The sequence below is a fragment of the Nelumbo lutea genome, chromosome 1, assembly GCF_056320005.1.
Source record: "Nelumbo lutea isolate HS-2025 chromosome 1, American lotus-T2T, whole genome shotgun sequence".
In the NCBI taxonomy this organism is placed as follows: domain Eukaryota; kingdom Viridiplantae; phylum Streptophyta; class Magnoliopsida; order Proteales; family Nelumbonaceae; genus Nelumbo; species Nelumbo lutea.
This window is the reverse complement of record NC_142684.1, coordinates 147,524,857-147,596,945: the sequence shown is the minus strand read 5'-3', so window position 1 is coordinate 147,596,945 and position 72,089 is coordinate 147,524,857. Positions and strand designations below refer to the sequence as shown.

General features: G+C 38.8%; 3 protein-coding genes across 10 annotated transcripts; 1 reads left to right on the top strand and 2 right to left on the bottom strand.

Moving 5' to 3' along the window:
* Positions 1–38,650: 38,650 nt before the first annotated feature.
* LOC148878237 (protein expression protein) lies at positions 38,651–39,309 on the top strand. Its single transcript, XM_088951397.1, has one exon. It carries the CDS (start codon positions 38,759–38,761, stop codon positions 39,086–39,088), a length of 330 nt encoding a protein of 109 aa, XP_088807523.1. The 5' UTR covers positions 38,651–38,758; the 3' UTR covers positions 39,089–39,309.
* Positions 39,310–56,001: 16,692 nt separating this feature from the next.
* Positions 56,002–65,050, bottom strand: LOC148878236 (putative disease resistance protein At4g19050). 8 transcript variants are annotated; one of them, XR_016101087.1, is made up of 3 exons: positions 64,468–65,029; positions 56,532–56,794; positions 56,002–56,419 (listed from the first exon to the last, which is right to left on the bottom strand). XR_016101087.1 is itself a non-coding variant. In XM_088951389.1 (2 exons), exon 2 carries the CDS (start codon positions 60,592–60,594, stop codon positions 58,750–58,752), a length of 1,845 nt encoding a protein of 614 aa, XP_088807515.1. In that variant the 5' UTR covers positions 60,595–60,651; positions 64,468–65,050; the 3' UTR covers positions 58,740–58,749. The 8 variants fall into 8 exon arrangements, 1 of the variants encoding a protein (XP_088807515.1); XR_016101088.1 differs by having other exon boundaries at positions 56,532–56,733; positions 64,468–65,028; XR_016101083.1 differs by having other exon boundaries at positions 56,002–56,422; positions 64,468–65,015.
* A 2,442-nt stretch (positions 65,051–67,492) lies between these two features.
* On the bottom strand, positions 67,493–68,656 carry LOC148878235 (putative disease resistance protein At5g45490). Its single transcript, XM_088972072.1, has one exon. The coding sequence runs from the start codon at positions 68,654–68,656 to the stop codon at positions 67,493–67,495; it is 1,164 nt and encodes a 387-aa protein (XP_088828198.1).
* Positions 68,657–72,089: the final 3,433 nt, after the last annotated feature.

The window sequence follows — 72,089 nt, the reverse complement described above, 5'->3', positions numbered from 1 at the left end:
AAGTTACTCTCAACTCGGGAGTGGGGGGCAAATGATGAGGGCAGATTTGGCCCTCCAATGGAATTATGACACCTGGCACCTCATGACAGCCAAGGAACTCGCCAAGGAGCCCGCCACTAAGGAGCTCGGCAGCTCTCCAAGGAGCTCGCCAAGGAGCTCACCACCAAGGAACTAGGTAGCTCTCCAAGGAGCTCAGCAGCTCACCAAGGAACTCGCCAAGGAGCTTGGCAGCTCACCAAGGAGCTTGGCAGCTCACCAAGGAGCTTGACAGCTCTCCAAGGAGCTCGCCACCAAGGAGCTCGGTAGCTCACCAAGGAACTAGCCAAGGAGCTCGGCAGCTCACCAAGGAGCTCACCAAGGAACTTGCCACCAAGGAGCTAGGCAGCTCTCCAAGGAGCTCGCCAAGGAGCTCGGCAGCTCACCAAGGAACTCACCACCAAGGAGCTCGCCACCAGGCAGCTCGGAGTTCATCACCAAGGAGCTCGTCAGGGGCCTCACGAGAAGCATTCTGTTTGACAACCGTAGTAGAAGATTGTACCCACGCCTCTCGCCCGATGGCACCGTACCTGCTAGCTCTGGTGGTTGCTTATTGCCTGATAGGACCATACCCTGCATCGGTTACCTGCGCCCACCAGTTCAGCCTTGGCAAATAACGGCTATGGCAGAGAATCAGAGGCGGTTACATGTCAGATCACCAGTATATAAAGACCTCACCCCCCCTAGGGAAAGGGGGATGGAAAAATGGAGGTAACCCCTTCTCTCTAGCTCTCTCATTTCTCTAATATCATCTTCAAGCTCTCTACAATCAGAGTGCTAACTTAAGCATCGGAGAGTCCCCACCAGGTAAACACCCCTGGGTCCTCTGATTTAGTTCTCGCAGGTTCCTTAGCTCCCGTCGTCTACAAAGAGGAGAAGATCACCTCATGCAGAGGGCAGTCAGGTTGCACTACACCAGGGAGCTCCACCATCCTCTGAGTCACAGGCCACCTGGGAGCAGGTCAAATGACGAGCTCACCAAGGTAACTCACCACCAGGGAGCTCGCCACCAAGTAACTCTCCCCCAGGCAATTCGCCACCGGGGAGCTCCACCATCCTCTGAGTCACAGGTCACCTGGGAGCAGGTCAAATGACGAGGTACTTAGCTGAAAAAATAATTGATACATCACAAAAAAATTGGTACATGACTAGAACCGGTTGCATCACCTAGCACCAGGAGGAACACTGAACACAAAGTCACAAATGGTGTTGACTCATTGTCGAGTGTCGCAGTTGTCGAGTTCATCACCAAGGAGCTCGTCAGGGGCCTCACGAGAAGCATTCTGTTTGACAACCGTAGTAGAAGATTGTACCCACGCCTCTCGCCCGATGGCACCGTACCTGCTAGCTCTGGTGGTTGCTTATTGCCTGATAGGACCATACCCTGCAACGGTTACCTGCGCCCACCAGTTCAGCCTTGGAAAATAACGGCTGTGGCAGAGAATCAGAGGCGGTTACATGTCAGATCACCAGTATATAAAGACCTCACCCCCCCTAGGGAAAGGGGGATGGAAAAATGGAGGTAACCCCTTCTCTCTAGCTCTCTCATTTCTCTAATATCATCTTCAAGCTCTCTACAATCAGAGTGCTAACTTAAGCATCGGAGAGTCCCCACCAGGTAAACACCCCTGGGTCCTCTGATTTAGTTCTCGCAGGTTCCTCAACTCCCGTCGTCTACAAAGAGGAGAAGATCACCTCATGCAGAGGGCAGTCAGGTTGCACTACACCAGGGAGCTCCACCATCCTCTGAGTCACAGGCCACCTGGGAGCAGGTCAAATGACGAGCTCACCAAGGTAACTCACCACCAGGGAGCTCGCCACCAAGTAACTCTCCCCCAGGCAATTCGCCACCGGGGAGCTCCACCATCCTCTGAGTCACAGGTCACCTGGGAGCAGGTCAAATGACGAGGTACTTAGCTGAAAAAATAATTGATACATCACAAAAAAATTGGTACATGACTAGAACCGGTTGCATCACCTAGCACCAGGAGAAACACTGAACACAAAGTCACAAATGGTGTTGACTCATTGTCGAGTGTCGCAGTTGTCGGCTACCGCTGCTAGGCTACATCTTTCTCGGTTCGTCTCTTTGACTGCCACGGCTATTGGACATCAGTTCAGTTTGTCTCTTCAACTACTGCGGCTGCCGGACGTCACCGGCTAACCCAGCACCAGCAGGAACACTGAACACGAAGTCACGAACGGCGTTGACTTATTGCCAAGTGCCACGGCTACTGACCGCTGCTGCTGCACTTCATCTTCCTCAGTTCTTTCGGGCTCTAGGCTTCGGCCCTCTTCTTCTTCTTATTGTGCTCCAAGCTTTGAACACGAATGGTGTTGACCCGTTGCCGAGTGTCGTTGGCCACTTGCATCTTCCTGCACTGCACTGTAGCTTTCTGGTTAAATAATTTTGGTTTTAACCGAAATATCCAAAATAACTGAAAAAAATTCGGTTCGATTTATTTGGTTTTCAAAGATTCCAGTTTCGGTTCGGCCTACCATATAGTTAAATCAGTTTTTAAAATTTCCGAAAAAACCGAATGCTCACCCCTAAGTACAATTCTCTCTCTCTCTCTCTCTCTCTCTCTCTCTCTCTCTAATGGTATGAGTTTGAGGTGGGGACCATACTCTCCATCTCCAACCCCAACTTTGAAAAAAAATATCTGCCATTGACCCCGATCCTCTTGGGGACCCGAATCCTCGAACTTTTTAAATTAAAAGATTTTTTAGAAAATAGATTTATTTAAAATAAAGAAAATTTCTTAAAATATTAAAATACTTTAAATACTTTTAAATATATAATATAAATAATGTATATATGTTTAATATATGCATATATATTCGATATATATAATCAAGGATCGGCGGGGAGGGGAATTCACTCCCCATCCCCATCCCCATTCAGGTATCACTATCAATCTCCATATTCGCTCCCACCCCCGCAATTTGTATCCCTGATCCCATGAGATCGGGGAAGCCGAATACTTGGCTGGGACATGGAAAATTGCCATCGCTAGTCGTAGTGATGAAGAATTACGACTTAATTGCTGGGGCTAGTAGTGCTGACCCTAATTCACTCTCTATCTGCAGAGAATCCTGAAGCGTATTGGTGTTAATGAAAAGTTTCATTCCGGCATGATTTTGTTTCTTGATGAAGTCCTTGTTATTGGAAACACGAACACCATATTTACTTGGGATGCAACTGATGTTGGCCTCAGTTAGCATTTTATACTGGTTTAGGCCTGGGTCTTTGGGCTGGGCCCAATCAAATTTTTACTAAATCCCAACCTGAGCCCGCTAAGTTGAATCCCTAAGAATATGTTTGATTTGAAGGAAAATGTAGGGAAAGGAAGAAAAAGGTAAAGAAACCTTTACTGTACTGTCTCAGAATTCAAGAACTCAAAGCGCTCAGAAACCTAAATCCATTGTAGCTTGCCGTGATTCATGCACACTCTCTATTATGTAGGAGTTGATGACTTTGTGGTAGAACCCATTCTGTTACAATAGGGTATGGGTTCAATGGAACTTGTCACAATCAGAATTTTGTGCCGGACTACTTATGTCCAAAGCCCATTAAAGCCTAATATATTTTTTAGGTTTATTATATAAGAAAGAGCCCATTTACTTGTGAAGTAATGTCTATTAACATAATAGGAGAGGAATCGTAGAATGGGTACACTTTATGGGGTAAAAGTGAGTAATAGAAATTCCTTTTTATTGTTCCTAAAACTTTGTAACTTGACATATTCATCCAATTGATTTTCATGATCAACAAGTAAAGATGTATTTGAATCTTTAAAAGAAATTCATATATTGAGGGAAAATGTAGTCTGAAATATAAAGGGGAATGAAAGAAATTTGTCTACGGGTGCGACTTGGGTTGGTCCAAGTTAACATTTTACATGAGCCCAGACTCCTGCAAGTAAAATCTCTACTCACATTGCATCCAATCGCATATTAGGAATATCTTCCATTATATACATATATATGTTAAATTTATGAGGAGATCTTCTGGATGAATGACTAGATTTATATACTTTTAGAGTGTGTTCAGAGTTTTTTTTTTTTCTTACAGGGAATCTCAATGCATTTTACAATGCTTGGGCTCGGCCTTTAGGCTCTGTCCATTCAAATTTTGACAAAAGCCTAACCTGAGCCCACCCAAATTGCACCTAAATAGCATCGACCTAAACTAAATATGAATACGAATTTACTTTTGAAGCTTTTGCAATGGATCCATGCTTGCTCACTAAAAGTAGACTAAGAGAAGTTGGGTTTCCGTACTCATGTAGAGGCAGGGTCCATTCATGTGTTGGGGTCTCTTGCTCAACACGTAACTTGAGAAAGTTGGAAGAAAAGATAAATTAAAGTTGAGAGTCTTGATGTTCTCTCATAAATGAGAATGAGGCAAAATTGTTTTGTATTGGTTCATGTTAATTGATGGTGGAACCCACTCTCCACTATCCTTTTGGCTTTCTCAACAAGCCTCAATTTATTTGGGGATATAGAGCCTGTTGGTATCCTGGATACACATTGGTATCCTCTTTTGTTGAGAAGATAAGAGAAGTGAGTGAAAAAAAAAAAAAGGTAATTCCTCTTTTAATAAGAGAAGAAAAAGATATTCAAGTTTCTTGGTATATAAGCAAGAGCACTTCAATCAACTGTTGTGGCTGTTGTTTTACTCTTTTGTACCAAAATTTTGGTAGGTTTTTTGGGCTCTTCAATAGTGGTTTTGGAGAGGAATACAGTAGTTTGTTTGGTAACATGTTTTTCATGTTTTGTTAATTGAAACACTTCTTGTTTGATAATTGTTTTGTGTATCCAAAAGAACTTTTGTCTCTTGAATTTATTATCCTTTAATTGGAATTAAAGAAATTGTAATCCATTATTTTGTTGATAATGAAATATTTTTTGATTAGTGCCATATGATTTTTACTCTTTACATTGAAGAGGTTTTTCACGTTAAAATTGATATTGTATATTAATCCTTTGTTACCTTAATGTGTCTTTATTATTTTTAACTTACTGTTGTTGTTTTTTTCTGAGTTCTACCAAGATAGTAATCGACTATATGGAAATCTCTCTTGTAGTAGTCGATTACTAAGAACAGGCAATAAGTAGTAGTCGACTATACTAATTAAGAAATCCCTACGCGAATTAATCAACTACAAGCAACATGATTTTGTTTTCGAGACCTAACAAGAGAAAACAAACAATGACATATTTATGTCGCTTAAGATTGGGCGGCATAGTGATCACAATATCAACAACCCTCTTGCTGCAACTTCCTTGGCGATGATTTAGGCCGCTGAGCACTTAGAGCTCTTGGGTTTTGAAGAAGTCTACCAACGTTATTACTTTAATAGTGTCTCCAGTAGTAACTAGTAAGGGCTTTATGAAGATCCAATACCCATGCCAGAATGAGTCTGTATTCACAGTCCACACCATAGGCTTCAGGATTCTCTGCAGTCAGAGAGGGCGCCGGACAGTATCAGCACTACTAGCCACGGCAATGAATCGTAGTCCTTATTAGAGCTAGACTTCTATCGCTCTCAACATTGTTTGCTACTGCACTTAACATACCCAGGTGTCCTTACTGTTAGGGCACAGCCCAACACGATGATCCATGGGCCGTGCTGGGTCTGGGGTTTTAAGTTCACGGGTCATTATGATATGGTACGATCAAGCGGGTTGTGCCACTTGTGGCCCGTGGGTCGACACGGCCCAGTTCGCAGCATGGCCCACAACATGGCCAGTATTAATAAAATAAACAATTTTATATAATTATATAATAATATATAGTATATAATATATTAATAAAATAAATAATTTTTTTAATTCTATCATACTAATTTATTTAATTATTATATATATAAACAATTGTATACACAAAATTTGTATAAAATTACAATTTTAAGTTTTTTGTCAATTTTTTTAAATAAATAGCTTTGGCTCGATACATGGCCTAACCAGGCCCAAAGCTCGACCCACAGGCCAGCCCAACCCGCGGCACAGCACTGGCATGCACGGGCCTGGGCCATGGACTGTGCTGTGCCGAACCCTAAATTTTTCAGCAGGGAGGGCAGCACGGCCCGTAACGGCCCGCAAACCAGCACGGCATGACCCGCACTTTGCACGGGCCACTACATGCCAACCCCGACACGGCCCACTTTACACCTCTACTTACTCCTTATTGAATAATATGTTTTTCTCCTGATTAATCTGCATTTACATAAAAGTTTATATTGAAAATAAGCTGCATGCATGGCGAATTCAGTTCAGTTAATAAATATCCACTCAACCACACTTCTTCCAGTAGAAAACATATATGCTCCCTCCAATTTTGCAGTATAAATACAGATGATATCTACGCCTTCATCTCATAAGCTCCTCCATATAAAATGTTCAGACCAGATAAAAGGAACTCAATAAAAGATAAAGGCAAATAGGTTGATTCGTTAATTGTTATATTTGGGAAAGTCTTTACTTTAGGGCCCTGAACTTTCAAGAATATATACATTTAACATTTAACTTCAATTCTATTAAACTAATGTTACAGTTATGGGTAAATTTATTAAAATGTTCATGTTCTGAGTTCTGACTTTTTTTTCATTGTTCATCGCTTTTCTATCTTTGAACTTTGGACACAAATCAACTATGGCAAAGTAAGCATCCAAAAATGGGACTATCCCCAATGAATATACTGGGGTGAGTTTATTTTGCTTAGTTTGAGTCCAAATTCCAAAGGTAGAAGAAAGATGAATAGTGGAAAAAGACAATCAGAATGTGATCATTTTTGTAAATTTACTCTTAAACATAGTGGGAAAAGCCAATCATGACTACTCCCAAAGTCACATTTCAGCCACTCGGGAAGATAAGAAGTTGCAAGCCTTACTAGTTACTGAACATCGAATGTGATGGAGAGATGGCATATATGGGAATCAAGATCATTTGTTTGATATAAATAATGGAAGAAAACTGTCAGTATTTCATATTGGTGGTGTTTGGAATCAATGTCTTTTCTGACTGGCATTTTCTCAGAGAAAGGTGTTGCATAAAAATGTTTTTTTTTCTCAGAAAATGTTATTTCAGATTTTTTTTTATTTGGTACCATTGTTGTTGTTGCCACAGACATTTTTCGATGTCATGTCAACATATTATTGTTAGAAACAATAGAAAATGGTAAAAAAGTATTTTCTCAAGCCACATATTTCCCAATTTCCAAAATGTGGTATAAGGAAACATTTTTCAGAAAAACAGCTAACCAAACATCAGGCATTTTCTAAAAAAAAAAAGGATTTCAAACGTGGAATCGTTTTTAGCATTTGTTGGATTTTAATCTCATAAGAGATTAAATCCAATGGGTTTGATTGGTCAATTACATGAGAAATTGCACCTGTACACTTGTTTAAAAAATAATAATAATAAAATAAGTTTTTCTCTTACAAAAATCCAGTTTTGAACTTTGTCCCACATTGAAAAATTATAAGTTTTGTTTTCAATATTTCAATAGGAGCTGATTTACACTCCTTAGAATTAGTAGAGGAGAGTATGGGGATACGATATCGCGCAACGCGCGCCCACGCATGTGCACGCGTGTGTGTGGCACAATGAGGCGCTTTAGAGGCACATGCTCGCACCCGCGTGGCTTGCGATGGGCGGCTCTGGTTTTGGTACGTTGATGACTGTTGATCACCATTGATGAGATCAACGGTCACGATTCGATCGGGTGTGATCAAGAGGCACAATTCAAAGTTAACAGTCACCAACTGTTAACAACTTTTTAAACAGTCACAATGGTTGAAATTGTGACTGTTCAAGGTGTCTTCTCTAAACCAGCACCTACCTTTTCCTCATACCTCTTCACAAGTTATTTAAGGAGCATGAATCGGACTCCAAAAACACAATTTCGAAATTCACTATCTCTCTCTCTCTCAGTCCGGTCTGCTACAGTCTCACAGAAGGTTTATTTGGAGACTCTTCAACTTTGTTGGTTGTAGATTCTCGCCCAAGGCTCTGTTGTATCCTGGGAACGAATTTGCCTGTAACCCAACAGCAAACTCAGTAAAACTGAGTGGGGGCAAATAACGTTCTAAAGACAGTGTCTTCAGACGCGCCTCAGAGCTTCTCCTCCTAAGTTACAGTGACCCCATCTTCACCAACAATTTTAGAACGTTATTCTGCAATGGAGGCGGAAGCAAGCATGACTTCGATCAAAATGATGAACCAAGATCTTGTTCGACTAGACCAGTTCGATGGAGCAAATTTCAGCCGATGGCAAAACAAGATGATCTTCTTTCTGACCACACTGAAGCTATACTATCTGTTGGACCCGAATTTGCAATCACTTCCTGAACCCACTGACAAAGACTTTGGGAAACTAAAGAAGGAAAGAGCAAAACGGAAGATGCCTCACTTCTGTGCCGAGGACACATACTGAATGCCTTATCAGACCGGCTCTACAACTTCTACAAGGAACTTACATCTCCAAAAGAAATCTAGAAGGCCCTGGAATTCAAATACAAGGTGCAAGAAGCAGGTACGAATAAGTATCTTATTGCAGAATACTTTGACTTCACCATGAACAACCATAAACCTATACTGGAGCAAGTTCATGAAATATAGGTGATAGTCAATAAAATTCGATCCCTTAACATCATCATTCCTGAATCTTTCCAAGTGGAAGCAATCATTGCCAAACTTCCACCCTCTTGGAAGGATTACAGGAAGAAGCTTCTGCACAAGGCTGAAGAACTTACCTTAGAGCAAATTCAGCAACACCTTCGTATTGAAGAAGAGTCTCGAATTAGAGACAATAGGGATTGATTACTTTGACACCTATGCACCAGTGGCTAGAACAACTTCTATTAGAACACTTATAGCATTAGCATCCATTTATCACTTATTTGTTCACCAAATAGATGTTAAAACTGTTTTCTTAAATGGTGATTTAAATGAAGAGGTTTACATGGAACAACCAGAAGGATTTGTTCTTCCTGAAAACGAGAAGAAAGTCTATAAACTGGTTAAATCACTATATGGATTAAAACAAGCACCTAAACAATGGCATCAGAAATTTGATTTTTTGCATTATAGCTTTTGGTTTTAAACATAATAGTGCTTATAGATGCATCTACTCAAAATTCACTGAAAATTATGGAGTAATTGTGCGTCTTTATGTGGATGATATGCTTATTGTGGGTACAAATATGGTTGGCATAAATGAAACTAAAAACTATTTATCCTCTGTTTTCAAGATGAAAGATTTAGAAGTAGATACCATCTTGGGAATAAAAGTTAAAAAGCATAGTAGGGGCTATGCATTAAGCCAATTACATTATATTGAGAAAATACTTGAGAAATTTAAGCATTTAGGCTTTAAAGAATATAGCATCCCATATGATTATAGTATAAAACTAGTAGAAAATACTGGTAGAGCAATTGCACAACTTGAGTATGCTAGTGCAGTAGGGAGCTTGATGTATGCTATGCTTTGTACCAGACCTGATATTGCATTTGCAGTAAGTAAACTCAGTCGGTTTACAAGTAATACCAGTGCAGAGCACTGGAAGGCAATTGGGAAAGTTGTTGGGTATCTTAAGAGAACCCTGGAACTTGGCTTGTTTTATTGTGATTATCCAGCTGTACTAGAAGGGTACACTGATGCAAGTTGGATTACCGGTAATGGAGATAATAAGTCCACATCTGGATGGATTTTTGTCCTTGGTGGGGGTGCGATCTCTTGGGCATCCAAGAGACAAACTTGTATATATCACTCGACCATGGAATCCAAATTCATAGCCTTAGCGGCTGCTGGAAAAGAGGCTGAATGGATTAGGAATTTATTATTGGATATAAAACTTTGGCCTAGTCCTATGTCTCCAATTTCCATTTACTGTGATAGTGAGGCAACTCTGTCAAGGGCCTACAGTGGTACCTACAATGGTAAGTCCAGACATATAAGTCTGAGACATGAATTTGTTAGGCAACTGATTCAAGATGGAGTCATCACTATAACCTATGTGAGGTCAAGTAAAAACTTGGCTGATCCTCTTACCAAGGGTTTAGCCAGAGAATTGGTAAGAATGACAACCAAAGAGATGAGATTAAAACCCTTTACTTAGTCACCTGTAATGGTAACCCAACCTGAACTGAAAAGCCATCAGTATTGGGTTTAATGGGTAATAACAAGTTACAACAATGTGACTGTTTGCACTGACATTGAGAAATTTCCCATCACAACATAAACAGTGTTGTCCGTTATGATGAGAGGTTGAGATAAACTCTTAATGAAGTTCTGAAATGTGTCAAATAACGGAGCTCATAGTGGAACTTCACCTATGTGAACATAGAAGTGGTGCCGCTTCTCATGAGGGTTTGGGTTTGCTCTCGGGATTGTTCATGAAACCAGGAAAGAAGCACATGGCCATAACAGTGCTGAGCAAAATTTGAAACTCTTGTAGGGACTGAACATTTTTATGTGTATAGGTGTCTCCGGTCTGTCTTGAGAGTAGTTGGTTTAAGGTCTTACCACCAATAACTTTGACAAGGCTCTGAGATAACTATACTAACAAGAGGTTTAAGTTGATAAACACCTTTTGTATGCATAACTGTGTCATAGTAGTTTGGATTGAGAGAGAACTATGTAATTGATCAATCAATGTGGGGGATTGTTGGATTTTAATCTCATAAGAGATTAAATCCAATGGGTTTGATTGGTCAATTACATGAGAAATTGCACCTGTACACTTGTTTAAAAATAATAATAATAATAATAAAATAAGTTTTTCTCTTACAAAAACCCAGTTTTGAACTTGTCCCACATTGGAAAATTATAAGTTTTGTTTTCAATATTTCAATAGGAGCTGATTTACACTCCTTAGAATTAGTAGAGGAGAGTATGGGAATCCGATACTGCGCAACACGCGTGCGCGCGTGTGTGTGGCGCAATGAGGCGCTTTAGAGGCGCACTTTGCTCGCACCCGCGTGGCTTGCGATGGGCGGCTCTGGTTTTGGTACGTTGATGACCATTGATCACCATTGATGAGATCAACGGTCATGATTCGATCGGGTGTGATCAAGAGGCACAATTCAAAGTTAACAGTCACCAACTGTTAACAACTTTTTAAACAGTCACAATGGTTGAAATTGTGACTGTTCAAGGTGTCTTCTCTAAGCCATCACCTACCTTTTCCTCATACCTCTTCACAAGTTATTTAAGGAGTATGAATCAGACTCCAAAAACATAATTTCGAAATTCACTATCTCTCTCTCTCTCAGTCCGGTCTGCTACAGTCTCACAAAAGGTTTATTTGGAGACTCTTCAACTTTGCTGGTTGCAGATTCTCGCCCAAGGCTCTGTTGTATCCTAGGAACGAATTTGCCTGTAACCCAACAGCAAACTCAGTAAAACTGAGTGGGGGCAAATAATGTTCTAAAGACAGTGTCTTCAAACGCGCCTCAGAGCTTCTCCTCCTAAGTTACAGTGACCCCATCTTCCCCAACAGCATTGATGCCAAACATCTACATTCTCATGATTCAGTCTGATTCTTCATTTCCCCAAAATGATATTTTTCTCATAATTCTGCATGGCCATGCTTGGAATCCAACTAGTCCAAAATGACTATCCAATGAAGCCCAAGTAGGGAAATGGGTGCTTGGTCAGGACTCAGGAGTCAAAATTTAGGCCCAGACTACCGGTTATCCTCGGCCTAGCCAGGAAGCCCATCTTGAACCATATATCCACATACGCATGGGGATGGGTTTGAATGAAAACCAAATGGGTCTAAACTGTTCCCCGAGCATCATTGTATTGTGCCATGTGTTGGCCCATCTACCACATGGCCGTGGAGTTGGCATGGAGGAGCGAGACAAAGACATTACTGCTCAAATGGCCTATCTTCTATGAGAATCACTATTGATTGGTGAGAGGCGGGTGGGAAGTTTGGCCTGTGCAAGAGCTTCTACTGTGATATTAGATACAATCAAGGAAATTTAGTATGATAGATAAACACCTCCTCTCAAAGCCAGCCCTTACTCTTTCTTAAGGGCTAAGCTAAAGGTTCAGCTAAGCTGGACCAACTTCTCAGATAAGCCATTTTCAAGAGACTCAAACGGACTGTTCATCAAATGACTGGTTGATAATCCTTTGGGTTCTCTGTACTTTTTCACCAAACATGGATTGTAAGCTGTCTGTGTGGAGCCCACCTCGTAAAGCCATAAGCAACTGTGTGAAAGCTCTCCCAATCGAGGCTGAAGCTTTGCAGTTTCTGGCTTTCTCTTATAGGCCCCACACAGACAGCTTCTAAGCCGTATTTGGTGAAAACCCCGGGAAGCTAAAGCCTATATATGCTTAAAGAATGACTTTCCTGTGAAAAAAAAAAAAAAAAAAAAAAAAACAACCTAGTGAAAACAGTTCAACCAAAGCTGAAGCCTCTCAAACGGGCCCTAAGTACTCCCAATGGAAGACTAGATTAGAAGGCCTATTTGGGTGGGCTTCATTGCTTTGATATATATATTCAAAAGCCGGTTGTGACAAGGAATTTTTGATGTACAATGATTAAATTTGGATCTCCATATATATATTTTTTTAATTTACGAGATAATTGTTTACAAAAGTTGGCATATAAGCTTAAAATGCCAATTTATCTGTTTAGTTGAGACTATTTTGAGTTAAAATAATCATAAGACATTTCTATATTGCATGGATATGCATTGAATACTTTGAATACTCATAACCCTACATCCAAAACAAATGTTACTTTTTCTAGATCCGTTTATTCTGCATCTAGATGTTTAATCTATATGTAATTATCTATGCTATATATAAAAGTGAGAATGCAATGTGAAACTTTTTTTGGAGTAAAATTACCCTCTATTTTTTTGTTTGAAAAATAGTATAAAAGTAATTTTATTGCAGTTTTAATACCAACTTTAATGGCTACTAAAATGCACATAATTGTGTATTTACTCCATCTCTAATGGTAAGGGTTGAAAATGTAACTTCAATTATTACATTCCACCTAATTTAATTCCTTCTCATTAATTCTTATACTTAAATTATTAAAACTGACTCAAAAACAAAACCACATTTAATCCAAGTGGTGGCCAATCAATTCAACCATCCAGATCAAATTGATCAACCTATGAAGTCATAGTTGATTAATAAAATTTTAAAAATAGAAATAAAGATAGAAACTTACAAAAATTTAGAAAAAATTAGACACATTTATTATATTTTTATTAATCAAATTAAAAAGACAAGTGTAATATACAAAAAAATATTTTTTTTTGATAATGAAAATAAAATACATAATTTATAATTGACCAAAAATGAAATTAATTTACTATTTTGCACAGATCAATAGTTCAAATTTTGGGTCAAACATGTTAACCTTTAATGTCATAAATAAATAATAAAAGTTAATAAAATATAAAAATGAAAAAATTACATAAATTTTACATAAAAATGTTCAGGCACATGTATAATATCATATATTTATCATATTAAACAAAAAGTAAGTGTGACATATTGGAATAATTTTAGACAAAAAAAAAATACAAAAAAACTATAGAAAAAAATTGAACATATCTATAATTCTATATTTACACTACTAATAAAAATATGAATAACTTGTCATAAATAAATAATAAAAGTTAATAAAATATAAATGAAAAAATATATAAATTTTACAAAAAAAAAAACATTTAGGCATATGTATAATATCATATACTTATCATTTTAAACAAAAAGTAAGTGTGACATATTAGAATTATTTTTACACAAAAAAAAAATACAAAAAAACTATAGAAAAATTGAATAGATCTATAATTCTATATTTACACTACTAATAAAAATATGAATAAGATTGTGGAACTTTCTTTTTACTAAAATATTTATTTTTTAATTTAGTCCCTATTTAATTATGAGGTTTAAATTGTAAACTGAATTACCGCTTTTCACCCCATTCAATTCCCTCTCTTTAAATCTTACATGTGTTTTATGAATGAACCAAAAAAAAGACACACCAAAAAGATTAAATATTACAAAAAAGAACAATCTAGCCAAGCAAGTAGGCCTATCAATGATACTTGAAACTTCACAACTCCATCTGATTATCACATATTTGGATGAGGTGTATGTAATCAGATTTAGATTTGCAATCCACATCCAATTAATAATAAAAAACAAAAAATTAAAATTAAAATTAAAATTAAAAATGCATAAAGTTTATAAAAATTTTGGATACATTATTACTATCAAGGTGAGGGTTGCCTCACCAAAGAAGTTGCATGTTCCTCCTCATATTCTCCTTTCTCACACATGTGCATAATTATTTTTAAACAAAATCATTAAAAATATAACAAAATGAAACTAAAACCCTCATGATCTTTCACTGCCTCTCATAAAATCCGTATTTACTCTCTAATAAAACCATTGTTCTCTCTCTCTCTCTCTCTCTCTCTCTCTCTCTCTCTCACACACACACACACACACACACGCACACACACACACACACACCCTTAATAGTCAATATTTCTAACATATCCCCTCCCCATGCACCAAATCCCCTTTTTCCTCTAAAATATCTTTTAATCACTTGTGTCTCTCTCTCTCTAATAAAGTAAGGATGTAAAGTAATGGATTGGGTTATTAGGGTTTTCTCTATGTTTTATTAATTTAATGTAGATTTGTTTCATGGATTATTTTGGTTCAATACTAATGCAGTAAGAAAGCACTTAACATGAGCCTTTGATTTTATTGATCTCATGTTAATTATATTTTTTGCTTTATAGGGCTACAGAACCACAAGGCGAAGCCCATCCCCCAAACCTTTAACCCCCCCGACCTTAACGGCAATGGCATTTGATTATAGGTCATTGCTTATATATACATACATATATACATACATATAAATATATATATATATACATATATAATACATATATATATATATATATATATATATATATATCTGATGTGGCATCTTTCTTTTTTCTCCTTTTTTTATTTTTTATTTTTTTAATTCCACGTACTGAGCAAGCCTGATTGAGCAATGAACACCGTTCACAAAAGAGAGAGAGAGAGAGAGAGAGTGAGAGAGAGAGAGAGAAGAGACGGGGAGAGAGAGAGAGAGAGAGAGAGAGAGAGGGAAGGAGGGAGCATTTTGTTTTTAATGACTTTCCCACCTCTCTCAGAATTGCCTATTGATCTACATTAGAGACCCTTTTGTTTTCCCATTAATGGCTTTCCCTTATTTATTGAGAGTAGACCTTTTGTTTTCCATGTATGCATTGCCTTCCATCAACCATTCACCAAGAAATAGGAAACCTGCATCCCCATTTCTATTATTAACTTATAAAAGGAATCCAACTTTATAGCTCCGATAAAGACTTTTAATTGTAGCATTAGTAATTTTGTTACTATTAATAATGAAATTATTGAAATTAATAAAATAATATTTTCTTAATAAATTAAGAAAAAAATATTAATTTTTAATAATTAATGTTCAATTGAATTACATTTGAAAATTATTACATTAATAAAGTTTCAAGATTATTCAATAAAAAAGTAGAGCATATGAATTTGGCCACTCTCATTGGGCATTAAGGGTGCAAATTGGGTTGTAATCAGATCGGCTAAACATAACGTAAAAAGCAATACTTGGGTTAGGCTTAGACCGGCTTGGCTCAATTTAGAATATCATACGACTCCTTATACTTCAATAATCATTTAACAAATCCCGTGCGTCACATGAATTCTAACTAAAAATGAGTAATCATCAAGAAACATTATTTTTAAATTTGACAATTAGATGAGAGTCAATATGGTAGGGTGGTGTCACATTGAACACAAAAATGGGTCCTAATACAGTGTAGAAAACCTCATCCTCTCAATTCATCGGAGATGAGGCCATAAAATGTGAGTCGAGATCACAAAATGGGCATCTTACCAATTCAACCCCCATATTGGTGTTCATGGGTTTTTCCTTAACATAACTCTTTTCCTACACTTTGATATTTCATCTAACCTTTTTTTTTGTATTGATTATTCACCTTTGAACCCCCATAGAGCCCTAATTTAATTTTCATGGCGTAGTACCACAAACTTTAGCTAGCAACATTACACTCTTTTCAAAGGTGAATTTAGAGCTGTTAGTAACGGGGTTCTAAACCGCATTGCATATGGGGTTTATCCTTTCAAGTAGTAATGCCAATTCCAAACACAATACACCTCAAAACACTTGTTCAATGTCTAATCAGCACAAGAACCAATAAAACAATTTTTATGTCAAAATGGGTTTCATGAAATGCCTTGGCCTCTCTTGCTAAAGTGTTGAAGTTTCAATCAAATTGAAAGAAATAAATTAAAAATTAGGGATTTTTACTGTTCAGTCCACCCCTAAAAATCTAGAACTCCATTCTAGGGGTCGTGGGCTGAATCCTAACCGTGGATTTATGTCAAATCCATGGGCAGAATGCAGTTTATAGGGGAGACTACTAATAGATTAGGAGGAGGGGGCTGTAAATCAGATTTCTAATGGGAATTGCAGTCCAAAAATCCCTAAAAATTACAACTAGATGTTCTTTATTACCCACTTCTGCCACATCATGAGTAGTAGGTAAGTATGACATAGTGGCCTTTGGTATTGCTACACGTGCTAAAATATTTAAAATTAAGTAAACCCTTTTAGATTGACTCGCATTGTCAGATCCCCGGCCGGCCCACTCACCTACCCATACAAAAAAAAAAAAAAAAAAAAAAAAAAAAGAAAGAAAAGAAAAGACCTGTATAAATCTAAGGTTATGTAGTTTTTGGCTCATGTAATAGAATAGAATAGGTTAAAGCAATTAATCAAGAAGAGTTCTAAGACTGAAGTCAGTTCATTTACTAAAAAGAGAGACTGAATTAAGCATGAAGGCAGTTCACTGCATGCGCCGCAAGCCATGGCGGAGGCTGAAGGTATATAAAATTATAAATATATAGTCCAAATTGGCCCACCTGATTATTATCTACTTGACAAAGAACCATCAGCAACCAAATGCATATATGGGATTTTCAATTTTTGCGTCTCCGACCACGACACATTATCGTCTTAGATGGTCACTTCACTCGACGTCCCCCTTTGAATGATAATATAAAAGAACCGTTTTGAATTATTGATTCTACCGTCCAAATTGGACGATATTATAAATATTTAATACAATATCATTCAGTTAGCAATCAGACTTCAGCCTTCTCTTTTTGAGTCAAACTTTTCAACTAAATAGTTGAGAGAGAACGCAAATCTATGTTTGGAACAAGGTATATATTCCTTTTTAACCAATCTGACGGATAAAGGGGATCAATTAGTATCGGATTTTAGTTTGATGGGAAAAATATGAAAAATAAAAGGGAATTTCGAGAAATACCTTGAGGCTGCCAGTGCAACATGTAATTGGTTCTTGTAAATCTAGGTACTGAGGAAAAAAAAAAAAACTGCACATATATATACTCCTCCATATTGGAGAAAAAACGTGTTTAGGATGACATTCTTTGATTCGTGTTATTGTATTGTGAGGGAGGAAATTAATGTGTTGGAGGTAAATTGTGACATGTGTAAATAGAAGGGTAAAGAAATGAAAATTGATATCACAAATTGATTCTAGGGTATTTGTGACATGTATGGCTGCCATACATGAAAAGATCAATGTGTGAACTAGAACTAAACAACCATGCTTACAAAATATGTACAGAAATGTTGCTCTATGCTAATTGAAGGGCTTAGCTTTAACTTTGACCAATCAAACCCAACCCCCTCCTCAAACCCAACCCCCTCCCCGAATGAATTTTTGAAAATAAAATAACACCTAATATGATTAGTTACTGATGAAGGGTGATTTGACCTGACCACCTAAGAAGGTGATATGTGGACAAGATTCAGCATAAGCAATAGCTCAGTACAATAGCCTGGTTGCGACTAAGTAACGAGCTCGTATGATAGTTCACTACATTACAGCTCGCCACAAGATGAGCTCACTACAACGCGAGCTCGAGAACCCAAGTATGCTGAAAGGGAATACTCCAAGACAAGTCTATCCCAGCTCGCGAGCTGAGAGAACCAGTTCGCTCCAACACTTAGGCAAGAAGACTGCCCCAAAGGCAACCTCAGGCGGAATCACCTCGGGACACATCCAGGAGCTCCCTACAAGGAAGCTCGCTACAAAGCAGCTCGCTATTAAGCGACACAGAGTTATCAGGAAGCTTCGTATTTGACAAGACCATACTCGTCAAACTGCATCACGTCTCCTCGCTGACGGCGCAGTCCCTGCCAACCCAACAGACTGCACCCACGTCCCTCGACAGGTGGTGGCGTGTCTATCCCTTCTGGGTACGTGTCTCTCATCTGATTGAGCAATACCCTGCAACAGTTACCTACGCAGCCCTGGCAAATAACAGCTGTGACAGAGAACCAGTGGCGGTTACATCCATTTTGAGAAGAACACCTGCATTTAAAGGCCCCAGGGTCGAAGGGGCGAAGGTATCTTGCATCTTGTACCTTGAGTTAATCTCAAACTTTCATTGATCTAGCGCTACCTGCACTCTTCTGCATTCCTTACCGCTTTCTCAGGTGTTCTAACTTAAGCATCGGAGTATTCTCACCGGGCAAGTCCCCCGGGAATCCTTCACCATCTTCTTCTCAGGTACCGTCCGTTGCCAGTTAGGAGCCAGTCGACTGCTAGCTAGGAGTGCTTCGATTGCGCAGCATCATTTGGCACCGTTTGTGGGAATGCTTCGATAAGCCTTCCTCTAATCTCCATAACTCCCTCTCAAAAACTCAGAATTCATAGCTTCCTCTAGTAATGCCAGACGTGGTGCCGACCAGAACACTTTTGGGGAACAACCTCAGCTCCCCACTGTCTGCATCGGACAGTTCACCATCCCCTCTCCGCGGACGGAATTCCCAGCTTGAACATGCCTCACACGGTGGCACCTCTGAACACTCCACTCCCTTCTGTGGTTGGAGCAACCTTTACTGAACCTTCCGTTGTTCCCCCAGTGAGCAACCAAAACCAGCTTGAAGACCCGGTGCAGTGCATGCGAGCCATGCAGGCTCAAATGCAACAGTTCCAGCAGTTTCAACTCTACCAGCAGCAAGTGTTGCATCAAGTTTCTTAGTACCAGTACCAACAGTAGTTCGCTTCACTGCCTCAAGCTAAGTAGCCGCTTCCACCTCGGCATCCGGCCTCGAAGCAGGCCAAACCCCCCCGCCGGAGCGAATATCCTCGCTGGGGAGAGGCCTCTCAAACCCATAATCCTTTCAAAAGTCAAGCCTCGTCCCACGGCAGGAAGGAGAGACCAGTCACCCCTGCCTTGTAGCCTACGAGCAGGTCGGAGGCCTCCCAGTCGGTTAGGCCCGCATCACCTCGACACTCTCAGTTCGAGCTCCTGCTCACAGAAAACCAATTCGAGGTCCTAGCCACAGATTATAGGCAGGGCCCTTCGGTTCACAACTATCATCAGCAGTCCGAGCCCATCAAGCTCAGTATTACTAAAGCCAGTAGCACCAACGCCGAGGCGACGAAGCAGTAGCAGAGGCGCCGACTAGCTCACCGAACCACCACCCGCGTCCTGCCCGAGCTCAAGGGTAAGGAGGAGGTAAGCTCAGATGAAGTAAAAGATACTCCTCTCCTGTTGGTCCCTTCCCCTCTGTCATCAGAACTTCTTGCGGTCCCTATGTCGAAGGATTTCAAGCTCCCTCCCCAGGACAAGTACGACGGATCCTTTGATCCGAACGACCATGTGGACGGCTTCCAATCCCAGATGCACCTAGCAAGGGCCAGTAAATCCTATATGTACGTGGCCTTCTCCACCACCTTTAAAGGGGTGACCCGCACATGGTACCAAAACCTTGCGCCCGAATCGATAAGAAGTTAGGCACAGTTTGCCACCAGCAAGAGGTGCCCAAGAACTCAAGAGAGCCTCTTTGGCATAGTCCAGAAGGAAGGGGAATCCATTCGGAGTTATATCAAGCGGTTCAATGACGCTTGTTTACAAATACCCCATCTGGACCCCGCAGTTCGTCTCACCGCAGCCAAGTGAGACATCACTCATAAAGAATTCAAGTGGCATGTGGTAGTTAACCAGCCCAAGACTGTGACCGAGTTCCTCAAGCTCGCGGATCAGTTTATAGGGACCGAGGAGGAAATCAACTAGAAGAACGCAAGCACACCCGAAAAGAGAAAAATGGAAGGCGAGTCCTCGATTCAAGGGGACGGTAAGAAGAAAAAAGACCCAACTTGGGGGGCAAGGCCGAGTCAGCCTTTTCAAGCTCTAGTAGTAGAAAGAACGGACTATACACCCCTGAACGCGAAGTGGGCCGAGATCCTTATGGTGATCAAGGATGCCCCATATGTGAAGTGGCCACCTCAGCTAAAGGGCGATCTTAGTGTAGGGAATAAAAATTTGTATTGTAGTTTCCATAAAGATCATGGTCATAGCACCGAAAATTATAAAAACATCCACGATGAGATAGAGGAGCTCATCCATCACGGATACTTGAAAAAATTTGTACAAAATAATAATTATAAAGCGGGTCGGCAGGGGAAGCTGAATAGAGAGGCTCTCAAATCCAGCAAGCAGGCAGAGCAACGGCAAAGGCAGCCCCCGGAAGAGAGACCAGTTCAGAGGACTATCCACGTCATCGTTGGAGGTTCGGTTGTCACGGGCTATACCACAGTTGCAGCTCAAACATCAGCTCGCGAGGCCACCAGGGAAGAACAGAACCCACCGAAGTGGCCAAGGATGGAAGATTCAATCTCCTTCACGGAGGATGATGCACGCGGGGTCCACTACCCCCATGATGACGCGCTCGTCATAAAGATAAAGATCAACGACTTTGAAGTCAGGCGTGTCCTTGTCGGCTCTGGCAGCTCGATGGATATCCTCTTCAAAACAACATTCGACCAGCTCCAACTCCGAGAAAGCGACCTGGAGCCCGCGAGTACTCCCCTGGTAGGCTTCAGTGGAGAGGAAGTCAGGCCCCTGGGAAGGATTACAGTACCTATGGAAGTCGGCACCTGGCCTAGCATTGTGAGGCTCAACCACGACTTCTTAGTGGTCGTAACCCCCTCCCCGTACAACGCCATAGTAGGTCGGCCGATCACCCATGCCCTACGTGCAGTGGTCTCCACTTACTAATTGACGATAAAGTTCCCCACGGACTTCGGAATCGGGATAGCGCGAGGTGACCAGCTTGAGTCTCGCAAGTGCTACGTCACCGCCCTCAAAGGGAAAGCCAAGGTGGCCGACGACCTCGAGCTAGAGCGACCTATAGAGCAGTGCGAGGAGCGAGCTGCGCCAACAGAAGAGACTGTCTCCATCTCGGCATCGGCAGAGGATCTAGTTCGGACACTTCAGATCGGCGCTTCCATAGAGGAGCCCCTGCAGTCTAAATTGGTATGCTTCTTATTTGAAAATTTAGATGTTTTTGCATGGTCTGCGGCAGAGATGCCCGACATAGACCCCAACATCATAACTCACAAGTTTAATACTGACCCTGTAGTTAGGCCCATTAGACAGAAGAAGCGCAACTTAGTCCCAGAACGATGGAGGGCAGTCAATGAGGAGGTCGGGAAGCTCATCGCAGCCGACTTTATCAGGGAAGTCCACTACCCGAGCTGGGTGGCCAATCCCGTTCAGGTAAAAAAGGCTAACGGTAAATGGCGCATGTGCGTCAACTACACCGACCTGAATCAAGCTTGCCAAATGACTGATTCCCACTCCCTAGGATCGACCGTCTAGTGGACGCGACCTCAGGGCACAAGTTACTGAGCTTCCTAGATGCCTATTCGGGCTACAACTAGATCAAGATGGACTCAACTGATGAAGAAAAGACTGCCTTTATAACCGAGCTCGGCATGTACTGTTACAAGGTCATGCCCTTTGGGTTGAAAAATGTCAGGGCAACCTTTCAGCGACTAGTGAATAAATTGTTTGAGCCATTGATTGGCAAAAAAATAAAATGCTATGTAGATGACATGATCGTCAAGACCCAATTTTCGCGTGATTTAATACAAGACTTGCATTCAGTTTTCAAAATTTTGCATAAAGTTAACATGAAATTGAACCCCAATAAGTGTGTCTTCGGTGTTACTTCGGGTAAATTCATAGGGTACATCGTTAACCGACGTGGCAATGAAGCCAACCCGGACAAAATAAAGGCCATCCTCGACATGAGACTACCCCGAAAAATGAAGGAGGTTCAGAGGCTGAATGGCTGAATAGCTGCTTCGAACCGCTTCATGTCCAAATCGGCAGACCGCTACCTGCCTTTCTTTAAGGCAATTAAGAGAAAAGGCTTTGAGTGGACCAAAGAATGCCAGCTCACGTTTGACGAGCTCAAAAAGTACCTCGCTATACCGGTCTTAACCCGGCCTGAGGAGGGCGGTGTTTTAGAGTTGTACCTCTCGGCAAGTGACGAGGTGGTCAGCTCGGTACTAATAAAAGAGGTAGATCGGGTCCAACGACCTATCTACTATGTTAGTAAAGTATTGCAGGGAGCATAGATGAGATACCTAGAGATAGAAAAGTTGGCCTATGCATTAGTTGTCGCAGCCCGGAAGCTCCGTCCATACTTCCAAGCTCACACTGTCATCGTCCTCACCAACAAACATTTGAGGCAAGTTTTACTCAAGCCCGAGGTCTTCGGTAGACTGACGAAGTGGGTCATTGAGCTCAGCGAGTACGACCTCCAATACAAGCCGCGAACTGCTATCAAGGCCCAAGCCTTAGCAGACTTCATCGAGGAATGCACTTTCAGCTCCAAAGTCCCCAGGCCGGTCGAGCATGAGGCCCCCAGCTCAGGCAAGCCCGAAGCTCCAAGCCGATTGAGCTCGAACACCGTGAAGTAGCAACCAGTGCGGCATCTCTCCTAGTTAGGCCAAGCGCGAACTGGGATGAGAAGCCCTGAATCCTTCACGTAGATGGCTCCTCAAACCAGCAGGGCAGCAGAGCTAGAATCATTCTATACGGCCCAAGCAGCACAAAGCTGGAGTACGCACTACGCTTTGAGTTCACGGCGTCCAACAATGAAGTGAAGTATGAGGCATTAATAGATGGGCTAGCTCTAGTCAAACATGTGAAAGCCAAGCATATCGTCATCTGCAGTAACTCCCAACTCGTGGTCAATCAAGTCACGGGCGAATACGAAGCTCGCGAACCAACTATGATTGCCTACCTGGCCAAAGTAAGAGAGACTCTACTCAACTTCCAGTCACACTTCATCAAGCAAATCTTGAGATTGGAGAACGCTGAGGCCAACGTGCTGTCCCGGTTAGCCAGCACCAGTGATAATACCATGAGAACCGTGTACATAGAGAACCTGCCTCGGCCTAGCATTCTCAGGGGGGGCAGAGGAGGTCATTCTTGTCATTCAAGTAGAGCCAAGCTGGATTGATCCACTCGCAAGCTTCCTGCTACATGGGGCCCTCCCTACATACCGCAATGCCGCTAGAAGGGTAGAGCGTCAAGCGGCCAAATACGTCATGATAGACAAACGACTTACCGAAGATCTTACACGCTCCCCTACCTGCGCTGCTTGCGACTTCCGAAGCCAAGCTCGTGCTTTGCGACACTCATGAGGGCCTATGCGGCGGACACTTGGGGGGCAGGGCCCTCGCCCAAAAAGCGCTACGACAGGGGTCCTACTTGCCAACAATGAAAGCATATGTGATCGAGCTCATCAGAAAGTGTGACAAGTGCCAGAAGCATGCCAATATCCACCATCAACCTGATGCTGATCTAAAATATCTCACCAGCCCGTGGCCTTTTGCATAGTGGGGGATCGATATACTCGGACCATTTCCACCAGCAACAGACCAGAGGAGGTTCTTAGTGGTAGTAGTTGATTATTTCACTAAGTGAGTAGAAGCCGAACCTCTCATAACAATCACAACTCGGAACGTACAGAATTTCTTTTGGAAAAGTTTAGTGTGCCGTTTCGGGTTACCTCGGGCATGGAATATTGTCAACTTAAGGCAATATTACCTATAACTACTGAGTAGACCACGAGTCACTCCCAGAGCCTAAGGGCCAAAATGTCAAACTAACGCAGACCTTGGCGCGATAAGACCCAGTCGCCTCTATGGCATGGGCGAACTACTGAGTAGACCACGAGTCACTCCCAGAGCCTAAGGGCCAAAATGCCAAGCTAACGCAAACCTCGACGCGATAATACCCAGTCGCCTCTATGGCATGGGCGAACTACTGAGTAGACCACGAGTCACTCCCAAAGACTAAGGGCCAAAATGCCGAGCTAACGTTGACCTCGGCGCAATAGGACCTAGTCGCTTCCATGGCATGGGAGAACTCCAAGAGTGGGCAATGAGTCACTCCCTCCACCTAAGGGCTAAGACGCTGAGCTAACTAAGACCTCAGCATTGTGAAAGACCTAATTGTTTCATCGACAATGGCTAAGTATTAATACCAAAGGCATAGGCAGCTCGAGCATGAGCCCTATGAAGCATAGATTGTCTCGGTATACTAGTTGAACTCGATAAGGAACAGCTTGGGGTAACAACTACCGAAAGATCCTACTTCGTACATGTAGCTCTAATAGGTTGAGTGATAAAATTCTTAGGTAGAAAATAAAGAGCACACAATACTTAGCAGAAAAAAATAAGACTCACCAGGGAAGTTGAACCGGAAAGACGGTGTGAACGAAAGAAGAGCTCGAGCAACTAGGTGAAGGCACGACCTTAGAATCCGAAGGCAAGGTAAGTTGGCATTAAGGAAATGAGGCCTGGGACCCTCCTATTTATAGCCATTGTGCCCACAAAACCAATGACCCAGATTAAGGCAAATCTGACGGTTAACAGTCAAGCTGACCGCACGTCTCTTGAAACTGAAATGTGACTGGCTGCACGTCTTCTATGATTAAGGTAATGCCGACTGCATGACTTCCAGAGGTGAGAGCCATTTTGGCGTGCTTTTTGGCATTCAGAAAGTCCTGACATCCACGTGTGTATTTAATGCGATTGGTCAATCAAGTTTGAATTTTAGGTCAAATCCACCCGTCACACTCCATGAACTCCTCGCGCTAGAGTAGAATCCTTAGCTCGAGGAGTGGGGGGCAATTGACGGAGGGTGATTTGACTCGACCTCCTGAGAAGGTGACATGTGGACATGACTCAGCATAAGCAACAACGCAGCACAACAACCTAGTTGCGACTAAGTAACGAGCTCATAGGACAGCTCGCTACATTACAACTTGCCACAGGATGAGCTCGCTACAACGCGAGCTCGAGAACCTCAGTATGCTGAAAGGGAATACTCCAAGACAAGTCTATCCTAGCTCGTGAGCTGAGAGAACCAGCTCGCTCCAATACTTAGGCAAGAAGACTGCCCCAAAGGCAACCTCAGGCGGAATCACCTCGGGACACATCCAGGAGCTCCCTACAAGGCAGCTCGCTACAAAGCAACTCACTGTAAGCAACGCGGAGTTCTCAAGAAGCTTCTTATTTGACAAGACCATACCCGTCAGACGGCATCACGTCTCCTCGCTGACGGCGTAGTCCCTGCCAACCCAGTAAACTGCACCCACATCCCTCGACAGGTGGTGGCGTGTCTGTCCCTTCTGGGTATGTGTCTCTCATCCGATTGGGCAGTACCCTGCAACAGTTACCTGTGCAGCCCTGGCAAATAACAGCTGCGACAGAGAACCAGTGGCGGTTACGCCCGTTTTGACAAGAACACCTACATTTAAAGGCCTCAGGGTCGAAGGGGCGAAAGTATCTTGCATCTTGTACGTTGAGTTAATTTCAAACTTTCATTGATCTAATGCTACCTACACTCTTAGCTCTCTACATTTCTTACCGTTTTCTCAGGTATTCTAATTTAAGCATCAGAGTATTCCCACCGGACAAATCCCCCAGAAATCCTTCACTGTCTTCTTCTCAGGTATCGTAAATCGCCAGATACGAGGCAATCGACTGCGAGATAGGAATGCCCGGATTTCGCAGCATTATTTGCCACTTTTATAATAGGGGTTGATTGGTCTTAACTTTTCAGGTATGATGTCTATCCGGTGTCATAGTTGAATCAATCCACCATATGCTCAAATGGTTCAGCTGCCTGCCGCATGTACAACCAGATTAGTATAATATCCAATTGTCATCCATGTTGAGCCGGATCCATGCGTCATGCTTCAACACAACATCACCATGGCTTGTTCAATTTGTCCACCTCAGAGACCACGTGTTCAACGTTTCAGTCCAACATTACCAACCTAATCGAATTATCCATTTGATCGTACACGTGTTCAATGCTTGTCAATTTCACATGGCTGATTATTAAAAAAAAAAAGTATCTGAATTGGAACGATCAACTTCAAAACAATCCATTTGTTTGTTTGCATTGCGATTTCATTTGCAATGGTGTAAAAGTGGGGGAATGCAAATTCTGATTCTAACCCAAAGCATCTACCAAATAAATAAAACCTAAAGCAAAATGCATAGCAAAAAAAAAAAAAAAAAGAGCCATAGTTTTTTCGGACCCCAATATAGTCCATGTGTTCAAAACTTGAAATCCTACTTCATGCATGTTGGACTCTTCCTACGTTATCCAGTCATCCGGAGATTCAAAATCTTTGAATTGAAAATGAAATTAAGAGGGCGTTCTGTTTTGTCTCTCCCAGAAAGGCAGAAACTTGGCACCAGGAAAGGGGCTGTGACACAGAATGGAACTCTTTTGTCCACGTCATTGCCAGTTGGGCATACATGTACTTAGTCTTGGCAAGCGCTCGTTTTCTTCTTGCTTCCTTGTTTTTAGTATGGAGATGTGTCAAATTTGCTCAACCATTTGTTCACATGATCCCTACTGCAGGCTTGAGATGTTAATTAATTTCCATTTGGGTTCGGGCGAAACCCAGACAACAATTTAGACTCTGCTAGTGTTACTGAACCATACTTGAATGGTTCTCACAGTTTTACTGCTGATAGAACTGTTTTGATAATGGGTTCTTTCTCATAATTTCTACCCTTTAATATTTATATCTATACTATTTTAAAAAGAACGAATGACCTCAAGAATTTAGAATTTTTTAGGATAAATTTTACCTCTTTATATTTAAATTTATTAATAAAAAGTGAGGGCAAATAGAGTAATCGGTTATTGATATTAAATAAGTTGAAAAGAGGTAATTATATGATATTCAATGCATTCAATTTCATTTCAATAAATTCAACATTTAATTTATTAATTTGCATTCATGTTCAATGAATCTTATATTTAAGTCATTTTTGTTTCTTCTCATCATTAGGTTCTATTAACTAAGTTCATACTTAATAAATTAATAATTTCAATAACATAAAAATTTATACTTTTAAAATCTACCTAGAAAAAATAGAATATTCATCTATGTGGTGGTAAGAAATGAAACCATTATGGGTCAAATGGGTGAATCCATATTGCCACAATTAAATAATAAAATGAAAAAAATAGAAATTAAAAAAATTGGGTACATTTTTAGCATACATATTAAATAATAATAAGTATGATAAATAAAAAATGTTTTGTTAATGATGGAAATTGAATGTAAAATTTAAAACCAATTAGAAATAAAAATATTTTCCTATTCTCTCTCATTAAATCTTATATTTGAAAACAAAACCATTTTCTTCCCTCCCAGTGGTGGACAAGCAATTCATCATTTGGGGTCAAATAGATTAATAAATAATTCCATATTTAAATAATAAAAAACTAAAATAAATAAGTACGAAATGTAAGAAGTATTTTATTAACGATGAAACTGGAATGCCAAATTTAAAAAGCCACGTCACCATGCCTCTTCTTGCTCCAAACCCCCTTCTTAATTCCACATAATACCTATTAAACCAACAATAAAATAACATAGGCTTAACTATTCCTAACAACCATAAAAACAGACGAATTTGCTTTTCTAGTGTTTAGCCAAGTGGCACCACTTTCCCCCACTATATCCTAAATTGTCTCTAATACCTATTTATCTCCTAAAGTATCTCTAATTCCTATTTATCTATTAAACTATCCCTAATTTAATAGAGAGATTATCTCCTAAACTATCTCTAACTCCTATTTATCCTCTCCCCCACTTTTTATCTACATCTATCCAAAGAAAGTTTCAATTAAAAAATTAGAACTATTTAAATATTATAATGAAATTATATACTAAGCTTAAAATATTTATTCAAAACAAAATTAATTATAATAGATTTAATAATATTTATACTATTAATAATTTTATATTTTTACAAAGTTCATAAATAAATTATGTAGTAATAATATAAATTATAATTCTACAAATTATTCAATTTAAATGTTATTCAAATAATAAAAATTTAACATTAAAAATAAAACATTATTTAAATATTTCAATAACAAAACATTGAAAATAGATAAATAATTATATAACAAAATATTTAATTTTATTTTATAATTTTAAAATAAATAAAATGAAAAAATGAAAAGTTTTAAATATTTTACACATTATCTAAATATTTAAATAACAAAATATTTGACATGACTAAATTTTAAATAGTTAAAATAACGAAATTATGTAATAAATTTAAAAAAATTCTTAAAAGTAGAAAAATAATTATAATAGATTTCATAATATTCATATCAATTATAATTTCATATTTTACAAAATTAATACTGATTTATGTAAAAACAGTACTAATTATAATTTTATAGATTATTAAATTCAATAAATAATTAATATTTTAAAAATATAAATAACAATATTATTTCAATAACTAAATAATATTGTGAATAGCTAATTTCACTTATATCAATTAATAACTGTAGAAAGTAACGTTAAAAAAATTAATACTTATTAGTAATAATTTTATAACAATAGCTTATATTCATTATGTATTTATATATACTAAAATTAATATTTTTTGTATTTTAATTGATTATTTATTATATTTTTTGATAAATATATTTTTAATAATTATTTATAAATCTATTTCTGTTTTGTTATTTAACAAAAAATTGTCAATAATTATGGGAGACTAAACAACTACTATTTAACTTTTGAAATTTAATTTATTGTATTTTTGTTATAAATTTACTTTTAGTAATTATGTAATTTTATAATTTATTGATTAATAATTATTAGAGATTAAACTACTATTTGATATTACACTATTTATTGACTAATTGATTATATTTTTATTATATATCTATTGTATTTTCATTATAAATATATTTTCTTTAATTGTATATTTTTGTTATAAATTTTCAATAATTATTGGAGATTAAACTATTTTTTATTTATTAGGCACTATTAATTTAGCTGAAATTAGGAATACTCAATTATTGGTTCAATTCAGTTGCAAGCTCTATTTTGCCAACCAAATCAACTTGGTCAGGTCAGGAGTTTTTTCACTCGAAACCGACTAACCATTAGTGAAAACCTAAAAACTCAAGTTGTATTGGTTTGAGTCTATTTTCAGTTTGGTTTGTTTGTTCAAAATATTTAAATTTAAATTTAATAAATTACAATTGTATTATTAAAAGATAAATTTATGATATAAAATATTTTAGACTAAGAAATATGAGAATTTCCCACTTTCTTGTATTAAAAAATTATATTTAAATATAAAATATTAACATATATCTATTGTCGGATTGGTTCAATTTTGGTCGATTTACAAATGAAACCAAAACTAACCTAACTTGGTCAAGTTGAAAATTACTAGAAAACCGAACAACTTGAGTTAAATTCGATCAAACTAATAAAACAATTATATACTCTTATGTGTTTCTAGTGTTTAGCTTTCGTTTAACAAAACCCGTCGCACAGGTCCCCTAGTAGAATCAAACAAGAAATCTAAACCCACAATTAAGGAAAGAGCTCAGCTTTTCGAAAAACGGTTTGCCTTTTATCTATCAAAAAAAGGGTAAATTACAAAGACCCCCCTATACTATGACTGTGAGACAAAGACCCCCTTCTATTAGCCTTCCGTCCAAAAGGACGGTGACAATATTTTTTAATCCCCATACTATCCTTATAATAATTAGATAAAAAAAAAAAACATTGTTCATCTTTCCCAACCCTTCAATACTATGCTTTTGTTCCTTCACATTTCTCTGTCTCCCTCTCTCTTCTTGCCCTTCCCCTATATGTGAGACAAAGACCCCCTTCTATTAGCCTTCCGTCCAAAAGGACGGTGACAATATTTTTTAATCCCCATACTATCCTTATAATAATTAAATAAAAAAAAAAAAAAAAACATTGTTCATCTTTCCCAACCCTTCAATACAATGCTTTTGTTCCTTCACATTTCTCTGTCTCCCTCTCTCTTCTTGCCCTTCCCCTTAACAGCGGAATTGAACCCATTTAATTCAATCCCCATCTCTCTCTCCATCTTCCCTTTCTTCTCATCTCTGTCTTTAATCTCGTCTCTATAATCGTGGCCGACGATGCCGCGATCATGGGAAACTGCAATGCTTGATAGCCAAAAAAAACTGTAATACCCCCAAAAAAACTATTGAACTCGTCGCTCACTCCGTTCGAAGCCTTGGGAGTGGAGCGGAGGTCGGAGAGTTCTCCTCTTCTTTGCAACACTGACAGCTCACACACTCTCTCTCTTCCAAGTACAAAAGGCCCCTGTGGATCAGAGATCGAATACTTCAGGCTTATCGACCTCTGAACAAACAAAGGCACACTGAGGACAAACACAGAGAGAAGGGGGGACTCCCATATTTTATTTTTCTTTGTTTGTTGTTTTCTTCTCCCACCATTCTCATCGGTAACCCTTTTAATGGCGCCGTAGCAACTAGTGACTCTCTTTCGTATAGATCTCCCCATTTATTTCAACCCCATTTAGCCATTTATTATAGAGGCGAAGGTCTGATAGAGAGAACATGAGGACGTAATGGGGGACAACAGGCTTCTCTGTTGTCTCTTGCTCTTCCTTTTTCTTCTTTCCTGCGTCAATGCCGAAGACCCTTACAGATTCTTTACATGGAAAGTTACCTACGGCGATATTTATCCTCTCGGAGCGATGACTTCCGTATCTTGGCAGAAGCGGCGCCACTGCCACAATGCAAGCAACTCATCCTCTGCCACACCACCGTATGCGTCGTCTCCAAAGTTAGAGAGTAGGGAGGTGAACCAGTCCATGGACCCTTCGACAGAACAAAAGCGGCGCCACTGCCACAAGGCCAACGGGGTTGTAGCAGAGTGGGAAACGGTGGCAATGGGGCGACGTTGGACATTGAAAAAGAAATCCAACTGATGTTTCTCTCCGCTCAACTTCAACCATCGCCATCGGCAAAGGGGAGCCGTCCGAACCCGCACAGCTGATGTTTGGGCGACGTTGAAAAAGAAATCCAGCTGATGTTTCCACCCATAAATAGTTTGGAGGAGAGAGTGGAAAACGGCATATGGGCAACGTTGAAAAAGAAATCCAGCGTCTTCTTCCACCGGCTTAAGCACATTGGCGACAGCTTAACATGCTCTCCCTCCCTATGCCCATTATAGCAGCGGTATCGGGGCTCGCCGCTGCTGCTGGGTTCATGCTCACGCTTAGCCACGACTACGTATTGATGAGGAAGGATAGGGGGGTCCTCTACATGAGCGAGCTCGACATCGGGCTCACCCTTTCCGACTACTTCATGGCGTTGTTGACAGAAAAGATTCAATCGCGATGGCTCGGCGTGACGTGGTTCTACATGCCGCGAAGGTGAAGGCCGAGGAGGCGGTCAAACTGGGATCATAGACTTGAGACAAAAAGAATGAGAAAGGACGATGAGGGAGGTTAAAAAAAGAGAAGAAAGGAAAAACATTAGGTTAAATAGGTTTTAAGAAAAAAAGTGTAAAAAATATAAAATTAGTAAGATATTTTAATAATTTAACATATTCTGTGAAAAAACTTCAGGTCGAAGGAGAAATATTTTCTTTTATATCTCTTTCTAACGATTACAAGATATATATACAGAGTCAGAGTTAGCTCCCTTGCGAGGCTATGGGCTAACCATTAGGAAGGAAATTATGGACTCCTAAAAGAATATGGAAACCGAACCCAAAAACAAATAAAATACAAACAAGATAAGGCTTATACACGAGACAAAGCTCTTAATACCCCCTCTCAAGTTGGTGCATGTAAATGGGAAATGCCCAACTTGGCAAGAAGATATTCGAATTGTTGCCTGCCCAGGGCCTTTGTAAATATATCAGCAAGTTGTTTGGAAGTCTGGACGTAGGAGGCTGTATATTCCCATTCTGGATTTCATCGCGGACAAAGTGACAGTCTACTTCAATGTGTTTAGTCCTCTCATGGAAGACCGGATTCACAACAATATGCAAAGCTGCTTGACTATCACAGTATAATTGCATAGGGTCAGGATGACCAATTCCTAATGAATGCAACAACCCTTTTAACCATTTCAATTCACATACAGTTGCTGCCAGACCTGTATTCCGCCTCAGTTGATGATCTGGACACTATATGCTGCTTCTTTGTCTTCCATGAGATAGGTGCTTGTCTCAACAAAACAAAGTATCCAGTGAGAGAGTGTCGTGTCAGTGGACAACCGACCAAGTCAGAATCACAGTAAGCATACAATTGAAGATCACTATCAGCTGGAAGGAAAATTCCCTGTCTCGGGTTACCTTTCAAATATCGCACCACACGTAAAGCCACCTCCCAATGTTCTTCACGGGGGGTTTGCATAAATTAAGCGAGCACATGCACACAATAGGACAACTCAGGACGGGTAATGGTCAAGTAAATCAAACGGCCCACTAGCCTCCTGTAACTCTCTGTCTTTATAATCATAGGACCATCTGCCAGAGCTAATTTATGATTTTGTTCTAGGGGAAGCCCAGTTGGCTTAGCTCCTAACAATCCAGTTTCTAATATGATATCCAAAGCATACTTCCGCTGACAAAAAAAAAATACCTTCCTGGCTTTTGGCAACCTCCACTCCTAAAAAATATTTTAAGCTCCCAAGTCCTTCATGTGGAAGCATTGGCTCAGATACTTCTTGAATTTCCAAATGGCAATGCCATTATTTCTCGAGATGACAAGATTGTCCACGTAAACCAAAATATTTAACTGTTCCTGCTTATGTCGAAGCGTAAACAAAGAGTAATCAGATTGTGACTAGGTAAAACCATACTATTTCAGGGTTGTCATTAGTTTAGCAAACTAGCAACGAGGGGCCTGCTTCAAACCATAAAGCGACTTATGCAGCTTGCACACCTTTCCAGTTAATCTTGAAGCAAATCCATGAGGCATCTTCATATAGACTTCTTCTTGCAGATCTCCATGAAGAAATGCGTTCTGCACATCCATCTGATGCAGTTCCCAATTTTTAGCCGCAGCAACTGCAAGGAATGCACGAACTGTAACTATCTTTTCCACAGGCGCCAATGTTTCATTGTAGTCTATCCCTTCAACCTGTTTGTTTCCGAATATCACCAAATGCGCCTTGTACCGTTCTATTGTGCCATCTGAGTTGTACTTTATCTTGTAGACCCATTTACTTCCGAGAGCCTTTTTCCCTGATGGCAAGTCCTTCACTGTCCAGATTCTATTGTTTTCTCAAGCTTCAATTTCCTTTCTCACTGCCTCTCTCCAACGAGAGTCCTTAACAGCCTTTGAATAATACTGTAGCTCATGACTAGTTGTGACAACTGCTAAGAAAGAGCGATATTGCAAAGAAAATTTATCACAATTCACATAATGTGTTATAAGATAGGGAGTACCTGAGGAGTGAGATTGGCGAGATGAACTGGCAGAAGGGCTCAGACTTTGGTTGGAACACCATGTTGTGTGTATGACGTAATCCTTGAGACGAGTGGAAGAATGCTTCACTCTATGACCTCGTCCAAGTTGCTCATTCCCTGCATTCGTTTCTACCATAGAACCCCTCCTTACATCATGCTCCACTTCATTATTTTCGCACCTATCGCCTAGCTCTGCCGGTCTTACATCCATGACCTCACGAGTACTATCACCCCTTCCTCTTTTACTTGCACTATCTTTCTCGTCATACACTTCAGTCTCCACCTAGTTATAATCAAGATCACCATCATTGTGTTCGATTTGTTTTTCTTCAACAGGATACGGAAACTCAGTTTCTAAAAACACCACACCCCTAGAAACAAAGTATTCATTTTTCTCCAAGTCATAAACTCTCCACCCCTTCTTGCCAAAGGGGTATCCCATAAAGACACGTCTGGCTCTACTGGCAAACTTATCCTTGGTACGATTTAAGCTTCGCGTATAACACAAACACCTAGACGTTCGTATATGTTTGTAGCTAGGTTTCTGCCCATACAACATCTCATACGGTGATTTTCCCAAAAGAAGAGTGGAGGGGGTCCTGTTGATCAAATAACCAGCCGTCATAACACACTCTCCCCAAAACTCAATAGGGAGATTAGCCTGAAATCTAAGGGCTCTGGCAACATTCAGTATGTGTCTATGCTTTCTCTCGACATGTCCATTCTATTGCGGTGTTTCAACACATGAGGATTGATGTATTATACCTTGCTCAAAAAAATATTCCTTCAAGCAAGTAAATTCAGTACCATTGTCACTTCTAACTATCTTTACCAATTTATCATATTGGCGTTTAACCATAGTGAAGAAGTTCCGCAATGTTTTGCCCACTTCACTCTTGTCATTAAGTAAGAAAAACCAAACGGCTCTTGAGAAGTCATCAACAATAGTCAAAAAATACGTGGCACCACAAGATGCACGTATAGAGTACGGACCCCATAAATCACAATGAATCAAATCGAAAATTCCTTTAGCATTATTTTCACTAGAATCGAACGTACCTCTTGTCTGTTTGGCTTTTGAACAAACACCACAAATCCTATTTCCACTACCGCATCTAATGTTCAAATCAGGAAGAAATTTAATTACTTTCTCGGAGGGATGACCCATTCTCTTGTGCCATAACTCGTATGAAGCTTCAACCTTTGCCTTGTGAACCTTGCTTGAGTACACACCTTTGAAGTAGTAGAGCCCTTCGTGTAGTTCACCTGCACCAATCACCATCCTCGAAGTGCGGTCCTGTATAACACAAAACTTATCAGTGATTTGGATATTACAATTTGACTCCTCTAATAATTGCGACACAGATATCAGGTTACAATTCAAACGAGGAACATAAAGCACATTAATAAGCTTCATGTGTTTATTTAAAGTGATTGTCCCTTTCTTTATTGCCATGACATGCTTTCCATCGGGCAATCCAACCTGACAACCAGTTACGGTCTCGGTATCATGTAAGTGACTCAAGTTCCCGATCATATGGTGTGAAGTTCCTGTATCAACTATCCAATTCATACCTATCAACTTCTCATTTGTGCTGGGTTTGCAAGAATTCAAGAGATTAAGAAAAGTGGACCACTGTTCATTAGTCAATCCACCGAATGCTGCACGATCTCCCTCTGTCGCGTGGATTGGTTCAGAAGTTTGTCCTACCGTTTGTGCAGCATTTTCTCTCTGTACGCCTCCACATCCACGACCAGTTTTGCCTTGTGTTCCTCTGCCTCGTGCTTTCCCACTTCCAGTAGATCTCAGTCGGTCTCCCCACCAGTCCGGGTAGCCGATGAGTTGAAAGCAACTCTCGGCCTCATGTCCTGTTCGTCCGCAGTTCGTGCACACTCTAGATTTTTCTTTTGTGTCATGTCCCGTTCTTTTTGTTCCACCTTGTGCCTACACAGCAAAGCTCATCGCCTCCCTTATTTCTTCTTTGCCGCGGGTCATGGTTCCCAGGCGCTCCTCTTGTATCACCATGGCATAGGCTTTGTTCAAGTTTGGTAGCGGATCGGTGCCCAAAATATTGGAATGCATTGTTCCATATACTGCGTCCTCCAAGCCCATAAAAAACTGATGGACTCTTTCTTCTTCTCGTCTCATCTCCAGCTTCGCAGCGATGTTGCAATTGCAGCCTGCACAGACACATGTCGGAATTTGTTTGTAATTAGCAAGCTCTTCCCATATTTGTTTCAGTTTGCCATAATATGTCAAGATTGGGAGACCGACTTATTTGTTGTTCGTGAGGTCTACCTTGAGTTGTTGAATTCTTGGCCCATTGCCTACTGAAAACCGTTCTTTGATGTCATCCCACAGGTCCTTCACAGCCTCCATATACGTGATTGTAGAACACAGGTTTGGTTCTATCGTGTTGAGGATCCATGAAACCAACATCAAGTATACAGTCCACCAATCTTCCAATTCCGGTGAATCATCTGCGGGTTGAGATATAGTCCCATTGAGAAATCCGATCTTCTTCTTGGCTCAGAGTGCCATCTGCATTGCTCGAGCCCATTCTTCGTAATTTTCTCCTTTCAATTGAACTTGGGTAATTATATTACCCGGGTTGTCGTTGGCAGTCAAGTAGTACGGTGAGACTACCTTTCTGCTTTTTCCCTCACCTTCATTCTTCTTCTCTCTTCCATCCGCCATTATCGATCAACTAAAGCAAAGTTTCTCAGCTTTCTTCTTGGTTTCAGCAAAGAACAGATACGAGCTTTGACAAACGGAAGTAAAGAGAGCTCTACGAAATGCTCAGAGATCTGCTCCATGAACAAGGATCATGAATGATCGAAGATTGCAGACTGAGAAGGTTGTGCGAAGGTTGAAGGCTCATGGCTCTGATACCATGAAAAAACTTCAGGTTGAAGGAGAAAGATTTTCTTTTATATCTCTTTCAGCCAACGATTACAATATATATATATATAGAGAGAGAGAGAGAGAGAGAGAGAGTCAGAGTTAGCTCCCTTGCGAGGCTATCGACTAACCATTAAGAAGAAAATTACGGACTAAACCGAACCCAAAAACAAATAAAATACATACAAAATAAGGCTCAGGCTTATACACGAGATAAGTCTTATACACGATATAAGGCTCTCAATATTCTGTTATCTGACTTAACGGTAAAAAGGGGTTTTTATCTCATGGTCATAGCATAGAAGGTTTTTGTCGCAAAAAAAAAGTAGGTTTTTGTTACAGACCCGTACAGGGGGGTCTTTGTAATATTACTCAAAACAACCGTCTGCCTTTACATGTATTACGTTACGTACTTTGCATTTCCACATCAAAAGAAAAGTATGGATATGGAATCAAATTGGACCTAACTAAATTGGGCCGTTCACACCCCTTTTATGATATATGGATCTCAACCAATTGTGGTGAGATTTAAATATTAATTGACATGTATGGACATCTTTACATGTTCGTACTTCCAATCATGACATTGAGACATGGCCCCACATTGGAGGATCCGGGAACGTCAATATTCAATCTTAATTAATAAACTATTATTGGTTTCTATTGGCAGTGGTTTTATGCGAAAAGCCGAAGACAAGTTAAGAAAACCCGATGCCCTGATCTGATGATGATTTTTTTTTTCTTTTTCTAATTTATTTATTTTTATTTATTCTCATTGTTGTTCAATCAATCCTTCAACTTGTTGGTATAGCATGTTAATACAAAAAAATAAATAAATAAATAAATATCATCGAATAAACTAGAAAGAAAGACACTCAGTTTGCTTAAAATCCCAGCTTCTTTGTTTATTATTCTGTTTGTTTTAATTAGTTGGTCTGCCAAACTCTATACTTCTCAGTTCTCTCTCTCAGACCGATGATGATGAGATGATCAAATACCTACGAAACAAAATGAAATAGAATAGATGGCCCCACCTTTTCATTTGGTGGTCCCTTGTCCCTTGTCCCTTGATATGGAGACGAGTGTGTTTTGGATCTAAACACTGGGCTCTACATCCACGTGATATGCCCTCACGGTGTTCAGGGACACGTGCATATAAAATAAACAACTCGTCGTATGGCTGGCTGCCAGCTGGCTAACATTCCTAGCTGGATTGGAATAAACTGAGAGAGTGGCGCTGGTGCGTGATAATCAATCAATGATTATCCACCCCCACTATAGCTAATGTACGCCTGAAAAAGTTTACACACCATCAGGGGAAAAAAAAGAAAGATTCCCTTTCATATAACCCCGTTCACACAGGACTTTTCTGCTCAAATATTCCATCCCGAACCCCGTTCACATTGTCCCGTGCTTTCTTGTTTATCTTTCCTAGGAAAACCCCAAAACTCGGCTCGAAGTCGTTTGTTACCCGGCGCGAGTGCGACTCGATATGGATGATGATGATGATGGTGATAGGGCCCATCATTTTAATGTGGGCCAACGATGATAGATTGGTTGGAGCATTTTTTTTTAGAGGTTTATCCCGTTTTTTTTTTATTATCATTATTATACTACTAAAGTAAACTGAGCCACCACTCTACCGACATGACACAGGCTTCAGCCATGACGCCAGAAAGAGCTGAACTGGAAGAGGTGCTGATGAGGTCAGCACCCTCGTATGCCAGGTAGGACAGCATATCATGTCCTACGTGGCATTAGAGGGATAGCTTTTTACGTCTTTTGACGCCGTCTGCCCCTCTTTGGCTCTTTCCTTGCTTTTTTTTTTTTGGTTTGGTAAAGCCTGGGGCCCCCTTTCTTCTCTCGTCTCTAACCACCAACACGACGCACACAAACACCCCATTTCCAAGAAGGAAAGAGCTTTATCCCACCACCATACCATTCTCTCAGCTATAAATAAGGCCAGTGTTTGAGTTTCTTAAAATCTTACTTTTCATCATCTTATGATCTGATAGAGTATAAAATACCAAAAGGAGAAAAAAACAGAATCAACAAGAGAATGGGAAATTGTATGAGGCATCAATCACCGACGACATGGGCCGGCGACGATTGGGAGTCTCCGGCATCCGACGAATATGGCGTGTTGTACGACAATAAATCAGGGAAGACGCCGGCGGATGCAGGGGAGAAGAGAATTCTTGCTTCTTCGACGGAGGTAAAGATCAAGATCAGCAAGAAGCAACTGGAGGAATTGCTAGGAAGAGTCGATGTACAGGGGCTGTCGATAGAGCAAGTTCTGGCTCAGTTAATGAAAGTTAGCAATCAGTATCAAACACAGGAGCATCGAGCTTGGAGACCCTCCCTACAAAGTATCCCGGAAAGCGTGTGAGTGAATTGGAATTGAGTTTGTGTGTTGCTAACGCCACGACAGACAAACGATGAGGGAAGGGTCCATCTCCTCTCCATTATTTCTCTGTTGTATGTTGAGCTTTAGAAGAGAGAAATAGCGTGGCAAAAGGCTTCTTTTGGAGCTCATTGTATACAGAGATAGAAAAGTAGGTTCTTGTTGTAAATTTTAGGGTCCTTATGTGAAAAAGATAACTTCTCTCACCCTGTCTCCACTCTTCTTCTTCTTCTTTTTCTTTTGATTTTCCTTCTTTTTGATGGGTTACATATTGCAATTTGAGGTGGATCAACTGTGTGATCTCATCTCCCAGGCGGGAGTTATGGCTGGTTCTAGTCTCCGGAGTACATACAAGATTTTTTTTTTTTTTTTTATTGTAAAAATCTAAAACTCCCCTTCACTTTTACCCATTTCTCTTAGATTTATCTCCCGTATGTGTATTTGTAGGGTTAAATTCATTGGAGATATTCCCAATGTGTGACTGGATTTCCATTTTTATATCTAGAATGTGTGCAGAAACTTTGGTTGAAGAAAATCCCCTCTTTACTTTTACCCATTATTTTTCTTAAAAACCTTTAGAGTCCTCAAGAAATTTTGTTTATCTCAAATTTACTTTACATCAGGGCGCCAGGGCATTAATTATTTTTAATGACCAGGCAAAAGAAGAAATGTATTTTTTGTTGTTTATCTATTTTCACTTTTAATTATTTTTAATGACCAAACTATCCTTAAATGACCATTTAAAAGTGAAAATAGATAAACAACAAAAAATACGTTTCTTCTTTTGCCCTCATCCAAAGGTCTAAAGCCCATTTAGATGAAAAGATGAATCCCCAAATTTCACATGAAGGGATAGTATAATAAAAACCTGTTTGGTTCGCAGGAATAGGGGTTTAGAATTGGAATCAGAATGGATAAATTCCATTCAAATTATAATAACAATCTGTTTGGTTTGCAGAAATAGTCGAATAAGGGTCTAGAATTAGAATCTGAATAGGCCATTCCATTCCCGGTGAAATGGCATTCCCCATTTGAGGGAAAGGGAATGGCCATTTCCCCCCTCTCTTGCGAATGAAATATCTTTCACTTTATTCTAATTCTTGTTTGAATTAAATGGAGAGATAATAGTAAATTTTGGACAAGAGCTCCTTAGATGTTTTGAAAAAGTCAGGATAAGTTTACGAGGAATGGGAAAAACCGAACAAGTTTGTGAGAATTTTAAATAATCGATAGGCATGCATATCCTAAGCAACATCCTTAGGGAAAATGAAAAGGTTAAGTGTCGAAATGAGTTAGAATTCATGTGTTAGCACGTTTCCTTGTTTCAAAAACGTGACAGAAATCAAGGTTGTATTTGACTAACCAGACTACTGAAATGAAAATAAGCTCCGTTTCCAAATTCCCCACCCATACAAGAAGTACGGAATTCAAATGACTAGTACTTAGGAATACTGTGAAAGTTCTCAAAAGACAAGGATAAGGATTAATTAAGATACATATATCAGCTGGATATTGGATGGGCTCCGCCACAAAACTGGACTCAACCCCAGAGGAATCAGCACCAGAGAATTGGATGCGGAATTGATCATAATAAATCCGGTTCAAAGTTCAAACATTGCATTGATAAAAAATTCCAAGTACATCCGTAGGATGAATGATCGATGAGAATGACTGGCGATGGTCCCTACCACTGTCTGTAATGTTTTTTCAGCCTTTGATTTCGGGCTGCTGGTACGACGATTACCACATTAGTCCCAATAGTCTTTCACCTGATCAGGAAAGAGCCAAACTATGTTGATCGAACAGAATAAAAGCGTAGCTGGTAGCTGTAACCAAACAAACCATGATGCAGTGTCTCCACGACGAAGACACACTCAGTGCTCGGACGACGACTGCTTGGCCAATGTCGCAGAAGTGCAAGAATCTATCGTCCGTTGACACCGTTCACACCTCCTGACCTGAGTGCCCCATAGCCAAGGGAGAGTTCACTTAATTGGGTCGATAATCAAGCTTATCAGGCGGCCGGGGATTAAAGGATTAATCGTACTGAAATTCATTCCTTACATGCATGGTCGTACTCGTCGGAGGAACAAAGCTATAGCTGCAGTGCTGCACCATGTACGTGGAATTAGAGAGTTGAGAGTTCCTTACATGAACTTGACGCAATCTACACATCCAAGTCGTATGATTGGGATATCTGCTAAGAAAAAAAAAAAAAATTAATTAGCACATGACTTGGGAGATGTTTTCTTCCTGCTTTGTTATATATCTCATTTGACTCAAAAGCTGAAGTGAGACCGGTTCCTATGATTTAAATCATGCCATCAATTTCTTTCTCTCTAACTCCTAACTCCTTAATAAAAATTTCAAATGTTTTTGTCATTTCTAGTGTTTTGTGTAATTAGCACATGACTTGGTCCAGTCATTAACTGCTTCCCAACAGTAAGTGCTGACTTGATCATATTCGGTTTTTTTTTTCTTTTAGACAATCCACATATCATTCAGGCTATCAGTATTAGGATTATTATAAAATTGGTTAGTGGTGTAAATTTCTTAAATTAACCTGTTAAATTGACTAATTTTGGGTTCAATTAACCCTACCTACAAATGGTTCCAATAAGCTGATACAATAAGAGAAAGTACGACCAAAATGGTTTATCATGTACATCAGTACATAGACACTTGTTTGAAAAGTGATGCATGGGTTATAAGTTGAATGGGCTCATCAAAAAGCTAAGGGACTATTGAAAAGGGCTTGGGGTGAAAATAATAAGAATGGTAAATCCCATGATTATTAACATTAATGGATCGGACATAATAGAATGGCGAAATAAGATTCATATAAACAACCCCCATATAGGTGGGACAAGACTTGGATGATTATAACAATGATTTAATCCAACCTGATTTAACTGCCACCGTCATATAGTTAGGATCAACCTCCCCAACTGGTTCTATTAGAGGTGGATAAATTTTTAAACTAAGCTGTGTTAATTTGACCATCTTGGATACAGCTAACCCCATCTGCCATAAGAAAAAAATGAGAGAAAATAGATCAAGATGGTTTTGTTACATGCATAAAAATCATATTATTATGAATTGAAAAAATTAGAAGAGCCCTGGGAAAATTAAAAATGACTTTGCCTACTTTAATATTAATGAATATGGGTAGTAAATAAAACAGAATAATCAAAGTTAGGATCAGTGGATCAACCTCTCAAACCGGTTCTACTCGAGGTATATGCATCTTCAAAAAATTGACCCGTTGGCCGTTGCCACATTCTGGGGTCACTATAATCTAAGAAAGCATTCTAAGTCGGGTGGCTAAATTTGATTGTAAGTCTCTTTATTTGATTAATTGTGGAATAATAAGATTGTAAGTCTCTTTATTTGTCCTCTTGCGCTCTGCAAAACAAAGTTATTTTCCTTATAGATATTAAGTCCCTTTAGAGCTTGGATAGATAGGCAAAGATCAAGTGGTAGACCGTCAAAAGGCTTGACGGGTCCGCCTTGGAATTGGTTTGCTTATTTGGTCAATCATTCTAACCCACGCTTTTTCCTGAGTCACTATCGGTTTGTGTTGAATTAAATATAATAAGCAAACTAACTCATAACTCAGTCATCCTCGGTCACTGTGTAGCTTAATTTGTCATTACATGAAGATTGTTTGGTACATTGTTGACTCCTAATGCAGTTTGAGTTAGGGCATGAATGCAGTTTGAGCCACGTATATATATATATATATATATGCAATCTAATTTATTTATTTATAGTCAATGAAAAATAGAAGACTCTGGATATGCTGTCAACGTACAAATTAATATTCATGAAGACAGACCGTATTTACCAGTAAGGATGATCAAATTTGGCTGACTAGCTGAGTCCTAGCTGGCATGGAAATTTTTGGATCTGGATACAAGATTTTCATCGCGGCCCTGCTCGGCCCAGACCAGCATCAATCAGCACACATAATCATAATAATGCAAGTTAAAATCCAGAAGGAATGAGAGATCCATCATATGGATGGCCGAACCCTACAGGTAGGTTAGGCAAAATTTTTAAAATTTCCTCTCCCCTCATCTAGAAATCGCATTCCTTATTTTAGAAAATTTGCATTTTCAATGATCAATTTTGAACTCTAAATCGAACCTGATCTAAAAATAGAAGCAGGAAAGGGAAATACCTGATACGGAGAAACAATACCAATGGAGGTGTTCACGCCCAAGGTAGGAACCAAAGACTACTCCCACTGAAGATGGCGCAGTGTAGGATGGAGCAGAATCAACAGTGTTCTTTCAAAAAACCAGATCCTTCGCAAGAATCAGCTGAACGACACATGAGTACGACTTCCAATCAGCCCTTTCACAAAGGGCTGATATTAAGATCCAATCTTGATCACTCCTACTGTCGTGAAGATGCATTGGCAATGGCGACGACGACCGGGAGAAATCAGTGCAATCTTACTAGAAGTTGTTTTCTCTCTTCTGTAATCTCTTCTTTGTAGGTGAGAAATTGATCTTCTTAAAGGTTGCCGCCCCTTCCTCCTTTTATAACCTTAAAGGGATCATCTCCTAATCCTATTAGGAGTTGCTGATCCAAATCATATTTGGATCTGAATTCCCTTTAAGTGATAAGGATAGACCCTTATCTTATCTACAGATTAGACCAGCCATCTCCTAATCTCATTAGGAGGTTTCCAGATCTGAATACAGATTCAGATCTAGACTCTATGAGTGGATAGGGTAAGACCTTATCCTATCTGTTAATTTAATTTCAGATCCACCCCTTATTTAACTGATCAAATCAGCCTAGTTCGAAATGGGCTTTAGGCCCAATAAGTATATGTGCTCACTTAGCCTTCCAAACTGCTACCCAATTGGGCTTCATTGTATGGCATGGGACCCAAGCATTGATCTACACATCAGCCACAAGGTTTTGGCCCAGCCTTTGTTACAAGGCCTAGCCGAATTCACTAGAAAGCCCAATGAACCCCTTGAGCACATTACATAGACTCTTGGGCCCAACACTTATACTAAGTGGTTCCTGGGCCAAGCCACCTTGTAACACCCAGGGATTGTGGGCAAATGCAAGATTAGACTATCAGGTATTATTACTTTCAATGGTCTTACACTTAACCTCTCAGCCCATAATGATCAAACACTGCCCGACAAGAGAGGACCTCTCCCTCGGCTATAAGGAACAGTGTTGCACTCTCTACTCACATAGATATCGAGAATTAAAACCTTTTGCAAACAATTTGAAACCGTAATATATATATATAATATTTTGCAAAACAATTTTCAATGATTGAAATCGGTTGCCGGCAGTCTTGGTTTCCATCAGAGAGAGTGCATCCCCGATCATTACCTTTGTCCAACAAAGGGGTTGATCTTGTCACTATGATCACCCACTCAGATGAATTCTCAGACTGTCCCAAGATACCCATGTTTTGATCCCCTCTAACGATCTCACTGATTGGCATATCAAAGACAACCCAATCCGACACCTAGTGCAATATCATAATTGAGTATAGGGGTCAGGTGTAACTTTCCAGTTTTTCCCATTAATCTCCAAGGTCCAGGGCAATACTAGAAATCTGGTTCGGTTCAGGGTTTCAAGTAAACTTACACTGCATGTACCTTGGGTATAACCCTGGTAGCTGAGACAGGCCACCCCAACACTTGGCAGCACATCAGTGTCAGCCTTAGCAGGATAAATCTCGTCTGACTTATCCAACGGCTGTGAACATTCTAAACTAACACGAGTCTCATTATGTGTCTAGTTTAAGGGTATTACACAGAAACACACCATTATAACATGAATCAAATATGTACTTTATTCATTTACAATAAATGTCATAAGTACATCAATCTGATTGGAGCTAAGGGCATACAACTGTCTAACAACTCCCACTTGCACTTAGGTCCAATCTGGTACAAGCTGGAGTCCTAGACTTTCCACGTGTTTCTCAAACACTTTCTGTGTCAGTGGCTTAGTCAATGGGTCTGCCACATTCTCCACTAATGCTACTTCTTAACATCAATCTCCCGTAGATCCAGTGTTGTCACACAACAGTGGAATGGGTGATGTGTAGAATTCCAAATTCCAAAATGAACACCTTCATTCATAAGGCAACCTCGCTTATGGCAACGTGTTTGGCTTTGGTTGTGGAGTCTGCCATGGACCCCTGTTTGCTGATTTTCTAGCAAACAACACACGAACCTATTGTGAAAACATACCCAGATGTAGACTTTCTATCATTTGGATCCGATTGGAAATCGGCATCAGTATACCCCTGGATTTGTAGTGAGTTACCATCGAATAACAGACAAAATTCTTTTGTCCTTTGAAGGTACTTAAGTATATTTTTCATAGCGGTCCAGTTCTCCTACCCTGGGTTAGCCTGGAATCTATTTACCACACTCGCTGCCTAAGCAATGTCAGGACGAGCGTGCAACATGGCATACATGATGCTCCCTACGGCTGAGGCATAGGGAACGTCCTTCATGCCCTCAATCTCCTCAGAAGTCTTGGGAGACATCTTATTGGAAAGAGTAACTCCGTGCCTAAAATGAACGTTTCCCTTCTTGGAGTTCTCCATGCTGTACCTTTTGACAAATTTGTCAATATAAGCAGATTGGGATAATCCTATTATCCGCTTCGATCTATCTCTATAGAGTTGAAGACCTAGTATATAAGACGCTTCTCCAAGATCTTTCATGGAGAATTGCTGTGAAAGCCATACTTTGACTGAAGTCAATATTCCTACATCATTCCCAATGAGTAGGATATCATCCACATACAGAACCAAGAATGTAACCTTATCCCCATTGGACTTCCTACATACATAGGGCTCATCCGGGTTCTGCTCAAAATCAAACGTTTTGACGGTAGAGTCAAACTGGATGTTCCAACTCCTAGAAGCTTGCTTAAGTCCATATATGGATCTATTTAACTTACATACCATGTGTTCCTGACCCGCAGCTATGAAACCTTGCGGTTGCTGCATATAGATATCTTTAATAAGATCTCCATTCAGGAATGCAGTTTTGACATCCATTTGCCAAATCTCGTAGTCATGGTATGTTGCTACAGCTAGCAGGATCCAAATGGATTTAAGCATGGCCACGGGAGAAAATGTTTCCTCATAATCGATGCCCTCTTTCTGAGTAAACCCTTTTGCCACCAGAAAAGCTTTGTAGATCTCAACCTTACCACCAGGGCCCTTCTTCCTCTTATAGATCCATTTGCAACCAATTGCTTTTACCCCGGGGGGCAGATCTACTAGAGTCTAGACTCCATTGGTCTCCATTAAGTCCATCTCAGCTCTCATGGCATCTACCCACTTCAAGGAATCTATATCCAACATACCTTCCGCATAAGTCACGGGATCCTCCTCACTAGTCAAGGCTTCCGATAGGTAACTATCCTGATCATAGCCAAAACGGACTGGTGGCCTGGATACCCGGGTAGATCTTCTAGGTTGGTCAATACCTGGAACCTGCGAGACACCTCCCACTGACCCTGAGCTCTCATCATCAAGAACAACTTCTTGGCGATGATTGTTTAAGATATAATCACTTTCCAAGAATTGTGAATTTCGATTACAGAACACATTCTGCTCACTTGGGTCATAGAAGAGGTAACCCACAGAGCCTTTTGGGTAGCCTACAAATAAGCAACGATTGGTCTTGGATTCCAACTTGTCTGCACTCGTTCTTTTAATGTGCGCAGGACAACCCCAAATTTTCAAGTGTCTGACACTTGGTTTCTTTCTGGTTCAAAGTTCGTATGGAGCGTTTGGAACCGATTTGGTTAGAACCCGATTCAGCACGCATATCATAGTCTCTAATGCGTATGCCTAAAAGGATGTGAGTAACTTTGAGTGTATGAGAAGTGACCAGACCATATCCAATAAGGTCATATTCCTCCTCTCTGAAACACGGCTAAGCTACGGTGTAGCAGGAAGAGCGAATTGTGATACTATCCCGTTGACCTTCAAGTAGTCCTTGAATTCGTCAGAGAGATATTCGCCTCCTCGATCTGATCGAAGGGCCTTAATTTCTCTCCCTAACTGTTTCTCGACCTCTTTTCTGAACTCTTTGAACTTTTCAAAGGATTCGGACTTGTGTCTCATTAGGTACACGTAACCATACCGAGAATAGTCATCGGTAAATGTGATGAAATACACATGCTAGTTACGAGTCCTAACACTCAGGGGACCACATACATCACTATGTATAAGGTCAAGCGTGCCTGTACATCTTTCAAGCTTACCGTTAAATGGTCGTTTTGTCATCTTACCTTGAAGGCAAGGCTCACAAGTGGGAAGATCTTCTATAGTTAGAAAATCCAAAGGACCATCCTTTACCAGCCTTGTGATACGGTCAACACCGATATGGCCAAGTCGGTAATGCCATAGACATCTAGGATTAACTGTATCACAAATTCTTTTTTTTGGGATATCAGCCGACATAGTTTCGGCTATGCTAGTTTCTAGAGAAGGATGTAGAACATAGAGACCGTTCTCCAGTTCCCCGTGTGCGATGAATATGTTATTTCTTTTAATAGTAATCGTATTACTAAAGAAGACAGAATAACCATTCGCACACAGTTTTGAGATAGAAATCAAATTTCTTAAATTCTGCACATAAAGACAATCCTTAAGTACAATTATTCATTCTCTAAAAATTAATTCTATGGTTCCTATGGCCACAATTGCAACACTTGCAGAAGTTCCCAAGTAAAGCATTATTTCTCCTTCACTCAGCCTTCTACTTAACTTGAACCCCTACAGTGAGTTACACGCATGAGTTAAAGCCTTGGAGTCAATACACCAGGACGTAAAATCTACCAACAAATTGGTATATGACACAAGATTCGAGATTATCTTTATTGGATTCCAAGTATTGAGGATAATTCCTCTTCTAGTGGCTGGTCTGCTTGTAATAGTGACAGGCATCTAATGCCTTGTCTTTCCTCTACTTCTTGGGTTTGGTGGCCTTCTCTTTGTCCTCCTCTTCTTGCCCGATTTGCATGATTCAACAAGCATGGCAATGAGCTCATTCTTCTTAATCAATTCTTCGGCCCTCTACAACATATTGATGAGTTGCTACAAACTGACATTCAGCTTGTTCATGTTGTAATTCATAATGAATGGATTGAAGGATGGAGGCAAAGAGTTGAGAATAACATCTATCTGGGTTATCAGATCCAGTCCGGATCCAAGAGCCTCCGGTTTGTTAATATAACCCATCATCTGAAGACAATGGTCGTGAACTTGTTGGCCCTTGGACATTTGCGCGGTTATGAACTGCTTCAAGACCTTCTGCCGAGTAGAACGGTTCTGCTCTTCATACATTGTCTTGAGACTGTCCAATATGTCATTAGCAAGTTCGATCTGATCGAACTGCCTCTGTATTGGATTATCCAACGAGGCAATGATGTAGCAGCGGACCAGGGAGTTTTTCTCCTCCCATTCTTGGTATTCTCTTCTCCGGACCTTAGAAGCCCTATCTCCCGGACGATTTGGGGCAGGATTCTTAACCACCTTATCCAGTTTTTCAGAGGTCAAGACCAGCATAAGGTTACGGTACCAGTCGGCATAGTTTGGTCCCTTAAGCTTGTTGTCGTCAAGAAGCTTTGCAAATTATTTGTTTGCCATTTTCTGATAAAAGAGCAAACATTAGTCCACAACCTAATTTGATTCATGTTCATTACATAGATATGGCTTTTAATCTATGTTCCATTCTCATTTGTTAATCTCTAAGATTTCCCTCCTATCTTAGTGACGGAGACAATGACTTGTCTCTAGAAATGTGGAAAATCACATAGGGTGCATGGAGCCAACTGTTTTAGCTGCATAACCCCACCATCTTTCTGCGAAGGATCATATCCACTTATCATATGAACTTTCCCTTTGGCCTCTGTCAGACAAGGTTCATAGCCATTTTAGGTTAAACCCTTCTGTCTAGTGAGTGCTCACCCATCATATTCATGAGCGCCAAGGTACCGTGAGAGAGTTCCCATTTTCTGGTGAAGCCCCTCCCACATCGGTCTATGACGCTCCTATTATCTTATGAAACACTCAAACAAATCCAACAGCAAATGGATAACCCATTTTCTAGTGTGTTTCCTCATTACTGAATGACCCATCTTCATGCTAATGATGGAAGTCCTTTAGAGAGTTCATCATATGAATCTCCCTATCACATGCACTCATATTGTTGGAGGGAACAACAATCACGCCCTAGCTTAATTTAGGTCAAACCAAAGTGGCTCCCACTGACTTTCATAAAGCTAGATTTAGATGAGCCCTAATCGGCTAGGGTTCCACACATATCCTCTTCAAGAGGTGTGGGGCCCACCACTGAGAGAGATCATCCAATGACTTTAGGGACACCATGGCAATGATGTTCATTCAGCCATGGTGTGCGCAAGAGCCACTGTCGAATTTGCATGGGCCAAGTACTTATGGCCCATGAACGTTGCACATTACACATCCATACATCACATGCAGGGATAAATTGATCCAATTAATTAAATATCCGTAAAGCCCATAATTAAAGCACATTTTAATCCATAACATTAACAATTAACATTATCTAGGTATATGGGCCGAATTAGGGTTAAGCAATTCAGCCCATATAGCTTTTCCTACAAAAGTGGACTTTTAGCAGTTTTAACAATTTAAAATTGGGCCTTACAGGTTGCACCAAATTAAACTCTTAATTAATTATCAATCCTTTGGCTCATTAATGGGAAATTAGGGCTGATAATCAGCTTTGATCGAACCCTAGATTCGGTCCAACCAGTTTGGACTAATCTGGTTCGAATGGATCCAGGGTTTGATCTTTAATTAAAGATTTAATCCAAGAAAAAGATCTGAAATTAATACTGATTAAAGAAAAGCAAGAATCAGTCAAAGAGGGTTGTTTGCACATTCCATCCTGCAAAACAGAGGTTAGACCTCAGTATGCAGTTTCACAAACTACAAATCATAGATAGCGATTTTTCCATCTGCGAAATCTCCTTCCTGCACCTCCATCTTTGATCCAAAATTAATAAAATAGAAACCCTAAAATTCTATTAATATTACATCAGACCAAATCCTATACATTCAGTCTAAAAATAAAAATAAAAATTATTTTACAGACCAAATGTAATGAATAAATCAAGAAACTACAAGTCACAGGTTCACTGCGCCAATCAAGAATTCGATCTCCACTTGTACAAACAACCCATAAATCAAGAAAATTATAAAGAACAATCCTGAATAAAATTCCAGATTCATAAAAATTAATTTCAGATCAATCGCCCTTTATCTGGGAAACAATTTTCCAGAACTAACTGCGCAAATCGGGTAGAACGCCTTCTGCCCATTTGTGCAGGTTCAGATCTGGATTAATTCAGTACAAGACTTGAACCATGGCTCTAATACGACTGAATGAACAAGAGATCCATCATATGGATAGCTGAACCCTGTAGGTAGGTTAGGCGAAATTTCAAAAATTTCCTCTCCCCTCATCTGGGAATCGCATTCCCTGTTTTAGAAAATCTGCATTTTCAATGATCAATCTTGAATCCTAAATCGAACCAGATCTGAAAACAGAAACATCAGAGTGATATACCTGATATGGAGAAACAACATCTCCCAATGGAGGTGTTCACACCCAAGGTAGGAACCAAAGACTGCTCCCACTGAAGATGGCACAGTGTAGGATGGAGCATAATCAACAGTGTAGGATGGAGCATAATCTACTGTCGTGGAGATGCATTGGCAATGGCGATGACGGCAGGGAGAAATCAGTGCAATCTTACTAGAAGTTGTTTTCTCTCTTCTGTAATCTCTTATCTATAGGTGAGAAATTGATCTTCTTAAAGGTTGCTGCCCCTTCCTCATTTTATAACCTTAAAGGGATCAGCTCCTAATCCTATTAGGAGTTTCTGATCCAAATCATATTTGGATCTAAATTCCCTTTAAATAATAAGGATAGACCCTTATCTTATTTGCATATTAGATCAGCCCTCTCCTAATCTCATTAGGAGGTTTCCATATCTGAATCTGTATTCTGATCTGGACTCTCTGAGTGGATAGGGTAAGACCCTATCCGATCTGCTAATCTAATCTCATATCTGCCCCTTATTTAACTGATCAAATTAGCCCAGTTCGAAATGGGCTTTAGGCCCAATAAGTATATGTGATCACTTAACCTTCCAAACCACTACTCAGTTGGGCTTCCTTGTATGGCGTGGGACTCAAGCATTGATCTACACATCAACTACAAGGGTTCGGCCCAGCCTTTGTTACAAGATCTGACCGAATTCACTAGAAAGCCCAATGAACCCTTGAGCCCATCACATGGACTCTATGGGCCCAACACTTACACTAAGTGGTCCCTGGGCCAAACCACCTTGTAACACCCAGGGACTGTGGGCAGATGAAAGATTAGCCCATCAGGTATTACCTTCAATGGTATTACACTTAACCTCTCAGCTCATAATGACCAAACACTGCTCGACAAGAGATGACCTCTCCCTCGACTGCAAGGAACAGTGTTGCACTCTCTACTCACATGGATCCCGGGAATTAAAACCTTATGCAAACAATTTGAAACCGTAATATATATATATATATATATATATATATATATATATATATATATATATATATTTGTATATAAAATATATTTTGCAAAACAATTTTCAACGATTGAAATCGGCTGCCGACAGTCTTGGTTTCCATCAGAGAGAGTGCATCCCCGATCATTACCTTTGTCTGACAAAGGTGCTGATCATGTCACTATGATCACCCACTCAGATGAATTCTCGGTCTGTCCCAACATACCCAGGTTTTGACCCCCTCTAAGGATCTCACTGATTGGCATATCAAAGACAGCCCAATCCGACACCTAGTGTAGTATCATAATCGAGTTTAGGGATCAAGTGTAACTTTCCAGTTTTTCCCACTAATCTCCAAGGTCCAGGGCAATACTGGAAATCTGGTCCAGTTCAGGGTTTCAAGTAAACCTACACTGCATGTACCTCGGGTCTCACCTTGGCAGCTGAGACAGGCCACCCCAACACTTGGCGGCACATCAGTGTCAGCCTTAGCAGGATAAATCTCCCCAGACTTATCCAACAACTGTGAATATTCTAAACTAACACGAGTCCCATTATGCGTCCAGTTTAAGGGTATTACACAGAAACACACCACTATTACATGAATCAAATGTGTACTTTATTAATTTACAATAAATGTCATAAGTACATCAATCTGATTGGTGCTAAGGGAATACAACTGTCTAACAGAGTCCTCATTGGCTGGCCTGGAAATTTCTGGATCTGAATACAAGATTTTCATCGAGGCTCTACTCGGCCCAGACCAGCATCAATCAGCACACATAATCATAATAATGCAGGTTAGAATCCTGATGTTAAAAATTTTGGTCCAAAAAACCTGGTCCGACACAGCCCAGCCCGGTGATTTTGTAAATTTACACACAGACAAGAAGAAGAAGAAGAAGAAGAAACACCTTTGTAACTAGCTATCATGCCTAATGTCATTTATGGAGTTTAAATAAGTTAATTAATTGATACATGCCTTAAGAGAACTTGCCCTTAAAAGCTAGTTGGTAGAGGGAGGGAATCCAACATACATACCCCACAACAACATCCCATACCATCAATGTGGGATATCTCTAATTAGCATCCCATACTACCAATGTGAGACAAATGGATTGTAAGATTAATCTTATCATCAGTGGTGTGGGGCTCAATCCAACTTCAATATAGATATTCTCATGTCATAAAGATCCGCAGTAGAAGAACACCGACTGAAGCATGGAGACATGATGCTGGAGTGATGAATAGAATGTGATCTTCCAGACTTTTCACTTGGACCCAAACTGTATCAACAAGATCTAGCCTGAAACTGAAAGATCATACCCATCTCTCCATGGGACCAACGGCAGCTGTTGAGAGATCCCTGCCACAATCAACTAAATATTTGTGAGAAAGCGAATTGCAAGGCATGGCTTGTCGTATTCGATTCCAGATCTCCTACCCACAAGAATTTCACCCATGTCTACTCACAACACACTACCTTTGTGCATTGGGAACATCTCCCCATATCTTGTCACATTCTGAATTCCACTGTAACCCTACACAACTTAAAATGACAAACACCCCCACCCTAAAACTCCAATAATTGCCCATATATTAGCATCAATTCTAAGTTGACACTTACTCCAACTGTATTATGGGACTAAGAATTCTTAGGGAGTATTGAACAGTCATTCACCTTTTTTTTTTTTTATTTTAGTGCCTGCCAAGCAGAATTTTAGGACCAGAGTAATAATAATTTAATTCATCGTGTTTATTTCACAAGTATTGCAGCATATGAGGCTCTCAGAGGTAGAACCACCGAACCTACTAAGGTATATCATCACAGCTGCAATCATGATGGTGGGAGTTATTAAGTAGGCGTGCCTTTAAATTTTCCTTTATCTATTTCCTCTGATTTTATTTATTTATTTTTAGTTTGCTTGTGCTCTGCATTCATTTTCAATGAAAAGTTTAAACCCTTCCATCAACCAGTTTATTTCTGCGCAGATTTGATTTTTGTTTCTTGTTTTTATTTTCTTTTGGAATTTCTATTGCACTCAAATTTTCAGATTGGTTTCAGGAATAAAGGTTTGATCTAGAAAAATTGGTATGGGTTCTAACTTTGAAAACCGTAAAATTGATTGCAAATGTTTTATAAGTTTTTCAAATTGTTTTTATTTTTCTATAATTGTTGCAAAGTTTTGTATTATTTCTTCAATTTCTGTTATTCTGTCTTTCACAATTTTGTTGTTTTCCTATCATTTTTATTTTTTCATAAATTTTCATACTTTTATGAAATATATGATATTTTCCTGTATTTTTATGTTTTTCTACATTTTTTTTTGTGATTTCTGTTATTTCAATCAGTTCGGACCAGATTGGACCCAATCCGATTATTTTCGTTTCAATTTGACCAGTTTAGACTAGATTTGTATGGGTTCGGACCAGATTGATTAAGGCCCATTTGCATGTTGGATCGGATTGGATTGGACCAAATCAGGTCCCATTGACACCCTAGCCACAACCCGTATTGAAGATAGGGTACATGGTTATTTGGTTTTCTTATATTATGATATGAACTTTGGACGGGACCAAGGGAATGCCACTTTTAAATCAAGAAATTTTGTTTCTTTCATATGAAAGCATTTTTGAATAATTTTGTCTTCAATATAACACCTAAAATAGGAAATTGTGAAATTGGTTAATGGGCGAAGTAACAACTCATCCAGCTGAGGTATAGTTGTCAAAGGCACCAAGGCAAAGCTACATGACTAGGGAATGCCTAGGTGACTGCCAAAGCATTGCGGTGTTTTTTTTTTCTTTTTTTTTTTTTTAGCCAGCACAAGTCAAACGTTCATTAGATTTAAAAAGGAATTTACATCGATACTATTTTGATCATACATACAAAGTTCTGAAAATCATAATATTGTCTATCGGGTTCATATTGAAAGCTATATTTGTTCATTTAATTAATAATTTAAATTTAATATAACAATTGTCAATCGGGTTTATCTTATATATTATTTATCAAATTTATCATTTCAAATATAAAATATAATAAAAAGTATAAAAAATAAGAAAACCATATATGTTTAATAAAACAATTGGTTCGGGTCTGACTCAATTCAAGATAAGCTCGAACTAAAAGTGATCCAATTATTAACCAAGACAAAGTCATACAATCAAAACCAAAGTTCGGACAATTGGACAAAACCAACACATTGACAGCCCTATTCACATCACAAGCCTAACAAGAAATCAACATATCCTTGCATTTCAAACTTGAATATGTGATCCAATTATTAATCAAGGCAAAGTCATAGAATCAAAACCAACATAATCAGTTTAGTTCAGTTCGGAAATAATGCAAATAGAGTGTAAATCCCATTTCAGGATAAATTTGTACTTTGGTTCACTTTTGCCAATATTTGGCAACATTACATTTATGCATTAATAAATGACAAAAAACACATTTTCTAATGCATATTTACATTGATAATAAAATGTAAAAGTACATCACTAAAAAAGAAGTAAATTTGCATTCAAGTGGGCTTTTGATAAAAAAAGGCATATGCTTTATTGGAATTTGTGATTGCATCCATTATAGCTAAAAGTCTATTTGGTAAGAAGGTAAATTTGTGGGTGCAAAACTAACAAATTTTGCAATTTATATGGACCGTTTTACACTCTACATTTTGCATTCACACTTATTTGCATCATTTCCAAACGCAGCCTTAAGTACTGGGTGGGTGTGTCATGTATGTAAAAAGGGTGGGTATATTATAAAATTTTAATTACTAAATCAATTATTCTATTTTTTTATTTTTGTATAGAAAAAGGTCATTACACAATGTTGGTTAGCTATTTACAGTCTTGAAAGGGGTAACTGGATATGATCGTAACCTTTGGCATTTTTTGGCACAAAGTAATTACACTCAAACATGAATTTGCATAAATTTGCATTCTCACACTTGCCGACCTGAGATTTTACCATTAAACCAAGTAATGACCCCTTAACTTTATAAATAATAATTTTTATTTCCATAATTAAAAATATGTTGTTATTCATTGTAAGTTAAATTATTAATTAGTAACTTATAAAAACTTAATATTAATTACAAAATATATCAGATCTATCATGATTTCTAAGATACATATAATACCATATGCAAATCATAAATTTTAATTACTAACTATTCTGTATTATTTTTATTTTTGTAGATTATCAAATATATCCATGGATCTACTAATATAAGAAAAAAATCACAGATACAACAACCAATCAACATGTCTTTGCATCTCAAACACCAAAACATGTAGATCTATTAATTATTGAAGGATTAAATGAAAAAATGCATTCTTCCTTTTTAATGCAAGATCTGAAGTATTTTTGCCAAAATATGTAGATCTGAAGTATTTTCAACCCCGTGCAGTGAAGTTACTCTGACATAAACGAATTGACAGAAAGATATCCATACAGATTAAAGAGACGAAAAAATTCTACATTGAAAAGAGATGTAAGAGAAGTTAAAACGAAGATTAGTGATAGCACACCATAGTCAGAGAAGGTTAAGGTCCTTTGAGAAAATCCGGGATTTTGTTTTCTTTGTTGTTCATGGTATTGGAAGGTTAGAATTGATAAACCATGCAAAGATCATCTCAATGCAAATGAAACCTGTGATAGAGACAATCACCTCACATGACTGAGGACTTCTGCAGCAAATAAAAAGATAATGAGGAGAACATTTTGGATAAAAAAAAGATATCCAACAGTGAAAATGAAGAATTAATGTAACTAAACAATGCAATAAAGATGGCACACCTGCATTTGGATTTAAGAAGGAACAAAGGCTCTTAGAGCAATAGCAGGCCTTATCTTCCGGGAGTGGGTTTCTTCAGCTTTGGACATCCTCTTACTTCAAGGGTAAGTAGAGATGGCAAAACTCCATCACAGATGCTCTTCAATAGTGGTAGCTCCCAAAGACGCAGTTTACATAAACTTGGAAGTCCACGTTCACCAGAAACTGTTTCTCTGAATATATATTCCAATTTATCACAGAACTTAATTTGAAGCGATTCAAGATTCTGTAAATGCAATGCAGATGAGAAGAGAGTGACAAGACTTGGACAGCAGTCTACATGCAGATGTTTCAAACTTGGAAGTCCGTATTCATAAGAAACAGTTTCTCCAAATATATATTCCAATTTATCACAGAACTTAATTTGAAGCGATTCAAGATTCTGTAAATGCAATGCAGATGAGAAGAGAGTGACAAGACTTGGACAGCAGTCTACATGCAGATGTTTCAAACTTGGAAGTCCGTATTCATAAGAAACAGTTTCTCCAAATATATATTCCAATTTATCACAGAACTTAATTTGGAGCAATTCAAGATTCTGTAACTGCAACGCTGATGAGAAGAGAGTAACAAGACTTGGACAGAAGTCTAAGTTCAAATGTTTCAAGCATTTGAACTTCCATGGCTGTACATTTCCTCTGCTTATGCTCCTTAAGTTAGCAACATTACAGACCCATAGTTTCTGCAAGCTTCCAAAACCAGCAGCATCATCTTCTCTACCAACAACACAATCCATTTTATGGCATCTCTCTATCCAACATTCCTTAATTGACTGGATGTTCTTAGAACCCAAATCTGATAAACGTGTGATGAAGGTACTGTTCTTTAGAGATAAATGCTCTGTGATATTAAGGATCTCCTGGATCTTCTCTAGGACATTGCAAAAACCATGAATTCCAATGAGTTCTAGTATTCGGTTTGGAGGACAATGAGAACCTCTGTTCTTGTAGTAGATGTTGCGAAAATTGCTTCTTCGGAAATCTTGATCTTTATATCCATTTTGTTCTTTGCTAGCACAAACAGATAAATCAAATTGTTGGAGGCCTTTTGCTCTTCTCTTTAAAAACTGTAAAGAGTAAACATTGTTTACAGATATGCAAGGAGTTCCAGTTGGTAAGATGCTTTCATCCCATTTTACCTCTTCAGGTAACCATACACTACTCTCTCTCCAAGCATCATCTAGGTTCAAGTCCGATAGATTGAGTCTCTTTAGACAAGTTAATCCTGAGATTTGATAAGGGAATTTTGTAATCTTGGTGCCTGAAAGATCAAGCATCTCAAGGTTGGTAAGTTTGGAAATGTCTAGTATGCTTTGAACTGATGTGCCAGAAAGGTTGAGTATTTGAAGTTGTTGCAAATAATTGAAGAGTTCCTCTTCTATTTTCTCTATACCACTATTATTTGAAAGATCAAGGTGCTCAAGTTTGGTAAATTCTTTTAGATTTGGCAAAGTTGCCAGTGAACAATTATGTAATAACAGCTTTCTGAGGATCCCAGGGTTGGAAAAAGATGGCAAAGTTGCAATTTGAAGGTGCCTCACATGATTAAAAGTGGTGCCATCCCCAACTTCATTTAAATATCTAGCACCTGAAAGGTCAAGTACCTCTAATTTTGTAAGCGGTTCAAGATTTAAAAATGATCTGAGGTTTGAACATTTTCTTAGGATGAGCTGACGAAGGATGCTAGGAAGCAATGGTAGACATTCAACTAGGGTGCCAGAGAGGTCTAGTATCTCAAGGTTTTGCAAACAGTCAAGAGATTGGACACTTCTCAGAGTAGTAGCACCCGAAAGATTAAGTACCTTGATTGCTGTAAGATCCTGCGTGTCGGGAAGTATTGACAAGCTTGAACAACCTGTCAAAATGAGTTTCTGAAGCCAACCAAGCTGGGAAAGAGATGGTAGCTGTTGAATTGCAGTTCCGGAAAGTTTGAGTATTTGAAGGTGACTCACATGCTTAAAAATGGCGTCATCCCCAACTTCATTTAAATTTATAGCCCCCGAAAGGTCGAGCACCTCTAATTTTCCAAGTGGTTCAAGATTTGGAAATAATCTGAGTTTTGAACAATCTCTTAGGATGAGCTGACGAAGCATGCTAGGAAGCAATGGTAGACATTCAACCAGGGTTTTACAAAGGCCTAGTATCTCAAGGTTTTGCAAACAGTTGAGAGATTGGACACTGCTCAGAGTAGTAGCACCCGAAAGATTAATACCTTGAGCGCTGTAAGAACCTGCATATAGGGAAGTATTGACAAGTTTGAACAACCTGTCAAAATTAGTTGCTGAAGCTGACAAAGCTGGGAGAGAGATGGTAGCTGTTGAATTGCAGTTCCAGAGAGGTTGAGTATTTGAAGGTGCCTCACATGCTTAAAAGTGGTGTCATCCCCAACTTCATTTAAATTCCTAGCACCCGAAAGGTCAAGCACCTCTAATTTTCCAAGTGGTTCAAGATTTGGAAATGTTTCTAAGCATGAACACCCCCTTAGAAAAAGCCGACGGAGGTCAATGAGATTGGAGAGGGATTGTGGTAACCGTTTAAGCTTGGTTTCAGAAAGATCAAGCACTTTGATGTAATTCATGTTGTCAAAGGAATCATCTTGGATTTCCATCAAGGCCTTCGCACCTGAAAGGTCAAGTACCACTAATGCTTGGAGCCCTTGGATATGATTCACATCCTGAAGAGAATCACATTCTCTCAATTTAAGCACACAAATTTGCTGCAAGCTGGAAAGGGAAGATGGAAGAGATTTTGTTTGCATGTGGAAGAGGGCTAGAAAATGAAGGCCTTGCTTTTCCTGGAAGAATACATCTGGGTTTCCCCTTACAAGATGATTACTGTATCCTTTCAGAAGCAAAGAGAAGATCATGGGAAGTTCTCGACCACTGTCCAGTAATACAAATTTCTCAAAATCTTTCCACGTGACATCTTGCAGTGGCTCAGTTAAATCCAGACCAATTCTACCCATGGCTGCACCATGTTCTCTCTTGATGATACATAGAGCTACTTTTCTTGCAATGCGATGCATGCTGACATGGTCATCATTATCATCCCTTCTTTGAACCATGCCAGAATCTACAAGCACCTTGAGTGCATTATGTCCTTCTTTGTAAGCTTCCTCCAACCGATCAAATCTATGAAGAAGACCTTCCATTATCCAGTATGTTACCAACACATCAGAACGTATAAAATAGCCCTCAGGAATGAGCATTGCATAATACAAGAAGCAGTCTTTTACAAAATCACTTGGCAGCATCTGGTAACCCAATTCAAATAATTGTGAGTAGGAAATGCTGCTTCCTGTAAGAAATGCATCATTCAATGTCAATGTGCCTTTTAGACCTCTCAGGATTCTTGATATAACAACAATTGCCAAAGGTACACACTTGCATAATTGCACATAATTCTCAGCTTTGTTGCTGTCAATGTTCTTTTCATGGAACAAGCACAATGTATCATTAAAGGACAGGGGCTGCAAATGGTGTGTCCAATTAACCACATTTCCATCATTTTTTGGGGTATGAACAGGTATGCCAATTCCATTGGAACCATTTTTTTGGTCAGCATATGTCAATCCATCAAAGAGAACTCCTGAATCATCATTAGAGCAAGTTGTAGTGACCAAAATCTTCGATCCATTTTGGTGATCTGGGTATGGGATTCCCAATTGATCAAAGAGATTATGAACAGGCCAGTCTATATCATCCAAAATCAGCAAATACTTCTTTCTCTCAAGTGATTTAGCGATCTTTTGTGCCAATTTTTCCACACTGTTGTCTTCATCTTCTCTGCTTATGGATGTTAATGACAAATTCTCTGCAATCTTCTCTATCAACCTTAATCTACCACAACTTCCACCCACGTTAATCCAAATAATGATGTCAAAAAGGTTCTCCTTTTCTGCATATCTCATTATGCATTGTGCCATCCATGTTTTCCCTATTCCTTCCATCCCTTTAAGTGTAACTGTTTTAGTGGTCTCATATGTTAATTGTTCCAGTACTAGATATATTTCTTCACCACATAACATAGTCTACACCTTTTTGTTATTCCAAATTCAAATATTGGAAAACCTCCAAAACCTGACCTAATGAGAAAAACCAAAGCTCAATTTTAGCTATAAAATGTTGTTAAGATCATCTGGGCCCTTGTAGTTCAAAAGACCAAGGGAAGAAAATCGCTTTGTCATATTAAATGGTCCAAAGTTCAGGATTTAAGCTCCAGACCTAGATAGGTAGATACTAAATTTTATGCACATTATAAATAATTATACATTAAATATAACATAGTTAAACCCAGCCTGGGCCCATGTAGGGCTAGACCTGGGCTGTGCCCCTTATTATAGGCGCTAAGCCTGTCCTAGCCCATAACCACCACCAATATACATGCAGAATTCTGAATGGAAACTAAAATAGAAATTTCAATGGGGTAACTATGGATGAGATACTGCAAGTTTGGCAGTTGTAGACTTTACTCTCAGAAGACAGTAGATAGCTGCTAATAGGGTAGTCCTGGAGAATTTAAATTCCAAGATTTAAAATCATACATATGACATAATGTACAGGCAAGAATTCTGAATGGAAACAGTTGTAAATCACACCAGAAATGGATCTGAAATTAAATCAAAAGAAAATAAAGAAAATGAAGAAATAAGGAGAAGTTCAGAAGAAGAAAGAAGAGAGTGGATGAAAGAGGAAGAAAGAAGAGAGCTGATCGTTCCTCTCTTCAGTCACTTAATTGTATTTTATTAGAGTTAATTACAATTAGGGTACAATTACAAGGATGCCCTTAGTAGGGCGTCTAACTCAGTAATGTAATGAAAAAGATAAATAACAGGCCCATAACAAAGGCCCACTGGCTCAGAAATAAAGACTACTAATAGAATAAATAAAAGAAAAGAACTAAGGCCCATTTAGCCAGTATCTATATAAACTTAAATATGTAAAGGAACTGTTCAACCTAAAAGCATAAGTTGTTAGGTGAGGTTCTTGAATTGGTTTCTACTCTCTAACACACCCCCTCATGCAGAATCCCATTGGGTTTGAAGCATGGACAAACACAGACCACCCATACCTTGTGCTGAAATTTGATTAATTGTAATGGGGGCGACAAGGATCGAACACTAGACTACTTGGTCAAACAGGCTTTGATATCTAGTAAAGGAACTGTTCAGCCTAAAAGCTTAAAGCTTAAGCTGTTAGGTGAGGTACCTGAATAGGTTTTTAATCTCTAACAAAATAGAAAGTTCAAAAGGGTGGCTATGGTGTGATACTGTGAGGTTGGCAGACAGTTGCGGACTTTACTCTCAGAGAAGATAGCATCAATTGATTGGATAGTCCTAGATGAAGGAAGAATCAAGTTAAATTTTGATGGCTGCTGTTTAGGCAATCCTGGAGCATCAGGTATTGGAGATACTTTGTGATCATGACGATTCTACAAAGCTTCTGCGGTCCATCTAGTGATGGTAATCCCCTCAAAGCAAAGCTTCTTGCCCTCTTACAAGGGCTAAAATTTGCATTTTCATCTGGCTCGAATAACATATTAGCAGAAGGGGACTTTCAAGTAGTCATAAAGTGGAAATCATCAAGGGAAGAAGTTTCTTAAACCTTAAGATTCTTGGTGAGATAAGTAAGAGAACTGGAAATCAATCTGAACTGCTTGTTTAGGTGGACTCCCAGAGTAGCAAACAGTACGGAAAATTCTCTAGCCATAGTCCCATAGCATGGGTCACAAGGAAGAACATATTGTGGGGTGTACCGGGGCCAGGAGGAAATTTGTGAGAATACAAAGTGGTGAGGATGCAAGATGTTGTAGTATCATTCTCCACCTAGTTTTATCTATGGAGCTTTCCTTATTAATATAAATAAAATTTACTGTTGCTTATCAAAAAATTCCTTTCAATCCCTTGGAAATTGGAATATAACAAAGATCTTCCAAAGAAGGAAAAAAAGGTGTTGAAAAACTACCTTGGGTTGGGAGGGAGAAGATCAACTCTCTTATCCTCCCTTACCAAAAAAAAAAGAACTCTCTTATCCTCAAGATAGATATAGATTGGCCATAGACTTGTTCTATGTACATGCTCTCTAAGGTTCTATGACTTTATTTATGTCTCAATGTTTCAATTTTACACTTTTCATACAAAGGACTACATAGTCTACACTCTACACTCCTTTGAATTTGCTTAGATGGATAGTTATTTATATGCAATGGAAGCCTGGGCAAATGGGCAAGCATGTTAGACAACATTTGTTGGGGTCTTTCTTTATACACCTTAGGCTGATTTAAAATGCCCCAAAACAATAGGGTTTTCAAGTTAAAGGACCCTAATCCTGTATGGATGTTGACCCAGCTTTTGGGGCATAACAGGGGAAGATGGATATTTTCTCTCAGAAAGTTTGCCTCCTATGTCTAATCCTTCGTAACTCTAGTTTGTGGTGTAGATTATATGTACAAGGGGTTTATTAAACTAAATTCTGATGCAGATTTTTTTTTTGGTGACATCAAAAGGGGTTGCCTGTTGTTTACTTGTACCTTTATGGCTGATGGATGGTGGATCTTTCGTTGCAGCTTAAAGGAAATTCTTTAATACAAGTGAACTGGTGAAATGGATAAGTTATAGAGCATTGTTTTGCCAAATTTTGAAGTAGTTTTTTAATCAAAAAAATTCTCAGAAAAGGGCTTATGTTGGACATGTGACAAGAATTTTGTGCTGCAATTTAACCCATGAATAGAGGGTTAGTACCCTAGTTCATTCCTATAAGCTACCTTCTCTTATAGAGGACTACATATTTCTTTGGGTACAATGCCAATGAAGTAGTTAGTAGCCTAGTTCATTCCTTTAAGCTACCTTCTCTTATAGAGGACTGCGTATTTCTTTGGGTAAAATACCAATACAATGTGGTAATGTAAGGTTGAAGTGCGATTAAGGACTAAACAAGCTATAGTGACCAACCTACAAGGTCCCCTACCCACTTATCCAGTCAACAGTTTGGATTGGCAATGCCATTTTCCTACGTGTAACAAATAGGCAGGTCATGTAGAGAAGGGCTCTAATCAATGAAATTAGGATAACTTTTCTCTATACATCATAATAAAGCAATCCCGTTCAATACACTTCAATCAGGTCGGCGCTGACCTGAACCCCGAGTACCCTCATCAGGCTGGGGGTGCAAGTCCCAGATATTCAGGCCATTGGAAGATGGAAGATAAAATGACTCATTCTTTCCTCTTGGGACCATTGGAAGAGAAATGCTAGCCACATGAATTGGTAATTAGCACAAGGTTGCCTTAACTACATCTGGATCTGATTAGGCAAGTACTTTTTTTGACTAACTCGCAGGAAGACTACACAAACCAACCCGTATGGGTATGGCTGGAACCTCACAGTTGCAACTGTCGACTCGAGTTGATTTTGAAGACCCATATCTATGGAAATCAGCTGTCTAATCTAGGAGACTACAGTTTATGGGTGATGGTGAAACGGGAACGGTCTCGTTGAGTAAATAGTGAGAATTCTACCATGTCTATTATTAGTTTAATCATATATTCAGACAACCAAGAAACTGCAAATTGTTCATATTCTTTGAGCCAACGAAAGATAAATTTTGAAGGGTTGTAACATGAGAGAGTTCCCATCTGATGACCAACATGGTTTATGCATACGTAATTAAGTCCCTCATCGATTAGTAGACTTTTCAGTCCATTGACTCAATGCGCCTTTCTATGGCCATTCGTCAAACATGTTAAGATCACAAAATGACTGAAGATATTGGACGCAGGAACGATCATTAAATAAAATGTGTGAGCTCACAGCTCTGATGCGTTTGATATTCATTGTCTCAAACTCAATTCCATCTTTTGTAAAACCAAGAAAAAATAAATAGAAAGCATAGTAAGGATGAACCTGCAGAGTATTGTGCAACGATAGGTTGCACAGCGAAGTTCTCCAAGTCGCGACGACGAAGCTGGTTCGGGACCTTCGGATGCCTCAGCCTCACTTCGAACAGATAGCAAAGATGTCGATCAGTCAAAGTCAATGGCATCCTTTACTGAACAGTTTACCGGTCAACAACTTAACATTGTCATTTTATATTTGCAACTTGTCGGAATGACAACGGGCGGGGGCGGGCAAGGGCATACCTCCTACCGTCCTACGGTCCTCCTCGACCCCGAGCTCACGTACCATACCCCTTACCCGCCCCGTTACCGGCGGGACCGGGTATCTGAATTTTGCCCGCCCCATTCCGACGGATTCGAAAAACTATATAGAACTTTGCACGAGGACAGACACTCCGAAAGTTTGAACATAACCCGTAATCCATGATCAAGTAGATCAACAGCTCAACCACTCAAATCAAATGGGTTTTGATCAAATCAACAAATTTTAATCAAATCCCATGTTTAGAAAAAGAATTGAAAAGAAAAGAAAAAACTAGACCCGAAAATAGAGAATTGGGTGACACTTCAAACAATTCAGCCAACCAGATCAACAACCGGTTGAAAACATCGCTATCAACTGCATACGGATTTATTGGATAAGCCAAACTAATTGGGTTCTTCACTATGAAGTCTTATGGTTTGTTCTGAGGCCGAATTTGATCTCACAAAAGTGTGTTTACACAGTCCCATTTACAACCGTGCATTGAGAATATCTATGAGGACAGTCTTTTGAGGATCAAATCCTAATTTTTTTGTGAAGGGATCACATCCTAATTCGTCTTACCCATATTCTGGCCGTTTCCATAATGTAGCAAGTGTTTATTAATCGGGCTTTTTACAAAATAAATAAGGCATTATAGCAGATAAGGGCAACTTTTGGGCCCTAATATCAATAAAAGTAATATTTAAAAAGAAATTCAAAATAGATTAATTTTTTAAAAATAATATCAATTAAGGGAAAAAACATTATTCTTCTTCTTCCTCTTGCAATCTATTCATCAGCGCCGCTGTCCGCCACTGCCTCCGGCAGTGCTTCCGCCTATCTCCGCCTTCGCCTCATGCAATGCTACCAGAGGTGGGCAGAGGCAGAGGTGGCGGCGGCGGCACTGGTGGTCATTCTTCTGCCCAACGTTGCCACCTCCGCCCACCTCTGCCTCCGCCTTCGACAACATTACCGGAGGTAGCGTTAGTGGGCGGAGGTGGCGGTGTTGGACAGAGGAATGACCACTAGCACCGTTACTGGAGGTGGGCAGCGGTGGCGCTGATGAATGGATTGCAAGAGGAATAAGATGAACAACATTTTTACCCTTAATTGGTATTATTTTTAAAAAGTTAACTTATTTTTAAAATTTTTATTGATATTAGGGCCCTAAAGTTGCCCTTATTTGTTATAAACTTAGTTTTAATAAATAACAAATTCAATGATGTATTGAATTTGATCGATTTTCAAAAATAAAAAAAGGGTAAAATATAAAAACCTCCCTGAGGTTTTCGACAATCATAAATCTCTCCTCAATTTCACTTTAACACAAACTTCCCCTAAACTTTTGGAAAACTCGAGACAAATCTCCCTTCCATCATTGACTTAGACAAAAAAGTTCCACCGATGCATTATTTTTTCATAATATCCATTTTACCCTTTTATTTTACATAAAATTTGATAAAAGTAATTCTAAAAGAAACTTTACTTTCTCCTCGTTTGTTAGATAGATCAATGGATGTAAATTGCAATGCAGTATGAAGAATATTGGGCAAAATTTTATACTAGTTCATATGTGAATTCTATACATCCACCGCTAAAATTAGAGACATCGGTAGATGACCCATGAGCGTAGCAACCATGATTCTGAAATTTGGAGAAGGTCTGAATATTGAAGCTCAAAGGTTTGTCATTGAGGAGACAAGGTTCAAGGGAACAAATATTTTAAGACCATAATATATATGTTGGTCAAACACTCTGAGCTGCTAATCTAACAGAAACTGGTGTCAAGTTACTACAATCTCTCCATGGATGTCTCAGGTGAGTTGAAACTGAAATGGGAAAGCAATGTTAATTATTGGATAGGTATGAGTCCTGTTTTTCAGCTATTTAAGCCACCCTCACCTCTAATGGAACCCTGCAACTTCTTGACATAAAATACAGATCAGTGTGGTCTTTGTTTGGAGATCACAATGATTCCTCTATAGGTGTGTTTTCGAGTTTTGGGACTAGATATAGATGGAAATCTCTGGATGTATTCATGGATTGAAGCATCGGGGTCATGGCAGTCGGTATGGCAAGCTGTATAATTAGTGTGATGTCTTTGCCACGTGATTTGTATGTCATCTATGTTTTCGTAGCAGTAGAGATCACTGACTGCAAATGCCCTTTCATGTTACCACCATGCTCATGCCTGAGCACACTTTCATGTTAGGTGGAGTTAAAGAAAAAAAACTTCCTCTCTTCTTGATGCATGGAGTTTACAGTGGCTGAATGCTTCCTCTCTCTTTTTGACTCAATGGAGTTGAGTTTAGGGGTGGGAGATTGAAAGAGAGGAGGAAGAGGAGGGTAAATGAGTTTCAGAATTATTTTAGTAAAATTTTAGATAAGGGTAAAATGGATATTTTGAAAATATAATGCATCATGGAATTTTTTCGATCTGCCTGTGATAGAAGGGAGGTTTTTGTTGAATTTTACAAAAGTTCAGGGGAGGTTTTTCTTAAAATGAAACTCGATGAGAGGTTTTTATATTTTACCCAAAACAAAAAAAGAAAATCTTATCACTCATCAACTAAAAGATCGAATATTGAAGGTGGAGAAAAAGACTAAGGGCATCTTGGTTTGCTCTTAAATCTGAGATATGAAAATGCACTAATTACATTAAGAGGTTTATTAATATTGGTAAATTTTTCTTTCCTTAATTTTCTCTTAAAATTAAAAGATTCCTCTTGATATAAGAGTTAAGAGGAAACGAGCAGGCCCTAGGCCCTAAGATGACTACATGTCAAATTCAAAGATACCAAACAACGCTTTCTAGGATGATCGCATTACTGAGTCTGGATTCCCATCTCGTTTTTTTTCTAATGTTCTTCATAATCTGACCCATCATCTTCGCAGCTAATGGAAGCCCTGCAGACTTCTCTGCAACTTCCGCCTTCATATTCACCAAACTGAGATCATCGGCATATTCCTCAGAGGAGTCTGTGAATATCGAATTGCAAAACTGCTTATCGAGAGTGGAAAGGCAAAGCAAGTTTTCCTCACCAACCATCCTCTTCACTGCATCTTTAAGTCTACCTGTGACGACAACTCGACCCCCGCTCTGCTTTGGCAATCCATTCCGGAGATGTTCACCCCATTTATCGTCTTGATCAGGCAACCCGGAATTCAGTTGCAACTGTTCGTACCACTCATCTATGCCCCAGACGCCATCAAACACTACCAGATACTTCTTCCCAACCAACTGCAGGTAAAGACTGAAAAGTAGGCCATGGAGGTCATTACTGTTAATAATTGACTCAATAATCTCATCTTCCACTCCTAGATCCACTGACATCCTCTCCACAATCTCTTTGGGAGATCTTCCTGATACGCATATCCAGAGCCTGGGACAGAAGTTCTTTTTTACTTCCTCACTGTTGAAGATCAATCGCGCAAGCGTAGTTTTACCAATGCCGCACATCCCCACAATGCCAACCCCCTTGAACCCACCATCATCACTCCCTTCTTGGAGAAGTAAGTTCTTCAATTGCCTAAAATTTTCATCAAAGCCATGAACCTTAGATGCATCGATAGACCACGAACAATCGGACAGTCTTCTTGCTTGGTTCTGATCGTCTGGTCTGCTGCTGCTGCTGCTGGCACCCCCATTCAATCCCTTGAGCCTTTTCTTGATGTCAGCCAATCTCCTTTTAGTTTCGTGAACAAGTAGGATTGCCTTGAGGGAATGATAATATCTGTGATTGTTCCAGAGCATACGGCATTCAGTCAATGCTTCATTGAGATCGTAAAGTATATTGATAAAGTTAGCCTGTTCGTCCGTGGACAAAGATCGACTCGGAAGTAAACTCTTTAGTTGTTCAAGTTGGGAGTGGAGGGCAAATCTGGTTTGTCCATGTTCTTCAAGGCTTTCAAGAAATTTGGCCCTGAGGAATTGGGCAATCACATCAGCCATTGAAGCTTCTACTTTTCCTTTGAATGAAAACGCGACGGTTGCTAGGCCGCTTTTCGCGTCACCGGCGGTCTTATGAGACTAATCGATATGACAATAGACTGACAGATGAGACACAGGAATAAGAGATTAAGAGCAACGATCTTTTTTTCTTCTCCGACATATATCGTGGTTAAAACATAAAAAGGTAACATATTTAACCGGATCTGATGGAGAGATCGGAGCCCGACTTGTTACCCCGTACCCGATAACCGATCAGCCAGTATCATACATTTGGTAAGTGGCAAGTGGTAAGTGGTAACCAATCAACTGGCATTTATTCATGGCTTAAAAAAAAAAAAAAACTGGCATTTATTCATATTCAAGTGGGTTTTTTTTATAAGGTATTCACGTGGGCTTAGTCCCCGATTGCTATGGCGTGGGTAACAAAGAAAATTTACATTTTTTTTTCGTTTTAATTAATTTATTTTTGTAATCGTTAGTTCATATATTATCAAGTCAAAGATGCTTTCAAACATGGATTTTTTTTTTTTGGGGGTTGAGAGATGCTTTCAAACATGGAGGGATTTATTTCTATTTTTCTGTATTAAATCTCTCCAGTTAAAGATTCATTGAAACTGGACTCGTCACACAAGCAACTGGAGAGATTTATTTCTATTTTTTTTTTATTAGAATGATTCTGAATAAAATGATGGTTTTATATTATAAATTTTTAATCGACAAGGCTGCAGACATGCAGTGTACTATATATCAAGTGGACCAATCTTTTTACAAAGTTTAGTGGTGGGAGGTGATGCTTTAAATGACATAATATAGCTGTTGATGTATAGTTAACTTAAAAAAATTAACGACCCTGGGATTGTCATCATCTATATATCTATATATCTATATATCTATCTATCTGTCTGTCTACCTATCTCTTTATATATATATATATATTAAAATTAGTCCTACCAGCAACCATAGGATTTGCTTTTCTAATATTTAGTCAAGTGGCACAAATTTTCCCCATTTTTTCCTAAATTGTCTCTAATTCCTATTTATCTCCTAAGTTATTTCAAACCCCCGTTTATCTCTTAAATTATCTTTAATTTAGTAGAAAGATTATCTCCTAAAATATCTCTAATTCCTATTTCTCCACTCCCCAACTTTTTATCTATATCTATTTAAAGAAAGTTTGAATTAAAAAGAAAAATTCAGAACTATTAAATGTTATAATGAAATTATATACATATTTAAAATATCTATTCAAAACACAAAAAAAAATCAATAGATTTAATAATATTCAGATTATTAATAAATCATTATTTTACAAAATTCATCATGAAATTATGTAGTAACAGTATAAATTATAATTTTATGAATTATTCAATTTAAATGTTATTCAAATAATAAAAATTAAATATTAAAAAATAAAATATTATTTAAATATTTCAATAACTAAAAATATTATAAAAAACATTAAAAATAGCTATATATCTATTATATTTTAGTATATTTATTAGAGATTAAACTATTTATTGACTAATTTAGTATATTTTTAGTATTTATAATATTCTTGTAATTATTGTATTTTTATTATATCTATTATATTTTCATTATAAACTTATTTTCAATGGTTGTGTACATTAGCTATAAATTTTTAAAATTTATTGGAAATTAAACTATTGTTATTTATTAGATATTAGACTATAAATTTAGTTGAAATTAAGAGTGTTCAAAACAACCAAATCGATCTGGTCAAGTTCGTAATTTGTCATTCAAAACCAATTAACCATTAGCGAAAACCCACCAACTTGAGTTGTATCAATTTGGGTTTATTGTTTAACTTTCGCTTAACAAAGCACGGGTCCTCGTCACCATGCCTCTCCTTGCTCCATTATCCCCACCCTGCATTCTCTTTGACTTTCTCTCCTCTCTCCTCCCCACCACTCCCATTAAGCCATGTCACCCAACTACCTAAAAATATTCATATAATCTCTCTCCTAAGGCATCTCATTTAAACCAATAGGAAAGTATTATATCGCCCCACTCCCTAATCAATTCCTAAAATTCATCCCCCCAATCTATATCTACTCTCCATCATTTAAAATATTCATATTAATTAATAAATAGTTAAATACGATTAATATTTAATTTCACTCATATTCAATGAGTATTAAATAGTGTTATTACCAAAAGTTAATAAATACGGTTAGTAAATTACCAAAAATTAAACATTCTTATTAGTACGATTGATAAATTACCAAAAATTAATAAATATTATTATTAATTAACTCATTAACAATATTTTATAGAAATTGAAAACTCTTTAACTAATTTCTATAAAATTGAGAATTATATTTAACAATTATCAAAAAGTATAAAATTTTAGTTATTGTTATTATTATAATTAATAACCAAATACATATGTGGGAACAAAATACTATAATGTTAGAAAATGAAATTATAAATTAATTTATATTGAAAAATAAAAGATAAATTAGTGTAATTTTGTTAGTAAACTACCAAATAAAAAAAATATTTAATAACAATTTAAAAAATTCAATAAATCCACATAGTTACACAAATGTAATAAAATTTTCAAAATTTTTCATAAAACTAAATTTTCGTAAAATAACATTTTTGAAATTAAAAGATATAAAGTATTTGCAAGTTTATATAAAATGCATTAAATAATTATTTAAAATTATTAGAATATTTTGAAAATTTTAGGAAATTTTATTACATTTTATAGATTTTGGAAAACCATTGAAAAATTATATAATTTTCATTGCAAATTATTGAAAAATATTAAAGATGAATGACTATGGGAAATGGAAAACTATGAACAAATAATTAAAAAATTATTAAGATAAATCAGTATAATATTGGAAAAAGAAAATTATTGGTTAGTTTATATTAGAAATTATAAGATAAATTAGTATAATTCTATAAGTAAACCATTTAAAAAGAAAATAAATTATATGATAAAAATTTAAATAAATTTGAAAAAAAAATTCAAAATTATATAAGTGCAATAAATTTTCCAAAATTTTCATAAAATTATATTTTTGATTATTAAAGAGAATTTAGTCTACTTTTAGAAATTTACCATGTAATTGATACTTAATATATCATTTTGATCATTTCTATCATCAAATTGAATTTTGGATTGACGGGGATAGTGTTTTCAAAACTGGATGAAACTAGATGGCTAGACCGGAAAATTTGGGAATTGGACACCGTTTCACCTCAAAACCACTTTTTGTCAAAAAACTGTTTATTTGGTTAGCGAACCACTAACTTGGGCAGTCAAATCGTCAACCCGGACAACAGTTTTTGGCCTTTTTTTGTTTTTCTAATTTTTTGTTAGAGCGGGTCATCCATTCGGACTGAATAATCAGACCATTTGACCCTAGAATGGTTCCCTATTCGGTCCAATTTTAAAAACCTT

Bases quoted from the DNA above. Each gene is read 5' to 3' on its own strand.
- LOC148878235 (XM_088972072.1), bottom strand. From the start codon at position 68,656: ATGGCTGATGTGATTGCCCAATTCCTCAGGGCCAAATTTCTTGAAAGC.
- LOC148878236 (XM_088951389.1), bottom strand. From the start codon at position 60,594: ATGTTATGTGGTGAAGAAATATATCTAGTACTGGAACAATTAACATAT.
- LOC148878237 (XM_088951397.1), top strand. From the start codon at position 38,759: ATGGGAAATTGTATGAGGCATCAATCACCGACGACATGGGCCGGCGAC.